Here is a 72,089-nt window from a genome sequence, read left to right as displayed (position 1 = left end):
GACTCCCTAGATTCATTAGGTTCATTAGTTACAGGTTCCAAAACCTGGCTCTAATACCACTTTGTAACACCCCATACTCCAAGTGCCTTACCAGGACCACTTAAGGCATGGAAGTGCTACCATCTCGGTTACCCGAGGCAATGTATATCAAATAGACAATAACGAAACATACACTATTGAATTTATTTAAAGCGATACAAGTCCAAAACCAAAACTGTCAAAAAGAAATACAATTGTTCCAAAAAGCTAACTCAAATGAAATAAATAAATGTTTAAGACATAACGGAAGACTTCTAGACATCTCGTGGCAACTCAACCCAGCTATCCCATGCGCGTCCATCTTATACCTGCTTAATAACTGCTCACCATCCCCGAATGGATCATCACAGTTTTCAAAACATTTAAACGGGGTCAGTTACTGATTACACAAAAACAATACAGCAGAAACAGTACACAATCATCCAATTTTCCAACATAACTCCACACACCTGACTACACACTAAAGTGTGTAGTCCTGCCAGAATACGCGTCGTAACAAGTATTCTACACCGCCAGTGGGGGACCGCAGCCGTTCCCACTTAAGCCCCACTCATCTCATTCGAGCGATAACCCATGTTCCTTAATGTGCACATCCCCTCTGTGGCGGGTTCCACAGAGGGCGAACAAGGGCGTAACGCCACTCCCGCAAGTGACTCCACTCAGCCGAGGACGCGCCTCGCAAACCACAGACAAACACATCCCACCAATTATACAATAATAAACACCAATTCCAATACGATATAGATAAATGTTATTAACTAACAACCACCAACAATTATTCAACCAACACATATGTAACCAATAACTGAGTAGGAAATCCTACCTGGAATAAGCAATCACGAGACCGTCACAAACAGCTAATCAAAAATGCTCCTCTACGAAATCTCCTCCTATAATCACATATTCATACAATTACCATCTAATCAACATAATACTCCCAAAATCCCTAATCTACCCAATTAGGGTTTTAACCAAAATCAACAAAACAATATAAAAACAATACAAGAATCTTACCCTCGACACAACGAACTCAACGGCGTAAAGAACACGACGATCCGACAACCTTAGCCTTTGGGATTTGATAATAATGCGAAGAATAAAGCAACGTAACTCTTTTCTCTTTTTGACAAGTTTTTAGAAAAGTGAAAGTGATTAAAAAAGATGACGGAAACCCTTAAATACTAATCATGCGTTATTAACAAAACCCGGCTAAAATAACCCGTAAGACCAACTTACTCGATCGAGTAAGTGACTTACTCGGTCGAGTGTCACACGTACTCGATCGAGTACCCATCAGGCAGACTACTGTTTCGTAAAAAGACATAATTACTCGACAGAGTAAGTCCCACTCGATAGAGTACCCATAGACATAGAAAATCGTAGTATTACAAAGACAACCTTCGTCACTCAGTACTAGTCATATGGCAAAGCAAGCAAATGCTACTCTTCTTTCTCTAATTCCAAAGAAGCAAGTCCCTGAATCTGTATTGGACTACATGCCAATTTCATGTTGTACAGTTTTCTATAAAACTGTTAGTAAAATCTTGGCTAATCGAATCCAACATGTCTTACCCTCAATTGTTGGCAATGAGCAGGCTGCTTTTGTGAAAGGTAGAAGTATTTTTGAAAACATCATGCTCTCTCAGGCCCTTGTTCAAGGTTATAATAGGAGGAATATTTCTCCCAGATGCTTAATAAAGGTGGATATTAAGAAAGCTTTTGACACTCTCAAATGGGATTTTATCTCTCAAATGCTCCAGGTTCTAGGGTTTCCTCCTTTATTTTCAAAGTGGATTATGGGTTGCATAACTAATACCTGGTACTCTTTCAAGATTAATGGCAATATATCTGGGTTTTTCCCTGGTAAAATTGGTATAAGGCAGGGAGATCCTCTCTCTCCCTACCTTTTTGTCCTAAGCATGGAAATACTCTCAATATCTCTCAGAAGGATTTGCACTAAACCTCAGGTCTCCTACCATCCTAAATGCAGTAGACTCAATCTCACTCATTTGATATTTGCAGATGATTTGATGATTTTTGTTAGGGGAGATGTGCCTTCTGTTAATCCGCTAAAAGCTCTTTCGAGTTTGCTCTTTTCTCAGGATTGCATGCTAATATTGATAAAACTAATCTCTACTTTGGTGGAGTTGCTCCCTCTATAATGAATGAGATTCTTGCAGCTACTGGTTTTTCTCTAGGAGAATTTCCTTTCAGATATCTTGGGCTTCCTCTTGCAACTTCAAAGCTTAAATTGTCTATGTATGACTCTCTTATTACTAAGATTCAGAATTGCATTCACCACTGGTCTTCACATGTTCTCTCCTATGCTGGTAGGGTTCAGCTCCTTAACTCTGTGCTTTTTGGGTTGGATAACTACTGGTGTTCTAGTCTCCTTCTTCCAAAGGAGGTCATTCATCATATTAATAAAATCAGTAAGGATTTCTTTTGGAATATTCCTGCGGGTACTAGAAGACTAGTGTTCAAAAGTTGGTCAGCTATTTGTACTCCTTGGACAAATGGAGGTTTCAATATAAAGGATCTTCTCTCCTGGAATCAAGCCTTGTTACTGAAATGGGTTTGGAAGCTTTCTTTTCCTGACACTGGTTTGTGGGCTCTCTGGATCAAGACTTATGTCCTGAAACAGGATTCTATTTGGACAGTCACCAGTAAAGGTCAATTCCCTTCTTGTTTCAGAGACATCCTCAAAGTCAGGGACCTTTTCATCACTCTCACTGGGTCTGTTCAGCAAGCTCAGCAGCAGATTAGTGCTTGAAGTACTGGTTCCCAAATCCCTGCTCATCTTCCCTACTTGGTCTTTAGACAGCCTACTCCTGTTGGGGACTGGGCCATTAGCCTCACCAACTCTGGGATTATTCCAAGCCATAAAATTATTGCTTCTATGGCAGTTCAAGGTCAGCTTGCAACTGTGGATAATCTTCAACGACGAGGTTTTTCCCTTGCTAATAGATGCTGTTTGTGTGAGTGCCATGAAGAGGATCATGCTCATCTCTTCTTTTCTTGTCCTTTCTCTAATCATCTTTGGTCGTCTATCCTTCAGTGGATGAATATAATCAGACCTGCTCTATCCTTGCATCAAGAACTTTCTCTTCAGGTTTCTATGCCAAGATGGAGGAAGCATTGGTATCTCATCTCCATTGCTGCTGTGGTGCATTCTATATGGACTGAACGGAATCGTAGGATCTTTGCTCAAGAGAAGCTCTCCCACTCTGCTCTACTTAGCAAGATTAAGTTTCAGATTGCAGTTCGAATGCATATGCGCCACTCTGAGCTTTTTGTAGCTAGTATTCAGGCTGTTTAATGGTTGTTTCCATTTGTTTTGTATTTCTTTAGTGGATAGTTTTGCAAATTGTAATTTCCTTTCTTTTTAAGAAATGAAATGATAACGTTTTTGCAAAAAAAAAAAAAAAGTCTTAAAAAAAATAACCTTGTATTTTTGATACGGGAGTCTGGACAATCCTTTTCCCACGTTTTCCTCTGTTGTTTTTGTTTGTTGTTTTCCTTTTCGTCAGCAATTTAGGTAACAGTGTTCCTTTGATGGCATTAAGGTTTGTAACCTTCCTCAGGACCTCACTCCTACTTTTATTTAAATCACTCAAGACGAGCGTCGCTGCAACCTCCCCCTATATAACTGTCTCTTCTTTTCATCGTTCAGTTCACTTTTAAAATCCTCACCCACAAAAAACATCATGTGAAACATCATGAATAATCCACAATCCAGGTTCAACTCTTTCGTTTGCCAATCAAAGGCCACATTTTCCAACACGTAGTCCTGTACTTTTAGCCTACTTTCATTACCTTTAGTGTTAAGGTATTGCCCATAAATAGTCCCCTGTATATGTTTATAATAAATAACTATCAAATTTCAATCTTAGCTAACAAAAGCATTATATCCTTAGTTCTTATTTTTAATATAGTACTTACAGTTAAATGAGCCAGGTGTACATGCTCCTCGTCTTCGAAATTACCATAGTCTCGGTTGTCCAAATAGAACATGTTCTCCCTCTTGAAGTCAATACAGACGCAAATGTAGTGATCTTGATATAGCAAAGGTATGAACACCTATAGAAATATTATAAAGAAAATAACAAGTGTTATTCACAGAATATATAATACAATATCACAAGTAACGAGTAACAATATCACAGAATATATAATACAATACCACAACTAAAATATTTATCTGATTTAAGGAACAATATCAATACTTACTTTTCCCAATATCACATAATATACTTAACAGTATCACAACTAAAAGTATTTTTAAATTCTTACCATATCTGAATTAAAATTCAGTGGCTGCTTATACTGAGTTGACCACATATCCCATGTCCTACATACGTCTTCCTTAAGTCTCGCCATTTCATCAACATCTTCTTCATCTACAAGTAAGATTTTCTCTGTAGCACCATGTTGTTCATAAGAGAACTTATTAGTCTTATTGACATACATTTCTACACTACGTAATTTAAAACACGAGAAACACATGAAGTTTATGCTTTCCATACCGAGTGGGGAAAGCCGTAGAAAATCCTTGTCGGCCTGTTGATGTCCTTTTGTGCCATTTGGAACTGATAGAGCAATATTGCCCATGACTCAATAACCACGGCTTCTATCTTAGTGTTTGGCAACAATGGCTCAATATCGTTCTTTGGTATGGAATTGTAAATACCGAAGTTGCAGACAATCTCTCTGTACCATTTTCCAAAAATATTAGCATATTAGTTTTAAAGTATTATTATGGAGCAGATTAATTCATGTCTTACATTAAAAAAATAAACTTACGACTTCTTAATTGTATGATCAGTAAGGAAGCAATAATCCATGACATCCTTCCGACGCTTCAATACGGGCTCAAATAAATGGTCTTGTCTGAACATTGAATCTGAGACAAGTTGAGTATCCTTGTCTTGCAAACCACAGTCCAAAGTACACCCCAAGTTATGAGGTACCATATCTGCTGAGTCAGGTACTTTTTTCATGTTTTCTTTGTCTTTGTGCAACAAATAGTCATTGATGCTCCTCGTTCCCGTTGCTCCCAACTGAACATTTGTTACAACCTCCTTCAAATGAGTCTCCACAATTTTATCATCATTTTTTTCCCCGGCCTCTTTTCCACTGCCTTCTGTGTGTGGTTTCTTAGTATCCAAGTCCTTATCAATTTTAGCCATATCTGATACATTTGTATTCCCATTACCTTTTTCAGCCTCTCCATCAATGCAATGCACATTCATTTTCTCAATATCTTTTTCAATTCGCTTCTCAACATTTGGTACATTGTCAACATTTTTCTCAACATCTTTTCCAATTCCCTCCTCAACATTTGGTACGTTGTCAACATTTGCTGTATCCTCATGCCTTTTTCCAGCCTCCTCATTCATTTTCTAAACCTCTTTTTCAATGCCCTCATTTGGTGTATCAGTGTTAACCTCCTCAACAGCCTTGGTTCCTTCTAAAGCAACATTAAATACACCTTCATCAAGCTGAGTCAACACATCTGTCTCCTCATTTATTTTTTCATTCTCTTTTTCAATGCCCTTTTGATTAAGTGTATCACGATTCAACTCTTCATTGAATTCCTCCGCAACAGCACTTCTTACGCCTACACCAATATTGGATATTACATCGTTTAAATTTGAATTCAGGTCATTATCCAGCCCATCATCTTAGTCTCTATCATCACCACTGTCCAAGTTAGTAACATCATTAATATCATAATCTTGTTGTTCGTCATTGCATCCTAACTCATCATCACTATTCTGATGATCTTTATCCGTACATCCACCATATTTTTTGTGCAATTCTTTGTACTGCACTTTCAACATTTCAGTCCAAACATCAAATGATGGTAGCCCTTGTTTTGCTTTCTCCATTTCATATGACCTCTCTATCAACATGTCCATAAAGTTATGATAGCCAAGATCTTTCATGAAAGGCAGCGTTTGAGTCTCTGATGTACTATTTTCAGGATTATCAACCTCTTCTTCAGCAGCAGCATTTTCTTTAGGATCAACATCTTCAGCACCATCTACCTTGGCACCAGCTTTTGTAGATGTAGTTGGTTCGCCCATTGGATTTTTTGCTTTCATAGTGATGAGCTTTCTCATGTTATGTACGTACCTACCAATGAACAATTCATTGTCCCTCTTCATACGTAGATAAATTTCATGAACACTCTGTCAAATTACAAAATAAATATATTAAACACTAAGATAGACTCTTTGATATGTGATCATAAGGACATGTCAAACAATAATTAGGTTATTCAATATCAATATCATAACAATATCAGAGAATACTAAAAACAATATCACACAATGGCAGAAACAATAGCACAACAATCTTTTAATCAATATCACAACAAATTTTAAATCAATATTGTTTGCTTTTAAAAACTATATCACAACTAACAACTAACACTATCACACAATGTATTTAACAATATCATAGATAAAATAATTATCAGATAGCAAATGTTTTTAATAGTGCTTACATCCATTGCCCTTGCTCTAATCTGTTTATCAGTTTCAACACCACTAGGCAACTTCACCATCATGTACCCCTCTTTTGTTTTCACTTCAGCTTCAATGTCAGCTTCATGATCATACGCCTGCGTAAGTCTATCTCTTGTCCTTCTGAAGAATATGGGGTTTTTTTGGGGTCTTGTTTTTGTTGGCAGATGGGGTACTGAATCTTTGATACTGGAGCATTCCCCAAAGATCATGTTTTTTTTTTTCATCATCCACTCTTTTTGAAAACATTTTATCGTCCCAATGTTAGATCAAACCTATGCATATACGCTAGCATAAGAACTATTATGCATCCGCTGACAGCTGACTTTGCACCTTCTTTGAAGACCTTAATACTCTTAACCATTTCGTCAAATACGTATTCACACCAATCAAATTGGCTTATCCTTGTCACATGCTCAACAGCCTTTACCAGTTTCAAGTCCAGCGATTTATTTAAAGACGGTGCTAGGAAAATAGACATGCTGTAAATTACGAACATTCTTTTAAATTCATCTCCAACATCATTATATTCCATCAATTTATCATGCACATCCTTGACCATAATTGGAGCGGAAGTACTCTTCAATTCAAACTTCGCCCTCCATGCATTTTTCAGCTTACTGTCCGTCACAGCAGTGGTGTTTTCCATGTCTTGCACATCGTCTTTTGTCAACAGAAAATCAAACTTTTTTGTTTTGAACATGTTGCATGTGTAGTGAAATGCCTTCAGAAGCAACTTTAGAATTCCATGTAGAATTTTTGTTAGCTTTAACTCTAACAATCCACCAAACCCAATATCAGAAACAACCCTTTTTTGTTCTTCATTTAAGTTGCTAATCAACTCAACCAACTTTAGTGGCCTACACTTAGTCTAAAATGGTTATCCCTTCTTTTTTTTGACCTCAGGCTGCTCTACCACTGCATCTTGTATCACCATTTCGTCTTCTTTGCTTTTATTTTTATTAGCAGACTTTGATTTCTTTGTTGATGGTTGTCCCTTTTTTTGTTGAGGACAGGCTGCTCTACAACTTCATCTTGTATCACCATTTCATCATCTTTACTTTTATTTTTATTAGGAGCCTTTGACCTCTTGGTTGGTGGTTGTTCAACCTCATCATTTGTTATGGCCTCTTTCTGCCGAATGTTTTCTCAAGTTTTTTGGAAGCTGTCAAGTCCATTCTGCTGAATCAATATCACACTTCATTAGAAATAATTTCACACCTTATTCAAAACAACATCACTATTTTATGTCACTGGTTATAAGTATTTTTAAAGGAGGATACAATTTAGTATTTCTGTTAAACACTATCAATATTACAACTTATCAAAATCCTTGAAGATTGAGTACCACTAATTTTCACATTCAATATCACAGCATACAAATAACAGTATTACAAGTTTTTCTTTATCACAACCAACACATATATCAACATTACTCATTGTACTGAACAGAAACCATCAATTTATGAACCGCATTGTCAAACAAATTCAATTCAGTAATATGAAACTGTAATTGTGCACATTTAACAAACGTTTAACCTTAATTTTCGCGATTCAAACAATTTGAAACCGTAATTTTCACAAATAAACAATTTTTAACCTTTTCAAGTTGAGAGGGAGCAATTAAACAATTTTTAACCCTAATTTTTTACAAATAAACAATGTTGAACTTTCAATTTCACAATCAAATAGTGTTGAAACGTAAATTTCGCAATTGAATAGCTTAAAACCTAATTTACTAGATTAAAACAATATGAAACCCTAATTTTCAAGTTCGAACACTTTCGACGCCTAAATTTCATAATCGAACAATTATGAACCCTAATTTACGAGATTTAAACAGAAAAACATGTAATTCACAACTGCAACAGAAAAACTTGTAATTAACAACTACGAATTTGTACAATTATATGAAAATTATTGGAAATTAACAAAGTTTAGCAATAATTTTCATACTTAAATTAACAAATATATAAATACTCGTTTTAACAGTTATTTCACTAAAATTCAAGTATTCGAGAGAATTAACGTAGAAACTATACCTGATTTCTGCTCAAAACGCAATTTGTATTGAAGAATGATTAGTATTCCTTCGTAAATTGTTAGTGATTCGCCAAAATAATTGAGAGTTTCTTGGTTTTTTTGTCAGTTTTTAGAGAGAGAAATTGAAGAGTAGTCGCGCGTTTATGAATTTTGAACAAATAGTCGTCTTGTTTTGTTACCTTATTTGCGAGTGATATTGTTTAGCATAATGCGCGATATTGTATTCGTTAATTAATCCCCAAATATTTAGTAGTTCTCATCGGATCCCGACTCTCTCTCTCTCTCTCTTTCTCTCTCTCTCTCTTTCTCTCTCTCTCTCTCTCTCTCTCTCTCTCTCTCTCTCTCTCTATATATATATATATATATATATATATATATATATATATATATATATAGGGTTGAGATCCTATGAGAACCCTCTTCCCATGAGAACCATGAGAACCTCGGGTTCAGAACTTTTTTACTAAAGGTTCAGAACATTATTGCCAAATGTTCAGAACCTTTATACCAAAAGTTCATGGATTATTTTCACATCTTGCCTCCTTCACAGTACCTAAAAATAAAAAGATATATGCATCTCGCGCATATAATATGTACTCTAAGTACACTGTACACCTTAGTTTTAGTGATACCAAGTAAACAAGAACATTAAAATTTTACCTCATTACTTTAAACATTTACCCTATATACATTACATTTTCAACGAGAAAACATAACGTGTACATTTACCCTATGTATATTACTCATCAGACATTCACAATGATACAGAAGACATTCACACTTACCATTAACATCGACATACACCACATATAAGCCAACAATTATTGCATGTTCGTCGCCGTCGATATACTGCTAGTCATAGAAACATATTTTTTTGTTACGAATACGGGTTTAGTAGGACTACCAACACAGGAGCTCCGATGAGGGACGACAAATTTGGTGGTTCCAGTTTGCACCACTGATTGCCAACATAATAGCTCCAGCGAAAGTGATGACCGCTGCGGGGAGACCGTTGAGGAATTATGACATATTCCAATTGAAAAATGAAGGAATATGATCGTATGCCAGGGCGGTTGAGATTGGTGGTCGGCGTAGCTACGACAACGGTAAGGCAGATCTCAAACGAGAGTTAGGTGAAGTTTTGACGATGGGTAGTTGTGGCTGCAGTGTATTTATCGAGGTAGATGAGAGTTGAGATTATATTTGAGTGTATCTCAACCGTTGCTTTTTATTAGATCTCAGCCACTAATTTTATAAAATCAGTGGTTAGGATTGTATAATAATTCTGAATCTTTAGTTTAATATTGTTGTACCTTTAGTATAAGACTGCTGTACATGAGAGGTTCTCATGGTTCTCATGGGAAGTAGGTTCTCATAGGATCATAAATCTATATATATATATATATATATATATATATATATATATATATATATATATATATATATATATATATATATATATATATATATATATATGATCCTATGAGAACTTTTTACATGAGAACCATGAGAACATCAGGTTCATAACCTTTATACCAAATGCTCAACAATATTGTATTAATGGTTCATAATTTCCGTACTTCAAGTTCCTACAAACTAAAACAAATATTCAACCTTCGTAATAAGTTTGGTGGTCAATTTATAAAGTCATTAATATTTGTTTGAGAAAAGTGTGCATTATATATTGATTAACTCTATTAGTTTACATCGCTATGACAACAATATATATAGTTTGGTGCAAACCCATTTAAATTTCATTAATTAAGCGTTATACACTACTACAGATACAGGCTATAACAACGGGTAAAAACCGTTGTAAAAACAAAAGGCGGACGTTATTAAAGCGGCCGTTGTAGAATGTATTTACAACGGTTTGGTTATTTAATGAAACCGTTGTCTAAAGTATTCACCACGGTTAAAAGCCGTTGTTGTTGGGTGTTCTTCGTTGTGGAAAGTGTTTCAAAAATTTGGAGGGAATAATATACAAACGGTTGTCGTATGTATAACCGTTGTTGTAACTTTCCCTCCAAAATTGTGAAGTCTTTTGACAACGGGTTTATGATACATACCCGTTGTTGCAATTGTTAGTAACAACGGTTCTTAGTTGAAGCAAACCGTTGTTGTAACTTTACCTTCAAAATGTGAAGACTTTTAACAACGGTTCTTCGTTTAAAATCAGTTGTTGAATATTATGCGCGGGTATTTGTGAAAGTCATTCAAAACCTGTTGTTTAACAACGGGTAATTTAAATATAACCGTTGTTATTGTTGAACCTTTTTTTTTAAAATTACTGTAATTCCAATACAGTCCAAACCTGTAACATATACTGCAACATTATTCAGCGATTTCAACACCAGCATCCACATCTAATAATAAGATCAAGAAAATAAGACAACACCAGCATGCATGCATACTGCATATCTAAGCTAAAGGATTTACCATGTCATGCAAATTTGGGAATTTTTATTTAACAATATAATGACCATTATTGATTTACCAATAAATTAAACCATCAAATTATTGGTCTGAAAATGACTCAAAATGTTGGTCGTCCATATCACTGTGTCCTGATGAACTATCTCAGGATCGGGGACGTTTCTTGGATGTCATAGTTTCTTCGTTAACCCAAATACCTTCACCATGGTCATCACGCATATAGATGCTTTCAGTGTCCTCATGATCAGTGTCAACATCGTCGAAATAAGATACAGTGGTAGACTGATCCATTCCCTCAAAAACGACATCCTGATCATCATCACCATTATCGGATGGACTACTCCTTCTACTCCTTATAGACAGTACAACAGACCACTTCTTATCCATAGGATCGGTGACATAGAACACTTGTTTAGCTTGGGATGCCATTATGAAAGGATCATCCTTATTATTGCCAACCTTACCCAAATTGACCAACGTAAATCCCATCTTATCCTTTCGGACACAATGGATGTTGTTATCAACCTTGATTACATCGAAACAAAGGCATTGTGAAATCAATGTAATCTAGTACCAATATTTCTTGAATAACACCATAATAAAGGCATTTTCCCCAAATAGGCTTTTTATCTTTTGAAGTAGCAAAGTGCATTGCCTCAAATTCAGAACTCACACCACTATTTTGCATTGTGCTCACCTCATCTTGCTCGCGGGTGTAAAAAGTATATCCATTAATGGCAAAACTGTTGTAAAAGGTGACCCTGGCATTTGGACCTAAACCAAGACGTAGTAACCTAGGAGAGATGTCATCACCAGTTTGATCAGTACACTCTAAGACAATATTCCTAAACCACTCTGCAAACGTCTTCGTATGCTCGTTCGCAATCCACTTCTCGGTCTTGTTTTGGTGATCGTATTTGAGCTCATCTTTGTGTTTTTGAATATAAGGTTGCACCTCATCTTCGTTGTTTAGCACATACATGTGTGCTAAATGCAACATTTCACGTGTCACAATTTTTTCAACCCGGCCCCTAATACCTTTTCCGGTCATCCAGTCACTATGACGATTCTTAGGAACGCCAATCAACTCCTCAGGGGAGAGATGAGCGTAACAATATGAAAGAGCTTCGTCTAAAATAGCGCGTTCAGCAATACAACCTTCCAGATGATACCGATTAGATGTATAGTCCTTGTAGACTTTCATCAATCTTTCGAAAGGATACTGGTATCTCAAGTACACGGGTCCAAGGTACAAAATCTCCCTAACCAAGTGAATGGTCAGATGAATCATGATAGTGAAGAAAGAGGGTGGAAAATACATTTCCAACTGACAAAGAGAGGTTACAACGAGGTCCTGCAATGAATCCGCGTCATCGGGATCGATGACTTTCTCGCATATGGACTGGAAGAAGAGACAGAATCTAGTTATAGCATATCTTACCTTTTCAGGTAAAATGGAACGAATAGCCACAGGTAGTAATTGTTGCATCAAAGTGTGACAATCATGTGACTTTAACCGGGTGAGTTTTAGGTCTTGCATCGACACTAGGCTTTTGATGTTCGACGAATAACCATGTGGCACTTTAATTCCATTCAAGCATGCATGAGAACTCTTTTTCTCATTCCGTGAAAGGGTATAAGTCTTTGGCGGTAAAAATGTACGATTACTCTCTCTTCGTGGTGCCAACTCTAGCCTAATACCCATCATTTTCATATCTTCCCTAGCTGCGGCGTTATCCTTTGTTTTACCAGGAACATTGAGAAGGGTATTGATAATATTATCACAGACATTTTTCTCAATGTGCATGAAATCGAGGCAATGCGACCTCCAGTCGGCCAATATGGAAGTTTATCAAACAATATGGATCTCTTCTTATACCCACGAGTAGACAATTTAGAGCCGCTCTTCTTCCCATAATCTATCTCAATATGCTTTACTTTCGATAAACTTCATGCCTACTCAAAATTCTAGGAGGTTGACGAAGATCTTGTCTTCCATTGAATGCTTTTCGCATCTTGCCATAACAATGGTCATGAGACAAGAACCTCCTATTTCCCATATACACATACTTACGAGAAGACTTCAAGTATTCAGGCTCGATATCCTCCCCACACAATGGACAAGCCTCTTTCCCATGAACTGTGTGCCCAGAAAGGTCGCCATAAGCCGGATAGTCAGTTATTGTACACAATAACATCGCTCTCAAATTGAAAGTTTCGTTCTTATATGCATCAAATACTTCTATCCCACTATCCCACAACAATCGCAAATCATCTAGAAGAGGTTCCAAATATACATCTATATCATTTCCAGGTTGTTTAGGGCCGGAAATTAACAACGACAACATCAAATACTTTCTTTTCATGCACACATATGGAGGTAAGTTATAAATAGCCAACACTACTGGCCAAGTACTATGTTGGCTACTCATGTTTCCGTGTGGGTTCATTCCATCAGTGGACAGCGCTAGACGTAAGTTTCTAGGTTCATTGCCGAACTCGGGATACTTAGCGTCGAACGATTTCCATTGCTTACCATCTGCCGGGTGTCTTAGCTATCCATCATTTATTCTTCCTGTTTCATGCCAAGTTAACATTTTTGCATCATCGGGATTCGCATAAATCCTTATGACTCTTGGTATCAATGGAAAATACCACAACACCTTAGCCGGGATCCCTTCCTTATCCTTATAACGCCACTCCAAACATTTAGGGCAATTGGTTAAGTTTTGATATAATTTCCGATACAATATGCAATCATTTGGACATGCATGTATTTTCTCATATTTCATACCCACTCCTCTTATTAGTTTTTTCGCCTCATATGTCTTAACAGGTAGAACATTACCATCAGGAAGCAACTCCTTTATCAAGGCTAAAAAACTAGTGAAACACGTGTCACTCACCCCATTTGCCCCCTTGATATTATACAACTTCACCACAGCCGACATTTTTGTGAACTTACAACCAGGATACTGAGAGGTGCTTCGGACTCACACAACTTCTCATACATGTTGTTAAGGTCATCCCAATTACTAGTGTCATCACCTACATCTTCAAAAGCAATTGACTCATCATCATTCTCTTTATTATCTATAGACCCAACATTCAACTTCTCTACTTCCAACTCTTCCAACTCAAAAAACTCGGCAAACTCAGGATCATCAGTTAGCCTTTCGTGTACCTCAACATCATCTTCTTCAGAGTTATTCTCTTCCTCTAATGATTCCCCATGAAAAATCCAACGTGTATAGGATCGACTAAATCTCCACTTTTCTAGGTGTATTTTAACGTCCGAAAAAGCCATATAGCTAATATTACCACATCTTTCACAAGGACATGCAATACTAGAAGAACCTTTCAAATTGTTCGAAACGAATTCATAAAATTCAGCTAAACCATCCTTGTAGGTGCGGTCACTCATATTTGCATCAATCATCCAAGTTCGAGTCATTATTCTACATTCGTAATAATAGGCAACTAATTCAGAAAATACAATAATAGGCAAACAAATAAACGAAATTCAGGAAAGCAATTAAGCTAAATTATCAACAAATTAGATAATAACCCAAAAAATCCTATATCTATAACCGTTGCTAAGAAACATATATATACCTGATTGATAAACACGATGAGGGAGAGAAGACGTGACAACAGTGACGGAGATGAAGACAGAGAGACGAACAGGGAGGAATGGAGGATGATATAGTAGCAGTATTAGCTAGCTTGTGTTTGTGTTTTGTAGCGTATAGCAGAATAAAGCAATATGTTGTTCTTAAGATTTTCATAACATTAATAACAACGGTTATTGAGTCTACAACCGTTGTTAAAAAGTATTAAAAACGGGTTTTAATATAACCGTTGTGATTACTTTTCACTAATTTGGCGCCAAACCATTAACAACGGTTAAAATTTAACCGTTGTTATTAGTTTTTATATTAACAACGGTTGTTTAAGTATGACCCGTTGTTAAAACCAATAACAACGGTTAACAACACAGAACCGTTGTAATTAAGTTTGGTAAAATTCGCGGAATCAATTCTACAACGTGTTTTGATGATTTTCGTGAATAAGCGTTGTTAAAGGGCCGTTGTGGTTGCCTGTATTTGTAGTAGTGTTACGATGAATCCAATGCATCTACTTTTAACTATTCATATATAGTATAGCTCAATAGCAGCATGTAAGTGGTTGCCATTTTCGTCATCATTGCAGGTTTGTATGGTTTCAAGTCGGATTGCGAACATTTATACTTCACCCCTCGGCAACAATATTTCACCCGACTGGTGCAATACTCTAATTTGATGGCGAAAGTCCAGTGTAGGCTGCATTTGGACTCAATTGTCGGCTGCAAGATGGACTCTATGTTGGTTAGTGCGAGATTTGATGGACAGAGCAACGATAGTCGATTGATTCTGATGCCGATTCGAGCGAATTAAGGCAACCATGGTGATGGAGTTGGGTTCACCACGGAGCTATGGTGGCTGCTCTTGTGGTGGCTTGAACGAAGAGCAACAGTGGCTGTCGTGGTGGTTGAAAAAGCCAACAGTAAAGGTTGTAAAGGATCGGATGTTAGGTTGCTACTGTTTTAAGTGGAGCTACGGTGATCTGGGTAATGGAGTAGGCTGGAGTGTGCTTGTGATCGAACCGAAAGGTAAAGGCTGCAAATCAACGTGACTTTCGATTCCGAGTTCGATGATTGATGAGCAGACGAGTTGAGCAAATTAAAAGGAGAAATTGGGGAGGCGTGAATTAATAATGGGTAATTGAACACACAAGTGATATGAATGATATAATTGAGCGAGTTGACGCATTTGAGATAAGTTAGCAAACAGAGGTATGTATAAAAATTGCCAAAAAAAAAGTCGCATGTATCTTTGGTATAAAAGTTCTGAACCTTTAATCTAATATGGTTGTACTTTTGATACAAAAGTTCTAAAGTTGAGGTTCTCACGGTTCTCATAGGAAAGGGGTTCTCATAGAATCTCAACCCTATATATATATATATATATATATATATATATATATATATATATAGAGAGAGAGAGAGAGAGAGAGAGAGAGAGAGAGAGGATCACTTGACTCCATCTCTTTCTTTTGAGTTCATGAGTCCTCCTAAGAGCCTTTAGATGATGGATGATGGATGGGTGAGATTGAAACACAAAAAAGGGGATTAATGGGTCATTGATGCCTGTCGCTGTATGCACCAAAAATAATATTTATAGTCCAAACTACTACTATAGCTAGTGGCAGTCAGGGTCGAACCACAGGGAGGCGATGCAATTATTAGTTGTCTAATTCTAGCCTAAGGTAACAAATGTGAGGGGGGTTTGATTTGAGTTGTTCTATAACTAAAGGCAATATATGAAAGTAAACTAAGCTAATAGATGAAAACAGATATTAAAAGGGTCCTAAGATGGTCGGTTCACTATAGTTTCGGCGGCAGTACACTAGGCTGGTCTAAAACAAACATGTGAGACGGGAAAATAAGAAGTACTCTCGGTCCATTCTCAACAGGTAGCATCTTTTGATCTCGCTACAGGTCCCTAATATCACTAATGCTAACTTTCGTCCTGAAAAGTGATTTAGAAGGCTAAATTAACTCATCTTTCGATCTCATTAATCTAGTCGTCTTAATTAGGTAGGCTATCTCCCTTCCCTATCTTTCGATCTTTATTGGGTCGGTCAATTCCTAAACATTCAACTAGTCGCGTGCACTCGATTCGTCAAATATGGAAATTAAATTAATTAAAACGAAGCATATCTCACGAGGCCAGTCGATCGACCAGGGAACCCAGTCGATCGACCATGGCGCGTTCTAGGTCATTCTATTCTAATGCCGCCTACGCTACAGATTCCCTACATCCTGGCACAGGGTATTTAGCTACTCATACTAGAAATAATGACAGCAATAAACTTAACGATTAAAACATTCGAATTCATACTTAAAGTAATTAAATGAACAATTGACATAAAACAATAATTTGGCTTCGAGAGATCTAACCTAGCAATTCTAAACTATCAGTGAATTAAAGCAATGAAACTGAATATAAGGACAGAAGAGTACCGTGTAAAGGAATTGTAAAGGAAAGATCAAAACCGAATGCAAATAGAAACTTTATTGATGAAAGAACAATATTCTTAAGAAACCTAATTATCAATGATAAACTAAAAACTGAATGAAACTGGATGAATGCTTGATAATGTCAGGTTACGTTATATAGGAATATAACGTAACACTTATTCCTAAACCTAATATACAATGGGCTTTGGAATTCTCGTTCTATTTCTTTAATTTGCGCGTCAGCTCGTATGATGGTCGATCGACCATGCAAGACAGTCGATCGACTGGTCTGCACTGAACAGTAGCCTCAGATCTTCGTGCTCTGGTCGATCGACCATAGACAGCAGTCGATCGACTGGAGTAGCTGGTACTTGGCTTCTAAATTCTTCATGAAGTTGTCTTTCAGGCCTCGAAATGCGCACCAAGTTCGTTCCTTGAGTAAATACTTCATGTCAAATGCATTGCAAGGTACTCGGGGACGGATTTAGCTTTATTTCCGCTGGATTCTTCACATTTCTGCAATAATGTACAAAAACACGAAAGTAGACGGAAATAGGGAGAATAGTAGCATAAACTACATAAATGAGCTCTGAAATGCGTGTAAAATTGGGTGTAAAACATCATATAAATGACACGCATCAGTCATTAACACACTTCTCTCACTACACTTACTAATACACATTAATTAAACATTAATTCACTATATATAATTAATTCTCCCATCCACTGTTCTGTCTCATCTCACACAATTACCATCCTCTCATCTCTCTAAAACTCAAATAAATCAAAAAAACCCCAAAAAATAGATCACTCATATCTTCCTCACTCACCACCACCACCATCTACCACCCCGTACTCGAAACCACCACTCACCACCTCCCCTGACCTCTTTCCTTCTCTTTCCAGCACCACCACACGAACCACCACCACGCACCTCCCCCCATCATTGACGGCAAGCACCACCCAGACACGCCAACCACCGCCACCACCCTAGATCTGACCACCACCACACCCCAGACACATCTACGCGCCGACCCTCTGTCGACGCCTTTTCCTCTACCCACTTCATCCTCCTTCTGTCGTGATGGTGTGTCGGGCACTGGAGTTGGTGGCGACGGGAGGGAGAGTTGGGGGTGGTAGATCTCGGTTTATGTGTTTTCCGTTTTTTTTTCTTTTCTGATTTTGGTTTTGTTTTATGTTTTTCAAGATTTGTCTTGTTATTATCAACTAGATTTATTATTTTAATCTTAAATCTACTTAATATGAAGTAGGTTTTTTATTTTTTGGCAAAAAAATTGTCTTGGTTATTGTTGGGTGGTTGTGGTTGTCGAAAGAATGGTGGTTGGTGGTAGTGAAGGTGGTGCGTTTCTTATTTCAGATCTTGTTTTTTTTCAAAAAAAGTTTGGTCTTGGTTGGTGTTTGGTGTTCTAAATATGAAAAACAAGAAGAAAAATGAGTTGGTGTTTCGTGTTTTAAAATCCCCTCGTTTTATTTATTTTTTCAAATCTCATTTTGTATTATAGATTTGTTTTGTTGTTGTTGTTATTCCTTTTATTTTAATGTTAGATCTCAAATATTTGTTTGATTTTAATCATTGATCTACTCATAAAAGATCAAAGTTACACTTATAAAGGATCAAAGTTACACCCAAAAGGATCAAGGTTACACTTAAAAGGACCAAACTTACACTTATAAAGGACCAAAGTTACACTTGTAAAATTTTAAAATTGTATAAATTCAAATTTTTATAGACAAAACCGCCTTAAAAATCAAAGTTACACTCTTTAAATATACTAGAGTTACATTCGTAAAGCATCAAAGTTACACTTGTAAAATGTTAAAATTGTATAAATTTATATTTTTATCCATAAAAACGCCTAAAAAATCAAAGTTGCACTCTCAAAATACATGAGTTACACTCGTAAAGCATCAAAATTACACTTGTAAAATGTTAAAATTGTAAAAAAATCAATTTTTAATACACAAAATCGACATTAAAAAAATCAAAGTTACACATTTACAACTCAGAGTTACACTTGTAAAATGCTAAAATTGTATAAATTCAAACTTTTTTTTTTTGCAAAATTGATTTTAAAAAATCAAAGTTACACTTTTACAACTCAGAGTTACACTTGTAAAATGGTAAAATTGTATAAATTCAATTTTTTTTTGCAAAATCGACTTTAAAAAAATCAAAGTTACACTTTTACAACTCAGAGTTACGCTTGTAAAATGCTAAAATTGTATAAATTCAATTTTTTTATATACAAGTCGACTTTAAAAAATCAAAGTTACACTTTTACAACCCAGAGTTACAATTGTAAAATGTTAAAATTGTATAAATTCAATTTTTTATATACAAAACCGCCTTAAAAGGTCAAAGTTACTTTACAACTCAGAGTTACACTTATAAATCTCAAAAACTCAAAAGTCATTAATTAGGGGCTAAAACGCATTAACTAAGGGCTAGAGAGAGAAAGTCAATTAATGAGTACTTAGGTAATTGATTAGTGTTAAGTGGGTGTTTTTTTTTGGCTTTTAATCTCAATCATCCACCTCTTCTCTTCTAATGGTGTAGATGAGGACTTAAGGACTCAATGGAAGAAGGGGACTCAATTGAACCCATATATATATATATATATATATATATATATATATATATATATATATATATATATATATATATATATATATATATTTATATATATATATATATATATATATATATATATATATAGAGCAAAGTTCTAATGAGTCCACCATATATTTTGAGTCCCTAAGTCCTCACTATATCCCTTAGATATCCCACTAAGGATGGTTGAGATTGAAAGCAAAAAAGCATACTTAACACTAATGAGTTTCCTATACACTAATTAATCCACTTTATCTCTCTAGCTTTAATTATACATTCACTAATGGATTAATTATACACAAAAAAAAAATTTGAGCATAATTTTTTTTTTTTGGACTGAAACTTTATACAAATGTTACTACACTTTCACTGTTTTAAAAGTGTAATTTCAACGGAAAAAAGTGTAATTTCAACGGAAAAAATTGCGGTTTGACGAATTTTATTTTGAAATTTGAAAATTTGAAGCAAATTTACAATATATTTTGCGTTTTACGAGTGTAACTCAGTTTTTCGACAAATATTATTTTGAATTTTTCCAATTTTAACACAACTCATTGTGAATTGAGTGACTTATAAGTGTAACTTTAGTCTTTTAAAAGTGTAATTTTAGTCCATTAAAGTGTAATTTTAATCCATTAAAGTGTAATTTTAGTCCATTAAAGTGTATTTTTAGTCCATTGAGAGTGTATCCTTAATCCATATTGAAAGTGTAACTTTAGTCCATTAAAGTATAATTTCAGTCCATTGAGAGTGTAACTTTAGTCCATTGAGAGTGTAACTTTTGTCCATATTAAACATATAACATGAGTCCATTGAGAGTAAAACTGTAGTCCTTAAGAGTGTAACTTTAATAGATATAAGTGTAACTTTAGTAGAGAAAAATGTAACTTTAATAGAGATAACTGTAACTTTAATAGAGAAATCTGTAATTTTAGTAGAAAAAAGTGTAATTCTAATAGAAATAAGTGTAACTTTAACTTTAATCGAAAAATGTGTAATTCTAATAGAAATAAGTGTAATTCTAATAGAAATAAGTGTAACTTTAACTTTAATAGATATAAGTGTAATTTTAATCGAAAAATGTGTAATTCTAGCAGAAAAAAGTGTAATTCCAAGGATAAAAAGTGTAATTTTAGTAGAAGAAGTGTAATTCTAACAGAAAAAAAATGTAATTTTAACCGGAAAAAGTGTAATTTTAACAGACAAAAGTGTAATTTTAAGCAACAAAAGTGTAATTTTAATGGAGGAAAGTGTAACTTTAATAATAGAGAAAAATGTAACTTTAATAGAAAAAAGTGTAATTTTAATGGAGAAAAGTGTAATTTTAATAAATATAATTTTAACCGGAAAAAGTGTAATTTTAACAGACAAAAGTGTAATTTTAAGCAACAAAAGTATAATTTTAATGGGGGAAAGTGTAACTTTAATAATAGAGAAAAATGTAACTTTAATAGAAAAAAGTGTAATTTTAATGGAGAAAAGTGTAATTTTAATAAGTGTAATTCTAATAGAGAAAAATATAATTTTAATACAAAGATCTCACAAAATTAAACAAGATCTAAAATTAAACAACTTATTGAGATCTTTTTTTAGATCTAAAATTAAACAAATCATAATTTTCTTTCCAAAACTAAATCTATAACAAAAATCACAATTTCTTTTAAAAAAAAATAGATCTAAAATATGCTAATGTAAATAATATACACAATAACACTAAAAAAGATTTCCAAAAAAAAAGTCACATACTATATGACTAAAATATAGTAATTGTTTTATAAAAAAAACCACATTTGGTATTTGTTTTTAAAAAAGACTCACATCTTCACCATCACAATAACACTATACACAACTTTACGGAAAAAAAAAAAAAAAAACCCAGAAATTTCAGATCTGACCGGAAAAAAAAAATGAAAAGGAAGGTGACGGCGTGTGGTTGGTGACGGTTGGTAGAAAATACTCGCATCTCCACCATCACAACAACACCACACACAAATTTACTCGAAAAAAAAAAGAAAAAAAAAAAAAAAAAAAACAGGAACTTCAGATCTGACCGGAAAAAAAAAAGAAGAGAGGAGGAAGGTGGCGGCGGCGCAGTGGCGGGATGGTTGGTGACGATTGTGGTGGGTGGTTTGGTGGGTGTGCGGGTGGGGTGTTGGGTGGGGTGGTGTGTAATGGGTTGGGGTGGTGATTAGTGGGAGAGAGGGTGAATTATTTGGGGTGATTTTATTGGGTTTTTATTGGTTTTTTTTTGGGTGATTTTTGGAGGTTTTTGATTTATTTAGATTTTAGAGAGATTGGAGGAATGAAATTGTGTGAGACGTGAGAGAAATGGATGAGTGAAAAGGTATATATATTTAATTAGTGGTTAATTGAGATGAGTTAGTGATTAATTAAAAAGAGTAGAGAGAGAGAGTTAGATTAGCTAATTAATCTTCATTTAGGAGGTTTCATCTAAGCCACCCATCTTCCTCATCCAAGGGCTTGGATGAGGACTTATGGACTCAAGGTTTGTGGGTGGACTTAGGTGAACCCAATACTATATATATATATATATATATATATATATATATATATATATATATATATATATATATATATATATATATATATATATATATATATATATATATATATATAGGACCTTTACAGACTTATCAAAGTAATACATGAAAAGATGGTACTCAAGAGTACGTACATTACTAGTGATTAGGACTTTACCATAAAGTGTTAAATTTGAACCTGTTTAAACCTATAGGGGACTGCAAAAAAGCCAACGCCTTCTATCGGCATACAGCAAACGGTGCGGTACACCCACACAGGTCGTTAGTTCAAACTGAACACAATATGTACCCTCACTAAACCTTCATAAATTACATTGATAAGTAATAAAAACCAGTTAGAAAAATAACATAACCATGGTCAAATAGGTAGTTTAGTCAAGTCTTGTAAAATATCAAATTTGTTTTTGCTGCTTGATGCTATAGATATTGCCATAGAAGTATCACTTTTCTGTGATTTGTTATCATCATTATTGGCCTTTTGAGCCAAAGCTTTTTGAGCTAAAGCGAAATAATGTTGAACAATTTCTTCTTCTGCCTTGTCCTGGATATTATCCATGGATTCAGAATGAACACCATCTGAATGACCATCCTCATTATTGAGATAAAGAATAGTAAAACTATCAATCTTTTCTTGAATAAGATCAAGAGTAGAACTACAATTGAGTTTGTTAGTGTCTTTATTTTCTCTGAGAAGAGTATCCCAGAAGCGAGAATATGATTCTCTTTTTAAACAAAATAATTTTTTTTGGGTATAACCCGTTTTTGGATTAAATTTCCAAATCCAAGGAATAGAAAATTCAATAAAAAATTGCATTTGGATAATTCCAGGAATATTATCCTCTGGAGCCTTTGGTATAACCTCTTTCCATTCATTATATAGATCTCTAAATAATTGAGGTAATATTTCCTCTGATGTTCCATAGAACTGCCACCATTTTATTAACCAGGGCAGTATAGTTTGGTTATAAATTTCTTGGCTAATTTTTATGAACCAAGTATGACTTCTTTTGTCATTCTCATATAAAAAAGTTTTATCAAATGCTTGAATATAATCCCAATAATTGTACTCAATACGAGATCCGTTGACAATTAAGGATTTTGTTTTGAGAGCGGTGACTCCCCATTCTTCAATGGATATAACCTTTCTGATTATAATTTTTGAGAAATTATAAATTTCTGCTTCAATAGTAGTGAAATGATTGATTTCACAACCATTTGATGAAAGTATGTTTTCATAAAAAAATCTGTTTTTATATGACTCCATTGTATAATTATTATTTATGAGATATCTCTCATATAGAAGCCAGGGCTAATCTTCCCATCTTTTATCAGACATATTAAGAAGGAGTATAATCCTTTATTCTTGGTTTTTAACCATTTTTTCTTTTTCATCAATTGATTCCTTAATTATCTTCCTAAAGGAAGGGGAAATTTTATCTTGTCTCTTTTATTTCCATAGTCTGAACTCTTCGAGTTCTTCTTTTTCTGTAATTTCATCACTAAAAGGTTTAGCTATAAGCTTCCTACTTCCATGATGGATCAAGATATTACTTGGTCCTGATTCTGAATTACTTCCCTTATTAGGGAAATATCTTCCTCTCCCTCTATTAGAGGGATAAGTGCCATGGCCATTGCCACGATACATTCCTGAAAGATTAAACATTAAACAGATAAATACTCCCTTGTTAAAAAATCTGGGAGATGATTTTCAGAACCTTTTTTATAAAAGATTTCAAAATCAAAAGGGGCTAAATGCGCTTGCCATCTTGCAAACATCTGTTTGAAAACATCATGTTTAAAATCTTTTTGGAACATAAATTTCGCGGAACTGCAATTTGTCCTAATTATAAATTTTTGATTATATAAATCATTTTGAAATTTTAAAACACATCTTACTATCGCAAGAACTTCTTTTGCAACAGTTGCATAATTAGATTGTGTTGGATTCCATTTTCCTGAATAAAATCGGACCAAATATTCTTTTTTATCCAAAGGATTAACCTGTTTAAGAATTCCTCCATAACCAATGTCTGAAGCATCAGTCTCAATAATTTTATCCCAATAAGGATTAGCTAACATAAGACATGGTAAAGATATAACTTTACTCTTAATTTTTTTAACAGCATTAGTATGATCTTTAGACCACATATTAGGACTCTTTTTCAATCTATCATAGAGGATAGTTGTATCTTTTGCTAGATCAGCGTAATAAGGGGAAATATAATTTAAGCTTCCTAAACATCTTTGAAGCTGAGTTTTATCAGTAATTTCATCTGGAAACTTAGACCCAAACTCAATACTTCTGTTTATAGGAATGATTTTTCCTTTTACAATATTATGGCCTAAGAAACGAATTTTGGTTTGAAATAGAGACATTTTAGTTTTGGATATAACTAAACCATTTGGAATAACAATTTTCTTAAAAATGTTAAGATGTTTAAAATGATCCTCTATGGTTTTGGAAAATACTAAAATATCATCAATATAAACAATAATAAAATTACTGTAATCATTAAAAATATCATTCATAATTTTCTGAAATTCAGAAGGCGCATTTTTTAATCCAAATGGCATAACATGCCATTCATATTGTCCAAATGGAACATTAAAAGAAGTTTTGTATCTATCTGTTGGGTTTTGAATTTGCCAATAACCAGACTTTAAATCAAATTTAGAGAATATGATTGCATCGTATAATCGATCAAGTAAATATTTTTTGTTAGGCATAGGATACCTAATCCATTTTAAAACTTTGTTTAAAGGTTTATAATTAATAACCAATCTAGGAACTCCTCGTTCCTTCTCAGCATTTTTATTTACATAAAAAGATGTACAAGACCATGGTGATTTGGATGGTCCTATAAGTTTTTTCTCTATAAGAGAATTTATTTCTTTTTTACAAAAAGACAAATATTCTGAATTCATTTGACAAGGTCTTACCTTGGTAGGAATATTTTCTTCTTTAAAATTTTCTTCATAAAGAAGGTCAACTATATGTTTTTTCCGACTCCAAAAGGCATTTGGATGATCATTGCAAATAGCTAAAGAAAATTGGTTTTCGATTTCAGAAATTTTTGCTTTTAACTTAGGATTATTAAGTTTTTCATCTATAGTCAAAATATTAACCTCATGTTTTAAAAAGCATAATTGATTTTCTTTTAAAGATATTTGATCATACATTTCATGTATAGTCTTAACAAAAGGTTTCATTATAAAATTGAATGTAATAGTTTTATCCTTATAAGTTGCAATTAACCTATTTTTATCAACACTTTGAAAAGGATAAATTTTATTGATGAAAGGTGTTCCAAGTATGACTGGGACTGAAAGTTTATTTTTAACAAGTAAAAAACTTAAAGGAATACAAGTGTCATTGACACAAACATATGCTTTTGGAAGTTTAAACTAAATATCAAGTTTATCTCCACCTGCTTGAGATAAAGTGTGAGTGGTTTTGTCAAAATATTTGGTAGGAATTAACCCTTCCTGTATGACATTCAAGTCTGCTCCAGTGTCAATTAAAGCAGTAAATTCTTTTAAATATTGATTATCAATTCGAAGTAAAATTTTTACATACCATTTCTGGCCTGTAATAATTTCTAAAGTTTGAAGAAATTTATTAGATTTATCAGGGGTTTTATGTAATTGATCATCTCCCAAATTAATAATCTGATTATCATCATTATTAACTAAATTATTATTTTTAAAAATTTCTTCTTGGAAAATAACTAGAGTTTCTAAATTAGAAATTCTTTTGTCATTACGTTTATCTTGAACTTTTAAATCTTTTATCTCAGACTTTAAAATATCTATTTCTTTTAAAATATCATGTAAAGAAGTAGGAGTAGGATTAGAGTCTTTTTTCTTACTCTGAAGAAGCTTATAAACTTCTTTCATGGTATAAGGATTTCTATCAGTAACGATATTATCATTATTGTACTTATTAGTACATTGAGAAGTGCTAGGAATATTTTCAATAATCTTAGACCGTGTTTCAGGGTCTTGAATTGTTTTCAACAAATTTATCCATTGATCATTATCAAGGGTATTAATATAATTTTCTTGGAATTGAGATACCAAATTATAAAAATCATCCTTAATTGGACTAATACAAGGTTTTCCCATACCACAAGGTGTACATTCTGACATGGATGATTCAGAAGTATCGGAATCATTATCAATGATTTTGATATTATCATTACTAGAACTACTTGAACTACCTTCAGTTTCACTATTAAGTTCATTATTGTCTAAAAATAATTTTGACAGTTTATCTTTAAGATCATCATCAATCTCCAAATTATTGATCTGCTTCTGAGTCCAGGAATCATTTGCCATGTGACCCTTTTTATTGCACTTAAAACATCTTATTTGTTTGGAAGGAGTATAACCCTTTTTTTCTATAATTCTTTTTATATTGTTGTCTCTGAAATTTCCTTTGAGATTTATCTTCTAATTTCTTCTTGGAATACTTCCTTTTCTTATATTTATGGTAATTATGATCAATATTATTTTTCTTCTTTTTCTTAGACGAAGAAGGCATAACCATACCAAATTGTTCACAAAATTCACCCAATTGGTGTTTCTCAACTAGATTTTGGTGTTTTAGTTGTTGGTTAAGCTTAATCTCATTACAAAGGTTTAAACCTTCTTGAGTACAAACTTTTATTAGTTGTCCATAATTATAATGTTCATAATAAATAGAAGCCTCATTACCTCTAAGGGTCTTCCTAACTCTCTCAGCAAACAAATGGGGTAAACCATCAATAAATTTGGCTTTTCAATGAGAGCTATTAGTCTCTGGTAGTATCATAACTCTACTAAGGAATGTGTCTTTATACCATCTAAAATCAGTTAAACTTTTACACCTTTGATTCTGTAAAAGTGTCCTAGTTGATTCTTGATTATTAGCATATTGACCGGTAAATTAGTCAACAATATTTATGACCAAAGTATAAACAGCCTGATGTGAAGTAACACCATTTTCAGTTTTAACAGTGTTATACATAGCCTATCTTTCATCTTTAGATAAGTAATTATCCCACCAACCCTTTAGTTGGCCAGTAAAACCTGCTACTATCATTTTAGCAACAGTAACGTCGTCATTATTAGCATTTTTACAAATAGTTGAATACATAAGCATCCTATGAACATGATTATGAATTTACTTTTCAGAATAACAATCTATATTCCATTCATAAATATGGGTTCCACTATAACTATTATTAATGTGATATTCTTGCTCTTCATGAAGGAGATCCATTGGTGATGGTCTAGTATTATAATATAGTCTATTAATCGACTTATCAAACCATTTATTCTTTTTTATAACATTAACACTGTCATCATTTTCTGGATTTAATCATCATCTAGGGTCTTGATACTAAGACTGGCCACTTTATCAGCCAACGTACTAATTAACTTTTCAGTTAATGCGGTTTCTTGATCAGACTTGAATTTAAAATTCTTTATTTTAGGTGGATCCTGAATATTAGGAATTCTAGAAGATGCAGTTTTAAATTTGTCCATTCTATCTTGAGCCAAATTATTGATTAAACTAATGACTTTGTCAGTCTTTTTATGTAAATCAGCAATATGATCACCAAGAATTTTTAAATATAGATTAGCATAGTTATTTTGATGAATCAAACCATTAATATGATTTGTAGTAATTACGGCTACATCATTATCAAATATTTTTGAAAGAGCCATATAACAGCATCCATCAAGCTTAAAAGATTGTAAAGGAGGATAAACTCCTTTTAAATCATCACCATTTAAAAGTTTGAAATTTCTCTCAAGAACAGTTAAATAATTAGATAGATATGTAGCACAATACCAAGGAACAAAATGTATAATTTCCCTTTTTAAAATACAAAAATCATAAAATTCATCTTGAAGAACTTTTTGTTGACTATCATCAAAATTGTCAAAAAACCAATTTCTAAATTTTTCCCATATAGGAGAATTGAATTCACTACTAATAATTTTTCTGGCTTCTGAACCAGAGGTGAAATCCAATAAAGTTGTATTAATCATTAAAATTAAAAATCATTTGAGACATAGTCTCTATATCCTTTTTGGGTTGTCTTTTTAAAATTTTATCTGAATGAAGTCTTAAAACATCTTCATCAGTTTCAATAATGTCTTCATCTCTTATTTGAGAAGTTGAGTATCTAGAGGGGCTAGGAATATCTAGATCATGGTCTAAGGCTGAAATAAAAGTTCTATTAGAAATAGATCTAGTTAATCTAGAAGTACTACTTCTTGGTCTGAAATGATTGTCACCAAAATTTAGAGTAACCGTTCCTTCTGGAGTTTGCTTAACATCTAGCAAATTAGTTTGCATAATAGGTTGTGGAGGCATTGCCTTGACAATTGTCCAGTTTTCAGGAAAAGATATTTCTTCCCACTTAATAGATTTTCTAGTTGTAATATTATATTTATTACAATTAGTCTCAATAACAATAGTCTCATTAATATACCTATCAGCTAATCTGCAATGGGGATTTAATGTGTATAAAGGTTTAAAATAAATTCTATAGCAAATACATATTAATTCGGATCCTTTAGCATAATTATAACCATGAGTCTTAACATTTAAAGTTAAAGCATCAAGAATATTAGTATCTGTTAAAGATAACTGTAAATTTGGATAAACATCGAAATAAACTGGGCCATGAGCTAAACTAGACTTGACCACTCCCATAATTGACTTTTGCCAATCTAAATTTCTACCATCTCTTAGAGCTGCTATAAAGCTTTCCGGTAATCCTTCAAGAGTTAAGGGTTTAAAAGCCGCTTGGACCAATCCTATGTGAATAAACTTATAATCAGATTTTCTGTAAGGTTCTATATCATAATTATTTAATAATTGAATGTACATCTCATCATTATTCAAAGAAATAGATTCTTTAGTAGTTTTTACTACTTGTTTTAAACTTATTCTTTCAAACCATCCTAATTTATAAATGGTTCTGATATTAACTCGAGGAATAGTCCATTTGTTTAATAATTCAAGATCTTGAGGTAAATCAACCTCGTTAGTGATACTGTTTTTAACAGTAGACTTGTTCATATTTATATGTTTTACCAACTTATTCATAATTAAAAACATGTTGAATTATGACTTAACTATCAAAGTATCCAAATGCAAATGTAATTTTTTATTGAATTTTCTATTCCTTGGATTTGGAAATTTAATCCAAAAACGGGTTATACCCAAGAAAAATTATTTTGTTTAAAAAGAGAATCATATTCTCGCTTCTGGGATACTATGCTCAGAGAAAATAAAGACACTAACAAACTCAATTATAGTTCTACTCTTGATCTTATTCAAGAAAAGATTGATAGTTTAACTATTCTTTATCTCAATAATGAGGATGGTCATTTAGATGGTGTTCATTCTGAATCCATGGATAATATCCAGGACAAGACAGAGGAAGAAATTGTTCAACATTATTTCGCTTTAGCTCAAAAAGCTTTGGCTCAAAAAGCCAATAATGATGATAACAAATCACAGAAAAGTGATACTTCTATGGCAATATCTATAGCATCAAGCAGCAAAAACAAATTTGATATTTTACAAGACGCTCAAAATCTAGAAGAGGACAATATTTTAGCAGATGATATCAACAAAAATACCCAGATTTTTCATGACTTGGCAAATAGTTTCAAAGGTTAATAAGGACCATTGGATGTATTATTATGAGCACTAAGAAAAGGAGCACACATATGAGCACTAAGAAAAGGTGCACACATTTGGAATATTAGGGGAAAGATGCGTAAAATAATGCATGCCTATTTTTGTGTGTTTCAAAAGCACACTTGAGTAAGCCCTTGAATTTTTGTTTTGCTTTAATAAAGCACACAGTAAATCTACTGTTATGTAATTCATCTGTTTCCTGCTCTTTGCCTATAAAAGGATGCGTTTTTTATTGTTGAAGGCAGGCTTTTTCCTGGCTCTATCTCTATCTCTCACTTGTAAATCTTCTCTCTTTATAATAAAAGTTTACTAAGCGTTCCTCATCTACTGGTTGACAAATTAAGTTTGTAAGTTGTTTCTTTTAATTTTTGTTTTTATTTTTATTTTACATACTCCAATGATGAGCCTTATAGGCTAAATCCTTTGTTGAATTATGACAAGACTTGACTAAACTGCTTATTTGACCATGGTCATGTTATTTTTCTAACTGGTTTTTATTACTTATCAACGTAATTTATGAAGGTTTAGTGAGGTTACATATTGTGTTAAGTTTGAACTAACGACCTGTGTGGGTGTACCGCACCGTTTGCTGTATGCCGATAGAAGGCGCTGGCTTTTTTGCAGTCCCCTATAGGTTTAAACAGGTTCAAATTTAACACTTTATGGTAAAGTCCTAATAACTAGTAATGTACGTACTCTTGAGTACCACCATTTCATGTATTACTTTGATAAGTCTGTAAAGGTCCGGCTTTATTTGGTATCAGAGCCATGGAATAATAGGGAGTTTATGATAGTTAAGTCATAATTCAACATGTTTTTAACTATGAATAAGTTGGTAAAACATATAAATATATATATATATATATATATATATATATATATATATATATATATATATATATATATATATATAGAGGGCGGATCCGGTGAGGCCGTTAATTATGGCGAGGCGCCGGCCTCACCAAATTGTTACATTGACCGATTTCCAATTGTTCATTCATTTTGGAAATTTGGGGTCTTTCATAATCATTTCATTTAGGCCAAAATACTTCCTCTCTCTAAACTAAAACACACATAGGCCCAAATTCTTTACCTTCTTCTTTAGTTTACACAAATTACCATATTCTCTCACTACAAAAACAACAAAACAATTTCGCGCAAAAGTTCCCCAAATTTTTCGTTTTCGGAGAATCAAAGCAGCGATTTTCATCAAAACAACATCGAATTAAGCAATTTCAGAAGAAGATTTCATCAAATTAAGCAATTTTAGAAGAAGATTTCATCAAATTAAGCAATTTCAGCAAAAGATTTTGAGCAATTTTGAGGTAATTTCATAATTTTTATCAAAATTGAACATATTCATATAATTTTGTTAATTCAATAATAAATTGATGATATAAGGCTCGATTGATCGAAATTGAACGATTTCGTAAATATTACGTTCGAATTATTTTTCCCCAGTTTTTATTGCAAGTGCTTCACGCTTAACTTTCCGAATTATGTTTCTGAACTAATGGCCGCCTTCTCAAAATAATTATGGTTAACGAACTAATTTGCTTAATATTCAATAATGTTGGATGAATATACGAAGAAAACGTAAGAGGGAGGAATGATAATGTTCAATAATGTTCCTCGCGCAGTGTAGCTTATCTGTGTATTCAGATTTCAGAAGTATGCATATTGGGATATATAGGGAGGAATGATAAGGATCACTGGTACGTCTATATGAATGATCTTTAATTCAAGAGGTAATGATGATATAATCATCATTACATCTTAAATATGGCCTTTTGTCAGAGGGAGTATGTATCAAATTCTCAGTAGAAGTGTGTCCAGTAACACGATAAAAGGACGGGAGGGGGGTAGGTTTCGATTGAAAATGAGAGCCGACAAATCCACAAGAAGTCGTGTATGAGAAGGTCTCTCATGTTACATCATCCCAAATTCTTAAACATTTGTATGTGAATTGTTAGAAAATATTTCTCAAATGTCTGTCTGAACTCTGATGCAGGATATTGCTAGTGATGGCTGTTTCAGCCTCGGCATGATAGCACATTTCGAGCCTTCATTGAGGGAAAAAGGGTGCTTGGATGTATCCTCGTCTCTTCTGGGAGACTGGTGTTCTAGGGCAGGTGCTTTACCTGGAGGCTCATGCAGTTGGCAATAGTGCCACAGGAATTGGGTGCTTCTTTGATGATCCAGGTAATATTCACGTTAATTTTTTAGCTGCTTTCTTTTTTAAAAATACAATCATGAATCTGCTTTTCATTAATACTCTTTACATACTCAATGGAAAAGGAAAAGCTCTGTTGGAATTTTGTTTTGTTGAATCCGAAGATAATGGAAGCACCGTCAAAAGTAAAATATCCTTCAAATGTGTGCTGAATAGAAAATGTAGATACCTGTGCTTTCTATATTGATTCAAGTGTTGGCCCTTGTTTTAGACTACTTCTACCTGCCCCCAACTTATGACTACTCTTGAAAAATGGTTCACTCAGGCCAGATTAATTGACCGACCTCTAACCTAGAATGACATGAATCATTTAAATCCATACCCAAAAAGAAGTCAAGTTGTTGCCCTTTGCAACCTGCCATACGGGGGTGGCAATCATTCGAACCTCCTAAAATATCCTTTTTGTGTCATTTTTTTTTGTTAAGGGGCAATCAGTTAAGCATGTTTTTTTTTTTTTGGTGAATCTCATACCTTGTTTTGTTAATCTTAGAGCTTGTTTTGTGAACTTGTAAGTTAATATTCTGAAACTTGGTCGTAAATCACCTATTTTGCTCTTTTCCTTATTTTGTGAATCTTAGACCTTATTTTGTGAATCTCAGAGCTTATTTTGTGAACCTAGAAGATAACTCTTTTGTCGGCAATTACATGATTCAATCAGAAATTCATGAAGTACTAGATACGAATCTTACTTTGCTTTTTTTCTTATTTTGTGAATCTTAGGCCTTATGTTGTGAATTTTCTGACTTGTTTTGTGAAAGGCGGAAGCCAATATTGTAAAAATTCTTCACAAGTGGTTGAAATTACCTATTTTGCTTTTTTTTTGGTGAATCTCAGACCTTGTTTTGTGAATCTTAGAGCTTGTTTTGTGAACCTGTAAGTTAATATTCTGAAACTTGGTCGTAAATGGTTGAAATCACCTATTTTGCTCTTTTCCTTATTTTGTGAATCTTAGACCTTATTTTGTAAATCTCAGAACTTATTTTGTGAACCCAGAAGATAATTCTGAAACTTGGTCATAAGTGGTTTAAATCACCTATTTTGCTCTTTTTCTTATTTTGTGAATCATAGGCCTTATTTTGTGAATTTACATTTTCAGGTTTATTCTACTTCAATGGCGATGTTACGACGACAATGGTCTTATCTGTATACTTGTTCAATTTCAAGCCAACATTGCAGGTATGTATCTCTGGACTCACTTCCTGTGTTTCGTAAGCTTGGTTCTATATACTACTTCCAGAATTCCATCTCATTTATATGAACGTACTTTAACTTTAGGAGATAACGTTGACTGCTATATTTTTCACAACATATAATAATTACAACTTTCTTGACGAATACATAATAGTTAATGAAATCTGACCAACTTCAAAAGGAGACCATATAAATTAGACGAAGGTTGTGCTTCTTTTGTTACGTTCTCTAGTTTTCGTTGAGACTTTCGTAATCAAATGCATCCTCCACTTGCTTGTTATTATGGCAATCATGTTGCACTTTAAATAAGAAACTGCCAAGTCAACTTGTAGAACACCCCGTACTCTGTCTCTATCTACAACGGCAAATACGACCTGTGAGAATTTTACTTTCCCTTTAACATGTTTCTAATCATGAGTTTGTAAACCACTCGATGCGGTAATTTGGAATCCTGGGCAGCTTCAAGGGTCCTCTCGGAAGTCAAATTTAGGTGTTCTGTTTTGTTGCTTTGCTTGTACCGAGTATTGTTGTAGTTGTTTTCTGACGTCTGCTCTTTGTTATTGTGCCTAATTATTCTATATATTCCTCCTTTTCTTATTTTGTGAATCTTATGCCCTATTTTGTGAATCCTAAAGCTTGTTTTGTGAAACTAGAAGACAATATTTTTGAAACTTGGTTATAAATGATCAAAATCACCTATTTTTCTCCTTTTCTTATTTTGTGAATCTTATACCTTATTTTGTGAATCCTAGAGCTTGTTTTGTAAAACTAAAAGGCAATATTGTGAAATTGGGTCATAAAATGGTCGAAATCACCTATTTTGCTCTTTTTCTTATTTTGTGAATCCTAGACCTTATTTTGTGAATCTTAGAGCTTATATTGTGAATGTTAGAAGACAATGTTGTGAAACTTGGTCATAAATGGTCGAAATCACCTATTTTCCTCCTTTTCTTATTTTGTGAATCTTATGCCCTATTTTGTGAATCCTAAAGCTTGTTTTGTGAAACTAGTAGACAATATTTTTGAAACTTGGTTATAAATGATCAAAATCACCTATTTTTCTCCTTTTCTTATTTTGTGAATCCTATAGCTTGTTTTGTGAAACTAAAAGGCAATATTGTGAAATTGGGTCATAAAATGGTCGAAATCACCTATTTTACTCTTTTTCTTATTTTGTGAATCTAGACCTTATGTTGTGAATCTTATACCTTATTTTGTGAATCTAGACCCTATTTTGCTCTTTTTCTTATTTTTGTGATTTCGTTGTTTTTTTTGTGAATCTCAGATCTTGTTTTGTGAATCTTAGAGCTTGTTTTGTGAACCTGTAAGTTAATATTCTGAAACTTGGTCGTAAATCACTTATTTTGCTCTTTTCCTTATTTTGTGAATCTTAGACCTTATTTTGTAAATCTCAGAGCTTATTTTGTGAACCTAGAAGATAACTCTTTTGTCGGCAATTACATGATTCAATCAGAAATTCATGAAATACTAGATACGAATCTTACTTTGCTCTTTTTCTTATTTTGTGAATCTTAGGCCTTATTTTGTGAAGTTTACAGCTTGTTTTGTGAAACTGGAAGCCAATATTGTAAAACTTCTTCACAAGTGGTTAAAATTACCTATTTTGCTTTTTTTTTTTGGTGAATCTCAGACCTTAATTTGTGAATCTTAGAGCTTGTTTTGTGAACCTGTAAGTTAATATTCTGAAACTTGGTCGTAAATCACCTATTTTGCTCTTTTCCTTATTTTGTAAGTCTTAGACCTTATTTTGTGAATCTCAGAGCTTATTTTGTGAACCTAGAAGATAACTCTTTTGTCGGCAATTACATGATTCAATCAGAAATTCATGAAGGACTAGATACGAATCTTACTTTGCTCTTTTTCTTATTTTGTGAATCTTAGGCCTTATTTTGTGAATTTTACAGCTTGTTTTGTGAAATTGGAAGCCAATATTGTAAAAATTCTTCACAAGTAGTTGAAATTACCTATTTTGCTTTTTTTTTTGGTGAATCTCAGACCTTGTTTTGTTAATCTTAGAGCTTGTTTTGTGAACCTGTAAGTTAATATTCTGAAACTTGGTCGTAAATCTATTTTGCTCTTTTCCTTATTTTTGTGAATCTCAGAGCTTATTTTGTGAACCTAGAAGATAACTCTTTTGTCGGCAATTACATGATTCAATCAGAAATTCATGAAGTACTAGATACAAATCTTATTTTGCTCTTTTTCTTATTTTGTGAATCTTAGGCCTTATTTTCTGAATTTTACAGCTTATATTGTAAAAATTCTTCACAAGTGGTTGAAATTACCTATTTTGCTCTTTTTTTTTGGTGAATCTCAGACCTTGTTTTGTTAATCTTAGAGCTTGTTTTGTGAACCTATAAGTTAATATTCTGAAACTTGGTCGTAAATGGTTGAAATCACCTATTTTGCTCTTTTCCTTATTTTGTGAATCTTAGACCTTATTTTGTGAATCTCAGAGCTTATTTTGTGAACCTAGAAGATAACTCTTTTGTCGGCAATTACATGATTCAATCAGAAATTCATGAAGTACTAGATACGTATCTTACTTTGCTCTTTTTCTTATTTTGTGAATCTTAGGCCTTATTTTGTGAATTTTACAGCTTATTTTGTGAAACTGGAAGCCAATATTGTAAAAATTCTTCACAAGTGGTTGAAACTACCTATTTTTTTTTTTTTTGGTGAATCTCAGAGCTTGTTTTGTGAACCTGTAAGTTAATATTCTGAAACTTGGTCGTAAATCACCTATTTTGCTCTTTTCCTTATTTTGTGAATCTTAGACCTTATTTTGTGAATCTCAGAGCTTATTTTGTGAACCTAGAAGATAACTCTTTTGTCGGCAATTACATGATTCAATCAGAAATTCATGAAGGACTAGATACGAATCTTACTTTGCTCTTTTTCTTATTTTGTGAATCTTAGGCCTTATTTTGTGAATTTTACAACTTGTTTTGTGAAACTGGAAGCCAATATTTTGAAACTTGGTTATAAATGATCAAAATCACCTATTTTTCTCCTTATCTTATTTTGTGAATCTTATATCTTATTTTGTGAATCCTAGAGCTTGTTTTGTGAAACTAAAAGGCAATATTGTAAAATTGGGTAATAAAATGGTCGAAATCATCTATTTTGCTCTTTTTCTTATTTTGTGAATCCTAGACCTTATTTTGTGAATCTTAGAGCTTATATTGTGAATGTTAGAAGACAATGTGTTGAAACTTGGTCATAAATGGTCGAAATCACCTATTTTCCTCCTTTTCTTATTTTGTGAATCTTATGCCCTATTTTGTGAATCCTAAAGCTTGTTTCGCGAAACTAGAAGACAATATTTTGAAACTTGGTTATAAATGATCAAAATCACCTATTTTTCTCCTTGTCTTATTTTGTGAATCTTATACCTTATTTTGTTAATCCTATAGCTTGTTTTGTGAAACTAAAAGGCAATATTGTGAAATTGGGTCATAAAATGGTCGAAATCACCTATTTTGCTCTTTTTCTTATTTTGTGAATCTAGACCTTATGTTGTGAATCTTATACCTTATTTTGTGAATCTAGACCCTATTTTGCTCTTTTCCTTATTTTTGTGATTTCGTTGTTGTTTTTTGTGTTTTGTTTTAATGGTTTCGAGTTTGATGATCCATGTTTTTTTAGAGCATTGCGGATCCGGAGGAGTTGACTCGGGTCCATGCTGAGTTAGATGAGTCGAGGGCGACGATCCATGGACAGGAGCTTGGAATCATCAATCGTGACCGAGAAGTTCTTTGCGTTGAGAGGAGGAGCTGCGATGTCGAGAGGCTGAGATCGTCTCGCTTAGGGCCCAGCTAGCTACAACGGAGGCTTGTCGTGTCACGACAGAGCCAGAGATCGTGATGGAGGAGGAGACACTGGAGAGCTCTCCGGAGAGGTGGCCGGAGTGCGAGATCGTGTTTGCTTTAGTCGCGACTTCTAGTGAGACTGAGACTGGCCCGCCAGGGGGTGCTGAGTAGTTTGTTGTTGTTTGCTTGTATTTTGGAATTTGACTTGTTTATGGCGAGGCGGCCAACCTCACCAATTTACTTCATAGTTTTGTGAATCCTAGACCCGATTTTGTGAATCCTAGGTGAATCCTAGACCCGATTTTGTGAATCTAACACACAAACAAGTGACAGTGGACATATATTAACATTGATAAATATATTATAATCGTATATTTATATTGGTTCATCTATGTGGGACTCGAACCCACACCTTGCGCAATAGCACAATGCTCTACCTTTTGAGCTAATAGATAAGAAGTACAAACAGTGCACCAACAAAATCAAGTTTCTACTACATAAGATTCAAGTCAGCCCCGGTTTTAAGGATTCAAGCCTCACCCCCTTTAATTTTTGTTGTTGTCAAGTTCGGGTACTGACGGAGCAACAATTTAATTAGGGAAAAATAGTAGAGTCGATAATTAAACTTCGATCAGTTAATATTCCTACTTTAAGGGTATATATGAAGGGTAATGATCCTTAAAAAATCACAAGAACAGAAGCGGAAGAATACCTTTGCAAATCAAACGTGTTCCCAATGTGTTCAACACTTGCAAAATCTCATTATGAAACAAGAGGTCAAGCAGGTTGACAGAAGTCTGTGAATCCAATTGCAAACAAATGAGACTAGATTTATAAGTTAAAACAGAAAATTATGCGGAGAAAGTACATATACATTATGCATGCACACAAAGAGTTGTCAATGAAGAGAAAGCTTCAAGTAGTAGTATAGCATTCATGTGTTTTCATGTTCATTTAATGTTTCCTAAATCCTAACATCCTTTTTCAATTTTGTTCTTAATTCATACATACTCGAAACTTTTGCATTCTCCAAGTGCTTAAGCCGTATTTGGTTAATATTACCACTTTATGAGTGATTAAATAGAAAATTTTCAATAATAAAACAACTGTGTTTGGTGAATATTCATTCCCATTTTACGAGCAATACGAAAGAAAGTTATCCTACAGTATGAAAATAATTAGATATGCTGACATAGCTGTGGGAGAATACCTTGACGAATCAAATTCAGAAAGATGCTGAGAAATCCAATTGACAAAAGTCGTGGCCTGAATTTGTTCACTGCTAACAAAACCTCATTCCGAAACAGTCAATCATAATGACATAACACATAACACAGTCAATCCAGTTCCCTGCAACGTGAAGTTAATATCCCATAGTCATATCTAATTAACATTAAAACTTCAAGAAGTAGTAACCGGCAGACAGAGAGATCAAAACAAAAACTAATACTTCCTCCATTTCACTCAATTACCCCCACTTGACACTTTCCCTCTCACAACAATTTATACGGAAAGTTAGTTTTTGCTCGACCGGAAGGGAAATAAGGAGTACAGGTTCGGCCAAAAAGACGAAAAGATATCATTGGTCAGTAAGAGCCTAAGACACTCAGACTCGCACAGGAATTGAGTGACTTGGGAATCCAACACTTTTTCAGAAGTTTGTTTAATGCACAAAATTAAGTGACTTGAGAATCTAGTTTCACAAAATTAAGTGACTTGGGAATCCAACACTTTTTCAGGAATTGAGTGACTTGGGAATCCAGTTTCACATACTAAGCTAGAGGATTCACAAATTAAGCTGTAGGATTCACAAAATTTGTAAGTAAACACTTTTTCAGGAATTTGTAAGTAAATTGGAAAAATCAGGAGTAGCTCCTAGGATGAAATTTTGTTATGGTTAAATATTGATTTGTGTGGAATCAGTATGAAACCTATGCGTGTCTATGTTGCTCATTATGATAATACTACCTGTTTACATATATACCAAAATGAAAGAATAAGGCACATGAAAAACAATATACTATATTGCACACTAACAATTACACAAGAGACAAGCCCTTTAGATTTTAAATGAGAATTTCTGAATGGTTGGAAGCTCTAAAAAATTATCCTCAGAATGCCAAAGAGAGCTTGTGACATTATTCATAATTTGCAGAGCGTGCTAACAAGATATGAAACTACAATTTCTGTGTCACAATTCTGACCATCACCTATAGCTTAGCCATATGTTTTCAATGCTCTACACAAGTGGATTGATATTTAACATTAAGATACAAATGAAACCATTTTAACCAATACATTCAAATTATGACCATAACCGAACTAATAATTTGGACGGAGGGATTAGTATTTGCACAGTATATATATAGAATAATAGATACCTGAAACTGACTGGCAGAGACGGTCTTCCCGAATTCCTTAGTATCATAAGTAGAGAAATAAACAAGAGCATCATAAGTAGTAGTAGCACCCATATCATAAAACACAACATATTTGGAATCATTAACAAACTTCTTATCAATCCCATATTGCAATGCAGCTCCAGCATGCTCATTAATCAACGACAACACATTAACCCCACCTTAAAACAAGAGCAGCATAAGTAGTAGTAGCACCCATATCATAAAACACAACATGTTTGAGATGCCTTTGACATGTGAATGACAGCTAGTTTCAGTTGACTAATGACTCAATTAAGAACATTAGATATACTTAGTTGCAGTTTGAGCTCGTGTTACTTCGACACTTCATTTTGGGCGGCTGCACTTTACGAGTCAAATTGACACGATACATAGACATCATATTTTAGTCCAAACATGATTTTATTTGCTCTGAACAAGGTATGAGCTTATGTTAAATGACCATAATTTGGATAGATATGTATTACATCAACAACTGCAGCTGGCCTGGACAGACTTCTACCATGGATCGTCTATTCAAAAAGTTATCGGTGTTAGCGACTTCTTACTATTTGTAGAAGGGGAGGCTGCAAGCACAAACTCATGTAAAGTTCTTGAGTCTATTCCAGTGAGTTTTTCTAGCTTAGTTGCCTTGCTTGTGTACTTGTGTTATATTTGTCAGCCTGAGTCAATAATTCTCTTTTCTTTGTCTCTATTGACATACACAAAAATTTGTACTCAAGCATCTAAAAACTCGCAAAATAGAGGTGAAGCTACTAAAATTAACTACTCGTATGAAACGACAACATAGACTAATTTATGCTAACAAACATAGGTATTATTCAACATTTTGTAATAAATGTTTCGTCACAAACCTAGGTTACATAAAATCGATCCTAACTAAAAATAAACAATAACAGCGAACCTTCAATTGCGAGCATAATGGAGCACAATAGAAACACATAGAAATACATGGAAATCGAGTGAAGGAAAATAGTAAAACAAGAGCGAAACAAAGTAATTAAACTAATAAAATAAGTTTCTGACCAAAAGTTAACAGATTAAGCAACAAAAATCGAAATCTAAGTAGTAAATAGTAAATAAAGAGAAAGGTACATACGAAGACGCGGAAAAATCGATCAAAACCTGCAAAAGAAGAACGGAAATAAGTAATTAAACTAGTTGATCGAAAGTTTAACAGATTAATTAAGTTGATCGAAAATTAGTGTTATGGAAGCGGAATGAAATCGGGATGAATCGAAGTGAAAATTAGTTTATCAAAATTACCTAATTCCAAGAAGAAATTAGGTCGATATTGGCGATCAAAGGTTGAGTGATAAAATGGCGATCGAAATGTGCGTGAATGGCGAAGACGGAGCTGTAGACGAAGACGGGATGAAGAGAGAGAAAGTGAAGAGTGTGGAGTCAGTGAAGTAATTGATGGAGTATGAGGAAAATTGTGTTTGTTAGATTAGGTTATGTACGAGACACGTGGAATCATCTAGTGTGTCATTAGTTTTTAGATCCAATGGTTTAGAAAGGGTTCAGCTGCCTCATCCTAAGGAGGGTGCCTCACATGATTCAATTTATATATATATATATATATATATATATATATATATATATATATATATATATATATATATATATATATATATATATATATATATATATATATATATTTAGGGTTCTGTAAGAACCTCCTTCTATGAAAAACATGAGAACCCAAGGTTCAAAGCTTTAATACCAAATGTTTAGAACCCAAAAACTCCCTTATCACCACCATAGTCGTACCACACTACACCATTATCACCACCATTCACGCCTCCACCAATCACCACCATTCCCGATTACCATCATCACACCCATTCGCCGCAATAGCCTGCCACCCCACACCACTGCCGCTACTGTGACACAACAACCACCATTCTCCCTGCACTTTAACCACCGTTTCCGCATAAATCACCATCACCAACGACATTAACAACAAATACAAAAAACCCAAAAAGCTAAATTACCTCCATCGTCAACGTCGATCATAAAATAGACACCGTTAACCGATCTCCTGTTCACGTCACACCACAGCCACCACCTCTGCTCCCTCCTCCTTCCATCGAGCCTAGTATAGGCCAAGGACCACGCGTCTTCCCCGTCGCACCACCGTGAACTGCCGCCTTCCTTTCCTTCTTTATTCTTCATCTCCTTCTATCGTTTCCCTTCATTTTTCTCATCTAAATCGCAAGTTTCGGGTTTGTTTATGAGTATTTGGTCATTTCATTATATTTAAAATCACCATTTGTGAAAATCTGGTTCCGTGAGACAAAAAAATTAAGTGGATATCGCGTGTGTACCTCAATTAGAAATGGCAGTGATTACCATACTCTCCGAAATGGCTGAACCTTTAGTAAAAAAGTTATGAACTAGAAGTTTAAAGGTTCTGAACCTTAGGTACAATAGTTATGAACCCGAGGTTCTCATGGTTCTCATATAAAAAGGGTTCTCATGGGATCTCACAACTCCTTATTTATGTGGGAGCTATAAATGTTTTAATAATATTTGTTGTAATGTTCATGAATGGGCCAGAATATGACACAAATTCGCCCATTACTGCCTTTAAAAGTCTGGAGAACACTTCTTTGCGAACTGAAAGTTCGGTGCGAAGTTACGAACTAAATAAAAATAACTAGATTAAACTAAAATGAACCCAAACAACCTACTGAAGTACGGAGTACTCATTTACTATCATCATCAATTCCAAAGCTAACCTCCTTTCATCTTCTCTCTCACTCCCATATACCACCTCCGGACGCCGGCGACAGCAACCATCGAACGCCGGCAGCAAGACTCAACCACTCCGTCCATTCGAGAAATTTTCCGGCGAGCCTCTGATTCCCTTTATCGTCTTCACGAGTGTCTCCGTCACTCATTCTTTCTTTTTGTTTATAATCAATGAATGTGTTTTAATTTCAGATTTGATGAAATTGAAATTGAAATTGATTTTCATAAAATTGGTAGTAATGGTGATCTTGTTGTAAGATTTCGAGCTATAAAACATCATCGTCGAGGAGTCTTCAAATCAGCTAATGACGATGGTGGGACCGTGGCCGCTCGGCGGTGGGTTGGGGTCTTTTAGGTGGCCAGCAATGTCGTCGGTGTCTTCTTTGGGGCTCGAGACACGGCCGTCAATTTCTCGGGTGGTCGTGAAATGTTAGATTTACATTATATAATTTCTAAATGTTAGATCTACTAAGAAATACAAGTTATTTCGAAAAACTAATTATATAATTGCACTCCTTGTGAAATTTCGATGATGTCTCAGTTGTCGACGATCGTCGTCTGATCGCCGGCGTGATTCCGGACGGCTTGATACCGGCGATAGCTTGGGGTGCTGGTGGTCAGGAGTTGAGTTGTTATTGTTGGAGGACGTGGTGGTGCTGATTAGTGGTGGTGGTCGGTGGGGATTGGCGGTGATGTGGGGTCAGTGGTGGTACGTGGTCTGCTGGTTTCGTACTATTGGAAGTGGTGGTAAAATGGCGGTGGTCGTGATGGTAGTGGCAGGTTTGCGGTTGTGATGGTGACGGCTATAGTGGTGGTGGATGGTGATAAGCTGGCGGTGAGGATGGTGACGGCGGCAATGCTGATGGCAGGCGGTGGTGGGCTTTGTGGATCCTAGTGGAGCGGTAGATACACATAATACCCGCCCGTATTACTAAGGAATACATGTGTATCCAGTAGTTATATCATGTGTATCTGAGGATAGTAGTATGTGTATCTGGAAGTACAAACTTGTGTATCTGGAAGTATTATATTGTGTATATGAGTAGTTCGTACGGTTCGCACCGTACTTTAGTTCGCACCTGACCCCAACCCTATATATATATATATATATATATATATATAGGCAAGATCCGGTGAGTCCACCTATATTTTTGAGTCCCATGAGTCCACTTATGTATCACCACTTATGTATCACACGCTGTACACAAGAATATCACGAATTGAATAACAATATAGTAGTGTTCATAAACAAGACCCGCGACTGGAGCACTGTCAGATCGATGAAGTAAACTGCGTTTTCGGCATCGCGCTAATGTGCAATTCGAGGGTTTAATTAGCATAACCCCAGAATTAAAGAGGGTGGCGTTGTTTCCTAATGCTGAAATTGCAGGCATTTTGAAAGAAGTCTAAGTTTCTGAGAATTAAAAGGTCAGCATCTATGAATATGATTTTATCGTAATCTGTAAGTTGTCATAGCCTGAACTTGCTGTAGTTCCATTCATTATATGCATCTTTTTCAGCTTTCGGATTTCTTATTCTCTGGATAGTCCGGATCTTCCATCCTGCTGCCTCAAGCCCACTTCTATGGTATGCGCTTATGGTATCGTCAACCAGGATCACTAGGTCTCGAGTGGACCCCACTAGGGGGCCCACGTGCTGCAATGGTGAGGCAAATGCTACACCATATGGCGAGAAAAATATTGTGGAATTTAAATTATGCTACACCATAAATAACCATAAATAACTTATTAATATTGCTACACTAAGTGATTATGTTCCCGTGACTTACTCTTTTCCAGAATTTCCTCACATTAATTCCTTATTACTACCCAAAAGGCATTAATACTCTCTTAATATGTATCTAATTCCCAAAAAACCATTAGTTAGTTTTCTTTTAACTACTTTACTCTTTCCAAATTTACAATGATGAAAAATACAGAGTAATAAAATACCACGTACAGACATAAACAAAAGTGAATACGGGCACAAGAGTCCTAGTATCGTACTTAAGAAGTTAAGAGTCCTTTTTTCCTTTGTTCATTTTATAGCCTAATTTGTAATTAGTAAGTGATTTTCGAATAATTAGTGTTGGCTTTTACAATGAAATTGATTATCTTTGTGTTTAGATTTGAATTATTGGTAATATTTGTATCAATTTTTCTAAAACGTGGCCAATGGTAAATGTTAAAGAGATTTAAATAGAAATTTGACAATAAATATGACATTGGAATCTGAAAAGTATTTTATTATTTCTGTTTTATAATATTTATAATAAACTTCCTAATTTAAGTCTCCTTAACATGTTGCTTTAGGGCATATTTTATTAAAACCGTTCTGATATTAATAGGGCATAAGTATAAGTAAAAGGAATATGAAGTTTCTATTAGAGGAAAGCTGTAAAGATTTGAAAAATTGAACGTGTATATATATATACTCTATAAGCGATGGCTATTTGGGCGATTTATAAACAAATTTCTGGGCATTGTGTAATTTTGCTACACAAAAAGCGAGATCCTGGGTCCGCCCCTGGACCCCACCATCCGGATACTCTGAGCAGCCGCTATGGCCCCACAGACATAGACGTGAGCCGTGTGAAGAATTGTTGCGTATGCTTCCCGCCTTGGATTTCCCTCGTATGATCTCTCTGTATCCAAAATGCACTATTAGTCATCATATTACTCTTTGGATTCACGGCTAAATTTCCTTAAGAATGCGTCAATTGGAGATAGTGGCAAACAGATCTCAAACTGTCAAAACCTATAAAATGACTGACAATGAAGATGGTGAAAGGCAGAGCTAAGTTTAGTGGTGTGATATTGTATAGTAAACGTGATATTGTTTAGTACAATCAGTGGTATTGTTTATTGTAAGGTGTGATATTGATTTGTATAACTTGTGATACTCTTTTACTAGACCCACAGACTAGATACAATATCACGGGTTATACTAAAAAATATCACAGCTTTGAATTTTTTTTTATAAAAAAAAAAATTAATTAATAATTTTTTTTTACTCATAAAAAAAATCGTGATATTTTTGTGTAGAGTGTGTGATACATAAGTGGACTCACGAGACTCAAAAGGATAAGGTGGACTCATGTGATCCTAATTCTATATATATATATATATATATATATATATATATAAATATGGACTTAGAGTCAGCAATGAAATTCATCTACTCAGGTCTAAGAAATCAGTCTTTCTTAGCACAGGTATAAACAAAGGAAAATTATCTACTCAGACCTTGTTTAGTGAATCTTAGGGCTTGTTCTGTGAAACTTGGTCGTGGTTTAAAATCATCTATTTTGCTCTTAATTTTGTGAATCTCAGACCTTATCTTGTGAATCTCAGACCTTGTTCAGTGAATCTTAGGGCTTGTTCTGTGAAACTTGGTCGTGGTTTAAAATCATCTATTTTGCTCTTAATTTTGTGAATCTCAGACCTTATCTTGTGAATCTCAGACCTTGTTCAGTGAATCTTAGGGCTTGTTCTGTGAAACTTAGTCGTGGTTTAAAATCATCTATTTTGCTCTTAATTTTGTGAATATCAGACCTTATCTTGTGAATCTTAGGGCTTGTTCTGTGAAACTTAGTCGTAGTTTAAAATCATCTATTTTGCTCTTAATTTTGTGAATCTCAGACCTTATCTTGTGAATCTCAGACCTTGTTCAGTGAATCTTAGGGCTTGTTTTTGTGAAACTTGGTCAACATAAGTAGTTAAAGTGATAAGATTCACAAACCTTAAGTGTAGGCTTCACAAAATAAAGTCATACATTCACAAACTCATTTCCTAGTAGAATCACAATAACACACATTTTCCTAAGCAAAATGGAAACAATAGACGTACCACAAGTTGGATAAAACAAGAATAATCAACAGATCTGCCTTTCATAGGATGGATGATTTGCACTTTGCTACTTTTAGTTCTGAGGTCGATACAAATCAAGAAAGGTGGGCAAGAGGCGGAGACTATTGGAACGCAAACCTGAAAAAGGACAAAAAGTAAACTGAATTAAAAAGACAAAAATGCAGTGAATAAAAAAGACAAAAATGAACTTAAGTTGAAATATAAGCAGACCAAAATCAAAGACTTACTAGTTGAACTGCAGAAACATCAACATTGGAGAGACACTGGGAACAAAAAATAAGATCAGTATGAGTAACGATTAGAAGTCAACATCATGTAAAATAGACTTGGAGAATTGGATAAAGTACAGGGTAATAAGACTAACATTTTCATTTCTATACGGCACAAATAAACGAGAAGGGGAAGTCCGGGATTTGAATATCTCAATACTATTTAAGATCTCACAATACACATCTATGACATGAGATGATATCCGAACGCCTTCAGGCACACTCTTCAACTGGCTCCTTGTCAAAGTCTGACATTGACTTTGGAAAAGAATCTCCGTTTCATCATATGATTCGCCAAGTATAAAATCTAATACTTGTTTCTCAGCTTGATTCAAATCCCTAAAAACATTAAGATTTCTTTGCAAAAAGGGCGATCGGAAAACTTCAGCTGGAACTACAACCCTCCTCTTACCACGACCCGGAACATCCTCTTCAATTGGCAATGGAGATAAGGGAAATGGGATTGCAGTAGTAGTTAGGGTTTTGCAAGGAACACTGGCAATCGACTTTGCCATATGACGTGGCGATTGACAAATATAGACATTACTGACAGATCGTTTACTGACAGATGTTTTATCGATTGTTGAAACAAGTGGAGTATCTGGTAGGCAAATAACATCAAGAGTTGTCTTCCGTACCACAGTAGTAGGGAGTAGGAGAAGTAGCTGTTATCTCAATAATTGTAGGCTCAGTGACGTCCTTGTCAGGAAGAACATCATCCAGAGTAGCGTGAGAGGATGTGTTCCCTACCAAAGGAGTGGGCTCAGTGAAGGTAGGGATGACATCCACAAGGAGGGATGACACAGCAGCATATGTGTCAGGCTCAGGCTTAGGTTGAGACAATAAATGGTCATCAGCTGCTAGGAGCCTAAAGGATGGGTATTCTGCATTTGATGGTGGTGAATGATGTGGCGCTATTGGTTGCAAAGCTTCACCCATCGCATCCAATGCCGCCAACAAATCAGCCTCAGTCCACCCATACAAATTATCCACATTCTCCCCAGCTTTCTCCACATTCTCCCCGCCTTTCTCCACATTCTCATGAATATCGTCAACCACTTTCTCAACGATATTCTCATCCACAATGTCCGACACCTTTTCCTCATTCTTCACATCGTTCACATTTTCAGCATCATCCTCTTGTTGAGATAACTTAAAACCTTCTGCTATGCCGTCTACATCTGCAACTAGTTTCGTCACTGTTGTTGTTGAATGCAGTTTGGAGGGAGCTTGACTAGCAAGTGATTTGTAGTCCGCAAAAGCTTGAGCCATTGCCTTTGCGGAAAGCGCAAGTTTATGGACAAACTCACCATTGCCTTCATTCTCAGGTAGCGGTAATTTTTCAGCTTCAGCTTCAGATGCTTTATCTTGAATTGTTGACTTGGAAGACTCGCCGAGCTCAATCTTTGGAGGAGGAGGACACAACTGTGAAATATGGTGGTTGAAGACCATTGGAGGCTCAATAGAACCCCTACCAAAAGTTTTCTTGTCTGAATTTTTGTCATTCACTTCCTGCTTAACTCTCTTGGTTATAGCTTCTTTAGTCCAATTTGAGAGCGTTGGAAACTGCCGAGTAACAAGGCGTGCTTTGAAGACACATCGATCAAGATAAATGAAAACCAACACCATAATAGGTCCACCAAACCAATTTTCATTCAGCTTTTGGGTCTGCCACTCCTCCTTTTGCCAAGACTGAACTTGGGCAGCCAATTTGCGTTTGATGAAATTGCACCAGTTGAATTTGGAGATCAACTCAGTGTTTACCAAACTTTTAAGAAGTCTCAAACTTGCCCTATTGCCTACAACGCCGCCTAAAAGAGCATTGAAGATATAAATGATGAAAATGCGTTTGAAATCATCTCCACCATCTCTTTGTGTAGAGAGCTTTTCTATAATGTGTTTGAGCTCAATAGAACTACCTTTGTATTGACTTCTGAACTCTTCCAAAAGAGACACATAAGAAGGGCATTTATCTCCAATTTTTGCTTCTTCGACAATGTTTGGACCCATTGGCAATCCCATGCACAGATGGATATCTTCCTCTAAAACAAGGAGTTTCCCATCACACAACGATCCTGTACAGGGGTCATAATTTGAAACTAGCCAGTACGCCAAGTGACCCGGAACAACATCTGTTTTAAGATGCAATAGAGAACCAAATCCCATTTCTTGTATAGCTTCAATCTGCTTATCTGATGGTGGATTGTCCTTATTGTTGAGAAAGTGGTAAAGCCCAGCAGCAGACATCCGAGTCCTCAACACAGGCAGTCTGTCTTTGTAAATTCTTGTCTTTTTTGTAGGTGGCTCAGAGAGTGGTTCAGTAGCTTCAGTAGGTGCTTCAGTAGAGTGGTTCAGTAGCTTCAGTACGTCCTCAACACGTCGCTTCATCCTGGCTTGGCTTGCTTCCTACAACTCAGAAAAGCCTATTATTCACAAACCAAGGAAAATAAGTTCACAAAATAAAGAAACTTGGTCAGTAAAGTTTTGATTCTAAGAGCTTGTTTTGTAAATCTCAGACCGTATTCAGTGAATCTAAGGGCTTGTTTTGTGAAACTTGGTCATTATAAGTGGTTAAAATCATCTATTTTGCTCATACCTTTATTTGGTGAATTCACAGACCTTGTTTTGTGAATCTCAGACCTTATTCAGTGAATCTAAAGGCTTGTTTTGTGAAACTTGGTCATTATAAATGGTTAAAATCATCTATTTTGCTCATACCTTTATTTGGTGAATTCACAGACCTTGTTTTGTGAATCTCAGACCTTATTCAGTGAATGTAAGGCCTTGTTTTGTGAAACTTGGTCATTATAAGTGGTTAAAATCATCTATTTTGCTCATACCTTTATTTGGTGAATTCACAGACCTTGTTTTGTGAATCTCAGACCTTATTCAGTGAATCTAAAGGCTTGTTTTGTGAAACTTGGTCATTATAAATGGTTAAAATCATCTATTTTGCTCATACCTGTATTTGGTGAATTCACAGACCTTGTTTTGTGAATCTCAGACCTTATTCAGTGAATCTAAGGGCTTGTTTTGTGAAACTTGGTCATTATAAGTGGTTAAAATCATCTATTTTGCTCATACCTTTATTTGGTGAATTCACAGACCTTGTTTTGTGAATCTCAGACCTTATTCAGTTAATCTTAGGGCGTGTTTTGTGAAACTTGGTGATTATAAGTTGTTAAAGAACATTACATTATAACAATAAGCTATGGTCAATAAGCTATGGTCAATTAACTCAATTAACTGAATTTAAGGTCTCAGATTCACTAAACAAGGTCTAAGCTTCACAAAATAAGTTCACAAAATAAGTTCTAGGATTCACAAAATAATTTCCAGGATTCACATAATAAGTTGCAAGATTCACAAAAGAAGATCCACAATTCACAAAATAAGGTCACAAAATAAGTTGGTCATTATAAGTGCATGGAAGAATATGTAAGAAAACAAATACAAAACTAAATAGAAAGTCAGAAGTAAAGAACATTGCATTATACATAGAAAAGTGATCCATGCAAATATTTAAAACAAAGTACAACATTACATGATAATTTATGTTATCCAAAATGTTAAACTAAGACGTACATAATTATACAGAAGGTTGACACTACTACGAAATTATACAAAATAACAAAAGGGCAAAGTTAAAACCTTAAAGTGCAAAGCCCTAGTTACACAGATAGTACATTTCAAACAAGGGACAACTCTAGGCTATATATACATCATCATCAAAGGTAAGTCAAGAAAAGATATATCTCTACGAGTGACTAGTAAGTCAGCAGCAATGCCAATAACTATATCTCGTTCTTCACTCGGCGTAGTTTTTAAAACATGCAATGACTCATTAACTGCACTGCGTGCAGCATCATCAAGAGCATTGAGATGAGTACTCTGAGATGGAATTTTCGCTGCGATAATGCAAAGAAGAATTTGGCAATCATATCCTCCGTCATGAAACATTTGCATGTTTGAAAGACTATTCTAGGACCCCTACGAATAGTCCGAACACCATTCATATCATTTATGTCTACAGAAAGCCAATATGCCAAGGTGACCCCAGGTGCACTTTTGTGTATCAGAAATAGTTGAGCCCAATTTCGACAAACGAGCGCCATATTTGCTTTATCTTCGTAATGATTAATTTTAGAGAAGATTTTTTGCATAAGATCTTGATTATTAAAAACAGAATGACATGCTTGATAGTGACGGCCAGGAACTATAACTTCCTTTAACGGCGAAAAAGAGAAATCCATAGCTGTTTGTTTTTCAGTGACATAAAGTGCGCGAAATGACTTTTGATCTTCGTCAAGAAGATTAACAACACAACCATTGCACCAAGGTGTCATACTTGTCTATGAAACAAGTGAAATACAAATATTAGTTAAACAAAAGAAATGTGAAAATACAAAACACAAATTCCTAGGTAGTTGGACTAACAAGCTGGGAAAATAAACAAAGGTGAAGGAGATTCTCGGACCTAGGAAGCACAAATTCCTCACAAAATTAGATCTAGAAAGCACAAAAACCGGGAAAATAAAAAGGTTTAGATTCTCATACCTTGTTTGGTGAATCTCAGACCTTGTTCGGTGAATCTCAGACCTTATTTTGTGAAACTTGGTTATTATAAGTGGTTAAAATCATCTGTTTTGCTCATTTCTTTATTTGGTGAATTTACAGACCCTGTTTTGTGAATCTCAGACCTTATTCAGTGAATCTAAGAGCTTGTTTTGTGAAATTTGGTCATTATAAGTGGTTAAAATCATCTATTTTGCTCTTTTCTTCTTAATTTGTTTCTCTGCTTCTTTGTAATCGCAGGCCTTATTCAATTAACACTCAAGCAACAACAGCAGAAGACAAACAGTAGCTAGTGTAATTTATGCAAACCTCTGTAATTTATGCAAACCTTTGAATAATCTCAGACCTTATTCAATGAGAACAACAAATGAGAAAATGCAACACGCAGAGAAACAACAAAAAAAGAGAAAATGCAACACGCAGCCAAATTTACTGGTTTGAAGATAATATAACAATAAGGTACTGGTTTCACAAATTTACCTCCTAGATTCATAAAATAAGTTCTAGGTTTCACAAAAGCAGGTAAACGAAATCTTAACGAACAGATGACAAACATTAAGTCCAAGTTTGAAGATAATATAACAATAAGCTACTGGTTTCACAAATTTACCTCCTAGATTCACAAAATAAGTTCTAGGTTTCACAAAAGCAGGTAAACGAAATCTTAACAAACAAATGACAAACATTAAGTCGAAGTTTGAAGATAATATAACAATAAGCTACTGGTTTCACAAATTTACCTCTTAGATTCACAAAATAAGCTACTGGTTTCACAAGTTTGAAATAGAAAGGAACATACGAAAAAGCGGAGAAATCGACTGCAATTGATTTTATGCGTTTCCATCGTCTTCGATTATGCTCACAAAGCGATCAAAACCTGCATAATAACAACAATAATTTAGTAAAGAAACGGAAAATACAAAAATAAGAGAAAGTTTCAATCAAATTGCGAACATAATCGAGCAGAAACGAAAATGCATAAAAATCAAACGAAGTCGAAGGAAAATATAAAAATAAGAGAAAACCGAGTAATCGATTTCAATGGCGGAAAGGAACATACGAAGAAAAGGAGAAATCGACTTCAATGGCGGAAGACGGAGTTCAGCGAATGGCGAAGACAGAGTGAATGGCGAATGGCAAAGACGGAGTAATGGTGATAATGGCGGAATAGATGAGCTTGTAATGGTGATAATGGCGGAAAAGTAGCTGTGAAGGAAGAGAGAGAAATAAATGGTGAGTAAATGGTGAGGAGTGAGATCGTAAATGGTGAGTAAATGGTGAGGAAGTGCGTTAGTTGGGAGTATATATGGGGACACGTGTCAACATCTGGTGCATTTGTAATAATTAGATCCAATGGTGAGTAAATGGTTCAGCCGCCTCACCCTAAGGAAGGTGCCTCACATGATTCAATTTCTTATATATATATATATATATATATATATATATATATATATATATATATATATATATATATATATATATATATATATATATATATATATATATATATATATATATATATATATATATATATATATATATAAGGGATCAACTAAGGCCACCTTATATATTTGAGTCCATAAGTCCTTCTAAGGGTCATTGGATCAAGGCAATGAAAGGCTAGGATTTGATGTCAATATGTGGCTACAAATTTATCCCTCCATCTTTTCTCTAATTAACTCATCAATTCAATAAACCAACCTTACTAATCATTCATCATCTCATTATCACAACTCTGAAGGAAAAGTAGATCTATATACTTAACATATTCATATATGTTTATAATTTAATTTGTCATAAAATTAACAAATGATCTTATGCATGCAAACTATTAAGCAAAATAAAGAAGAAACATTGTTCTTACATTGGAAATTCGGTTAATATGGGCACAAGAGAGATCACCTTTCTCTTTTGTTCTTGTGCTTTCCTTTAATGGAAGAACTAAGATCCAAGTGTATGATCTATCCCAAAGCTTTATACCCAAAGCTCACTCTTAATAAAATTAATACTATGAATACTAGATAATATTAATTTTGTAGAAAAATGACCCAAAAATATTATAGGACTCTTTAATATTTTCGGTTTTATGGGAGAGGAAGAAGGAAGCTTTTTATCTCTCTAAAACTCAAATTTTTAGATGAATGAATGAGTTAATGAACAACAATAACATTATTGTGTATTTAGGTAAAAATAAGAGGAAAAATCAAAGTGGTTTTCCTCTCTAAAAACCGGGTGGTAGGAGGGGCAAAGGGAGCCAATGCATGCCTTTGTTTATCTTCACAATGTAAACTAGGGTTGCATGGCTAGTAAGGTAAGTAATCATTATGTTTACCACTTATATTATAAACACAATATTTAGCCTAATCCCCTCTTAATTTCGGTACACTTATAACATGGAATCCATATTATTTTTGTCAATTTGTCAATATGTTACATGTCACATGTCACATAAATTTGTTATGTATTTTTAACATATTAAAAATCAACGTATTAATAAAAATACGTCATATACAAAAATCGACTTAGTAATTCATAATTAGTTGTACCAAAATATTTTACCAATTATAAATCACAACAAATTGTATTTATAATAATTCATTCGAATTCAATTGTTTCTTTAAACAATAATTTCATCCGAGTAATGATACAATTCGATTACTCGGATCGTATCTCATTTAATCAATTCCAATGTGATACGTAAATTTTACTTCCAAAATCGTCCGTCAATTTTCAAGAAATTTAATTAACTCGTAACGTTATACGATTAATTAAATGATCAATTAAGAGTGTTGCCCTATAGGTATGACCTAGGGGATCAACGGATCACCACCGTCGCACACGACGTAATGTCAAACTCTAGTCGACCCAATCATTACCGATATATGTTGATCGAGTTGTGAGTAAAATATTACTTCCCAATTGTATTCTTTATAATGAGACTTAAACATGTGATCATCATGATCAACAGTCGTGATCGCATTATTGTCGGAGGACACACATTCCAACAATCTCCCACTTGTCCTCGACAAGTGTGCGTCACCAATTCTCTTGTCCTATTACTATCTCCCACTCAATGCAAGGTGTCTTTCAGGTCGTACTTGCAAGTGATCATATCGAGAGTGGTTTCCTCGATCTGGAGAATAACTGATTGACCGGATTTATCCACCATGGATACATTCCGAGCGTGGTCACGCATTTCCAGTTCATTACTCCTCGAGTGGCCCTGAGATATTGTTATAACCCTGACTAGGGGTGGACAATTCCTATCGCACTCATTCCCTTCGACTAGCCACAGCCATCATAACCCAAAATATGCCCATTTGACCCCATTTACGAAGGTCGTAGTAACACAAATCAAAGTTAATCTGAAACTGTGCCATCTTAGGCGAATAGTCTTTAGTCAAAAGAATCGACTCATTTGAATACTATAGCAGCTCTCGCCATGACCAGGCTATATAAATTTGCCAGAACTTTATAAGCGGTCATTAGGCCCGACAAAAAGTTCCTAACAGTCTGCCTATGTGATCGACTAGTCATTCTCATATGACTATATGGCACTTGAACTTGCCATCAATCGCATCACACTCTAGTCACTTCGAGACGTCACCCCATGCAAGTGACTATGGGCAAATACAATGTTAATCCATGTTCACTTTAACGGGGTTCAATTGTCTCTACAACCCGTTTGTATATAACAATGTATAAGGTGAGTTAATAATAACTCAAACGACAAATGTCGACATCACACTCGGGTAGTCAATACCATATTACAACCTTGTGATGCAAATCGTAAGTGTATAAACACTTGTTGATTGCAATAGAAGTTTAACATGTCATGTGTCCATGTGTTCAAACTTCTTATAATCGCATTTTCCTTTATGTTCATGTTATCTTCTCATAGCATGGACCTTACCAAGTACACATCAAGGTTCCCGACCTCGGTTTTGGTTCTTTATCTTGAAAGAACTTCCTTATCGATTATCACATAACGAACGAATTTGTGGTGAATGATATAACTTGTACTGATCAAGTACTCCATCCACACACAATGCACTAGGTACATGTTTTGTAGAGTCTTGCAACAATTTGTCAAGATGATTAGCCTAGCACTTCTTACAAGTCCTAGCATAGTTAGGAAAGATTAATTTTGAGTAACTTCATATTCAACTAAGTATCTTTCCAAAACTTCTTATTTCTCCTTTAAGCTTGAAAGGCTTAGGATTCTCATAAATCCGTACAAGTGCTCGGATTTTCTACAATATGTGCAACCTCTTGACACATAACAGAGCATTTTATCAAACACCGAAATCGCTCATCGGATTCTACTTGAGAATTCATGACGTTTCTTTTATGGCTTACCAATGAATCATCATGCTCTTATGCATATGATTCACCATTGGACATGTCCATGATTATTTTAATGGCGGAAACATTAGTTACTAATAATCAGGAGATCAACCGTTCATAGGTTCAATGAACGACCATGACTGCTAATGGCAATTCCATTTTCATCTACATGAATAACCTATGTGTATGTTGATATGATGTGTATCTCTTAATACTAATCCAATATTTCTGGTCGTAATTGGATTCATCATAGTCCAAATTCATCCAGAATTGAAAACTCAAATACTTCTTTGTGAAGGAAGATATTAGCTCGTCATTCCTAATGAGTAATGAGTTGTAAACATTCAGAGGATGACAGCTCCCACTAAATCCCATGTCTTCACATGATAATTTGTAAACTCCACTTAATTCCACATGTTTCGAAATTTATTACTTAATCGAAAACATTTCAAAATTGGAATGTATTTTGCTTTGCAAAGTTATTAAGATGAAGCCATATATGTTCCCATCATATCCTTTAAAAATTCCTATTTCGAAGAGGTTTCATCTTAACCTTATGGAAAGAGATTTTAAATCTATAACACATTCATGTCATAATGATGTGTGGCAATGTCATTTATTAAATATGAGTAATATCTAATACACATCCTTCAAAATATCCCTTTTAGAAGGAGGTTTAACCAATTCATTTTCATAATGAGGTTAAGTAATGACATCTGCGTGGTTTAAAACTTTGGCTATTGAAGATATCGGTATATCAATCCTTGCAACCTCTAGTCATAAATATCGCTTATTACTAGGATGTTACATTGATTCATTTAGGCTCTTAAGTAAATCTCAAGGTTGAAACTATTGGTCAAAATTTATCATAAACTAGTCAAAACTCTTGTTAAGACTTTACATTAGTCATTTTGTTCCAAAACTTTCTTTTGGTCTCCTCGTGTAGTTATCTTGAGAACATACTCTTATGATTACTTCACTTTGTCTCTTTAGTCATATAGAACTTACTTGAGACCATAGATCTCATCTATTTGGTATACTATGTGAATAGATATACCCTTCATTCAAATCATTCTACCTTGCGTAGATCTCATTTACACAAGTACACAATATATCTTGTCTCGTGTGTTGTGTCCTCATTTTTCTCCCACTCTATCTTTAGAATAAATACACTAGAGATTCAAAGATAGCATATGAGATACAAATAATGAATTTGAAGTATAAGGAGAACTATCTCATAGGTTGACTAATAGTTTTAAATTTCGTAAGTGTACTTGGTGATTGACATTCTTTTGACAGAGTTCATAGACTCAAAATCACTTTATAAATGATCATACACAAGCCTTAAGCATGTGGACATATAATGAAACCCGTCATTATATTTGTCTATTAGATCACTTTAAGTTATATGTTTCTAAGAGTAAGCATTTAAACATGAATTTTAGAACATAGGATAAAATGATAAAACGGGTGACTTGGGTTGCAAACCAAGTCACCATTATCCAAAATACAACCCATTATCCAAAATACCTTTCCATGTCGAACACGGAAACTTAAGGTTCTAAAATTCAAAACATGAATAAAATTAGACAATAAAAAAGCAAAGCTCCATGAAAGCTATTCCTAGCTCCTTGATGGTTTCTTAAGCTTGCTTTTCTTTTCCTTTATCTTTGCTTGGTGGAGGCCCTATTTACAATAAAAATGGATATACATTATCACAACTTTGTATCACAATACCATAGTTGAATTAGAAACAAAAAAGAAAGGATAGTCATTTACCTACTGGAGTAATCTTTCCAGCCTTAATATCACCAAGGTATTTGGAACAATTTCTTTTCCAATGTCCCATACCATTACAATAATGGCATTTATCAAGAGGACTCTTCTTGATTTTTGAAGTGCTAGCTTCACAAGTCTTAGCTTTGGTGAATGTGGGAGCTTGCTTCTTACCCTTCCTCCCATTCTTCTTGAACTTCCCCTTACTCTTAGTGCTTAAGTTAAGCACATCCTTGGGTGGGTTCACATTTAACTCCATGTCCCTTTCGGCTTGCACAAGTAACTTGTGCAATTCTTCAAGAGACACATCCTTGTCTTGCATGTTAAAATTCACCGGGAATTGAACATACGCTTTGACTTTGGACAAGGAGTGTAGAATCCTATCTACAATGAGTTCTTTGGGGATTTCAACCTTTTGAATTTTCAAGGTCTCGACAAGCTCCATAAGTTTGAGCACATGAGGGCTAACCTTTTGGCCCTCTTTGAAGTCGAGATCAAAGAATGCCGCGGCCGCCTCATATTGGACGATCCGCGGAGTTTGTGAAAACATTGTCACAAGCTTGGAGTAAATTTCATTAGCATTGCCCATTTTAAAGGCTCTCCTTTGGAGATCCGCCTCCATCGCAAATATCAAGACATTTTTCATTGCGGCGGACTCCTTTTGGTAAGCCTCATATGCTTCCCTAGTGGCGGTGGTCGACCTAGTAGTAGGTTCGGGTGGAGAGGCCTCGGTAAGGTAACGAAGCTTGTCGTCACCTTGGGCGGCTAATTTGAGTTGGGCATCCCAATCGGAGAAATTTGACCCATTCTTTTCAAGTTTACATCGATCCATGAAGGATCGGAGCCATGATGAATTAGCGAGAGGCGTTGCAATGGGGGTTGGTGTTGCCATTTGTTATGAGAAAAAGAGATGGTCTACAAAACAACAATAGAAGGAGTAAAACAAATGTCGTTTAGATAATACTCGTAAAAATTTATAATTTACACAAGTTTTAAGCATTTTTCTAGTGACCTCTACCCAACTAGATAAATGATTCCAAGACCCAAATTCATATCGACTTAGGCACGGTGGGGCCGATTCATCCTTTATCAATATAACTCGGTGGATTAACATTTAATCGATTCTACTTTTAGAACTCTTGGTCGATAATATTACATTAACATTTATCTTTAGCCCAAAACACATTCAACAAGGGGACGATGTGGCCGATAAAACCCTTATCGAAAAACTTTTGTTGAGTTCAATCCAAATTTCGAATAAATGTGTCCATGATCCAAACCCACATTAACTTGGGCACGGTGTGGCCGATTCATCCCTTATCAACATGAATTCGGTGGATAGACATTTATCACCCACTTCCCCTACGTAACAAGGTTTGTACCCCGGTGTGGCCGAGTGCACTCCCTCACGAAATAGGTTTTCATGGTTTCTACTATTTGGTAAGGCTATGTCTCAATTAATTGTTTTAGCGAGAGGTCATGTCAATTTATTATCTATCACGTTTTAAGTGAACTAAAGCGGTGAACTACGATAATTTTAATTGACACGGTCGATAAACTCGATGAAAGAAGATGCATGTTTTAGTTATGGCGATTTAGCGATGCATGTGACATATAAATAAAATGCAAACATAAAATAAATCCTAGTATGGCCTTCCTAAAATAGAAAAACTATTTAACTATTACATATTCGGAAACCAACTCCATTGGTCCCTTGAACTTCGGTTGTGGCACGCATCTCGAGGTAACACCGTCTTTATGTATCGCCATCTTGAAGAAATTCGTCTTTGGGAACTCCGAAATGAATAAAATTACATAATAAATTACATAATTTCCTATTATACATTTTTAACTAAAATAAAAATAAATCTATTAAATTACAAAACGGTGATATGAGATCGCAATAAAATTACAACCGAATCGATATTCCCATACATTTCGGGAAATACCAATAAAAACTAAGGCCATACTAAGTAAAATTACATAATTCAAAAATTACATAAATTAAAATTATGACAATCATAAAGAAAATGCAGCATTATAATATGTATGAACATGCCCAATTTTATGCTAAATCGTCTTTAATTAGCCAATATCGTATATTACTCGATTTTTACGGATTTGCGTGATTTCAACATTTTATAATCACAAAAAATTACATAAATTCATATTTATGCATAAGTTAATTACCCTAACCTCTTAAGACTCAAAATTTAGTCTTCACTAATTATTTGACCATAATTAACTCATATTTATAAAATTTGTTCATTAATGGACTTAAAATTATAAAAATAAGCTATAAACTTCAAATAAATCACAAAAATTTCAAATAAATTTGAAATTTGAAATTTAAACTCATGAACATTCTGAAAAAATACCATGACACTCATAATGTTCAAAAACTTAGGTTAAAAATTTCGAATTTTATCCGGAAAAACAATGTTGCGGTTTATCGGTTTTAACTAAAATAATCATAAAAACATGAGAAAAATTATATACATCAACTTTTCAATTTTAGATCTGAAAAAGATAATAAAATGCAACATATAATGTTTTTCCTTAGTCATAGAGTATGTTTTATCAATATTTCACTAATAAAGTCACTATTCATGCTATTTTTCTTCAAAAATCCATAAATCATGCAAAAAGACTTCACTATAGCCTATTATTTTACACACATCTTGTAAAATTGCATGTGACAACAGACTAAATTTCTATGACCAGATTCGAAATTTATCTCATATTAACCTATTTTTCACCTAAATCCGAATTTAATAATGAAAAATCCATTTTTCGAGCATAAGAAGTCCAAAAATTATGAAAATTTACAGGTTATCTCAAAATAATATATGTGACAACATATCCAAAAATCACTGGAAAATACGAAGTATAGCTAATTTTAGTCCGAAAATGACATTTTTACTCATAAAATCATATTTTAATGCCATTATTGTATAATATGAACAATAAAAATCCGTAAATTAACCAAAATATCCTAAAAACATTTTAGGACCAGAAATTTTAACATGCATAAATTAATTTCGTGATATATCATAATAACACAAATTATACAAGTTTTATATGTTAATCTTTATAACTCGGAAAAACTTTTAACCGATTTGCATGAAAACAACCATAGCTCTTGATACCGATTGAAGGAAAAGTAGATCTATATACTTAACATATTCATATATGTTTATAATTTAATTTGTCATAAAATTAACAAATGATCTTATGCATGCAAACTATTAAGCAAAATAAAGAAGAAACATTGTTCTTACATTGGAAATTCGGTTAATATGGGCACAAGAGAGATCACCTTTCTCTCTTGTTCTTGTGCTTTCCTTTAATGGAAGAACTAAGATCCAAGTGTAGGATCTGTAACACCCCCATTTATTCAAGAGCCTTTAGCTAGACATTCCCAAATAAATCGGACTGTTACCATCTCGGTTTCCCGAGGTAGTGAATAACAAAGTACAACAATACCATAGTACTTTAAATTAAAACTTTAGTGAATACATGTTTATTACAACTTAATCCAACTTAAAACTTAATATAAAATATTTACAACTCGCAGCGGAAATAAATAAAGTGATATAATTAATCTATGTGATCTAGACTTCAACTATGGTCCATGTCGAGCTCTCATCCCAATGCTCCCAAGTCAGCTAATCTTTAGTACCTGTCAAATCTGCTCCCCATAAAACGGTTCACCGCAGGTGTTCACGAATACACAGTCAACCTCGCGGTTGAGTAGGAATAAATACTAACAACAAAAACATACGATAAATAATCCAATTTCCTTTTTCATTGCACAACCCCCTGACAACGTGCTCCTTGCTTTTACTTAGTCGTTACACTAATCATCCCGCCAATCCCTGGCCGGGGCAGCCTCAACCCGAAGGTGAGTAAACACACACTACATTACCAAAAGGTAATGTCTGCCTCAACATATAGTTGATTAAATATCCACCAGATGGCCTGCAGACCAATCTGGGGCCTGCCTCGAGTAAATACGATAAAATATCGTCTGCCAGAATAAATATGAAATACGTCACCCGAAGGCTCTTACATGACGTCTGCCAATATAACCTCCATAATAATTTACATCACCACGAAGGGATGTCTGCCAGTATTAAACTGAATAACCGATGCAATAAAAGTAACTCCATCATAACTAATCCAACCAACATCTACAATATAATTTTCCCCTCTAACAATTTCAACGATATCAACCAACACAATTCTCAAATGATCAATTCACTTTAATATATATCATCCAACAAACATTATCGAGTAAAAGTTGAGTAGGATTTATCCCTACCTCGAAAGCAAGCACTCCAATTATGCAATCCAAGCAATTAAAGCAATCAATTAGAAATATTATTCTTCAGTAAATCCGCTCCACCAATTCCGTCACCTTGAGGCGATAATAAAATTAATTCCTTTGCTTTTCTCTTCCTTAATTCCTTTAGATTTCTTCCTTCTTATTTTATGAGTTATTTTCAAATTTATTATGGTATTTATAGTGTAAGATTAAAGAGTATGTGAGGTCAATTAGGAAACTTATTATAATTACCTTATTCTAATTATTATAGGAATTACCATTATAAATTATATTATTATTATTATTATCATATAATTATTATTACCTTTATATATTATTATTCTCATATTATATTATTATCAATTCCCGATACCAATCCCGATTATACTCATACCAACTTAATAAGTTTCGGTCCAATAAACAATAGCACACGGCCCATATTATATTAGTTAAACCCAATTCCCGACATGTACACTTAATTTATTATTTAATTAACGTATTACTTGTATTCATTATTAGAAATGTCATTTAATCAATTATTAAATTACATAAATTACTTCCATAAATTATTATCAAAATACGGAGTATTACAGGATCTCTCCCAAAGCTTTATACCCAAAGCTCACTCTTAATAAAATTAATACTATGAATACTAGATAATATTAATTTTGTAGAAAAATGACCCAAAAATATTATAGGACTCTTTAATATTTTCGGTTTTATGGGAGAGGAAGAAGGAAGCTTTTTATCTCTCTAAAACTCAAATTTTTAGATGAATGAATGAGTTAATGAACAACAATAACATTATTGTGTATTTAGGTAAAAATAAGAGGAAAAACCAAAGTGGTTTTCCTCTCTAAAAACCGGGTGGTAGGAGGGGCAAAGGGAGCCAATGCATGCCTTTGTTTATCTTCACAATGTAAACTAGGGTTGCATGGCTAGTAAGGTAAGTAATCATTATGTTTACCACTTATATTATAAACACAATATTTAGCCTAATCCCCTCTTAATTTCGGTACACTTATAACATGGAATCCATATTATTTTTGTCAATTTGTCAATATGTTACATGTCACATGTCACATAAATTTGTTATGTATTTTTAACATATTAAAAATCAACGTATTAATAAAAATACGTCATATACAAAAATCGACTTAGTAATTCATAATTAGTTGTACCAAAATATTTTACCAATTATAAATCACAACAAATTGTATTTATAATAATTCATTCAATTTTAATTGTTTCTTTAAACAATAATTTCATCTGAGTAATAATACAATTCGATTACTCAGACCGTATCTCATTTAATCAAATTCCAATGTGATACGTAAATTTTACTTCCAAAATCGTCCGTCAATTTTCAAGAAATTTAATTAACTCGTAACGTTATACGATTAATTAAATGATCAATTAAGAGTGTTGCCCTATAGGTATGACCTAGGGGATCAACTGATCACCACCGTCGCACGACAGTAATGTCAAACTCTAGTCAGCCAATCATTACCGATATATGTTGATCAGTTGACAGTAAAATATTACTTCCCAATTGTATTCTTTATAATGAGACTTAAACATGTGATCATCATGATCAACAGTCGTGATCGCATTATTGTCGGAGGACACACATTCCAACAAACTCCTTCTCCTCTCTCCACATATCACTTTCTCTCCTCTAAAAAAAAACCCAAAATCCCCAAAAACCAAAACCCAAATAAATCACCCACTCCTCTCATCTTCATTCACCACCACCCACCACCACCCCACCCGACACCAACTCACCACCCACCACCCCCGCCACCACCACCCAGCCGCCGCCACCTCGGTATTTTTTTTTTTTTTTTTTTTTTCGTTTTGGTATCTTTTAATTGCCCATAATTTTTTTGTTGTCTTTTATTTTCTTTTAATTGCCTTTTATTTTGTTAGTTCTCGTTTTTTTAGTCATTTTCTCAAATCTCTTCTTGTTATACGGTTTTTTTAAGATTTCGGTTTTTAAATCTCGTTTTTTTTGTGAGATACTTTTTTTTCATAAAATTTGTTGTTTTAATCTTAGTTATATAAAAATTCTTATAATTTGTTGATTTTAATCTTATATTTCACATTTTGATATAAAAATGATATAAAATGACTAAAGTTACATAGTTATGGGCAAAAGTTATACTGTTATGGACTACAGTTATACCAAAATGGACTAAAGTTATACAAAAATTGCCTAAAGTTATACTGTTATGGACTAAAGTTATACGAAAATGGACAAAAGTTATACAAAAGTTGCCTAAAGTTATACAAATATGGACTGAAGTTATACGAATAAGGACTAAAGTAATACAAAAACTGACTAAAATTATACAAATATGGACTAGAGTTATACAAATATGGACTGAAGTTATACAAATAAGGACTAAAGTTATACAAAAACTAACTAAAGTTATACGAATATGGACTAAAGTTATACAAAAACTGACTAAAGTTATACGAATATGGACTAAAGTTATACAAATAAGGACTAAAGTTACACAAAAATGGACTAAAGTTATACAAAAATGGACTAAAGATATACAAATACATTAGGAATGTGTTGAACTTCTACTCAATGAATGTATAACTCTAGTAACGATATGAATAACTTCTACACAAGGAATGTATAATTCCAGTAGAAATGTGTATAATTTCAATGATTTTAGTCAATTTTTGTATATCTTTAGTCAGTTTTTGTATAACCTTAGCCCATTTTTGTATAACTTTACTCCTTATTTATATAACTTGAGCACATTTTTGTATAACTTTAGTCCATTTTTGTATAACTTTAGTCCATTTTCGATAAATTAATTGGAATTTATATAAGTACTTTTTGTATAAATTTAGTCCATATTTGTATAACTTTAGTCCATATTTGTATAACTTTAATTCATTTTTGTATAACTTTAATCCATTTTTGTATAATTGTAGTCAATTTTTTGTATAACTTTAGTCAATTTTTTGTATAACTTTAATCCAAAAGCGTGTAACTTTAGTCCAAAATCATATAACTTTAGTCCAAAATCGTATAACTTTAATCCAACAAACTTATAACTTTAGTCCAATATATAACCGAAATCCTAAATACCAGCAATACTAACTTTTCACCAACAATACTAGATCTGAAAAAAAAAAGCCATTTTCTAAATATCAAAATGTAAAATAAGACATATTTGAAAAAAAAAAAAAAACAAGACAAGATTTTAAAATAAGCAATCGTATTTGGAACACCAACTCATTTTTTAGTCTAGTTCAAGGGTATAACTTTAGTCGTAATGAGTATAACTTTAATTTGTGAAGCGTATAACTTTACTCGTAAATAATAAACTTTAATGTTTGAAGGGTATAACTGTAGCGTATAAGATTTTTTTTTTTTAAAAAAAAAAGCAACAACATCTCCATCACCAACCATTACTTAATTTAACAATAACAAATAAAAAAATAACAATAACAACAAAAAAATCAAAATATAACACAAATCACACTACAATAATGACAATAAATAAGATTTAACAATAACAATAAGATTTAACAATAACAAGCAAAGTAAATCTGAAAAAAAAAAACGACGAACACCAACAGCAGCAATATCTCCATCAGCAACCATCCCTTAATTTAACAATAACAATAACAAAAAAAAAAAATAACAAATAACAAATAACAAATAACAATAACAACAAAAAACAAAAAAAATCAAAACATAACACAAATCATACTACAATAATAACAATAAATAAGATTTGAAAAAAAAAAAAAAAGAGATCTCACTACTACAAATCCAGGCAACTACAACGCCCCTTTAACAACGTTTATGCACGAAAATCACAATAGACGTTGTAGAATGTATGGCGCGATTTTTACTAAACTTAATTACAACGGGTATGGTTATATAACCGTTGTTATAAGTTTTAACAACGGGTTAAATTTGCACAACCGTTGTTAATAATTTGGCGCAAAATTGGCGCAAAGTTAGTGTAAAGTAATCACAACGGGTATTTTTAAACCCGTTGTTAAAACTTATTTAACAACGGTTGTTATTTTACAACCGTTGTTAAAACTTATTTAACAACGGTTGTTATTGAACAACCGTTGTCAATACTTTCAATACTATAAACCACACAAACACAGATCTGCTACAGCCACAAAACACATACATAACCTAACACAAACACAAACACAGACAAACACAAACACAAACACAAACACAAACACAAACACACTTTCTCATCGTCTCTTTCTCTCTTTCTCATCGTCGCTTTATCATCTCGCCGTCACTGTTGGTTTCATCGTCTCTTACTTTCTCTAATTATCAGGTAAATCTCGCCGTCCTTTGTTGGTTTCATCGTCTTTCATCGTCATTGTTTTCTTTTTTAAATTATTTCATTTAATTTGCATGTATATATGATGGGTTTTTATCGATCATTATTATGTTATTATTCGCTTAATTAGCTCGTAAAACAAATTAAATAAAATAAAACAAAGAAGAAGCAAGATGATAGAGAGGAATGCATGATAAACTTAATTAATAATTCATTAATATATATATATATATATATATATATATATATATATATATATATATATATATATATATATATATATATATATATATATATATATATAAATACATAAATTAAAAAAAAGAATTACATTTCTAAAAATGCAATTCTTATATTTTCATAGAGAGTCTTATTCTCTTCTATGATATCCCTCCTCTCCTCCTTAGCTATTTGGAGGTTTCGTTCGTGATTGCTATATCGTCATATAGTCGCAACAACTGCTGCTCTGTCAAGCCATTTCTTTTGGCGTCCCGGAGTGCGGCTTGAGCATCCACAAGATAGCTCCTAAAACTGTCCTCGATGTGGAGCAACCGGCGGATGAAGCTAGTGATTTTCTCGGTCATAGTAAGCGTTTTAAGGATGTAATCGTTCATTTTGTTGATGAACTTTGGAGTTGTTAGTTTGAAAGATTAATTAGGGGTTGGAGATTGTTTTAGCAGTTAGGGTTTGAAGATAGAGAGATAATGGAATAGTGGTTGAGATAATGTATGTATTTATACTAAGTAATGTGTCCTTTGAGTTGTTTTTTAATTAATATAATATATGCATGTTTAGGAAGTTATGCCATAATCATCATATCTCCCTGCTTCAAATCTAATGTAAACCCTTCTCATTCCATATATTGTCCATTCATATGCACGAGACTGGGGAGGGATGGCAGTAATAATGCATGCATCGGAATTATAACGGGCCCCGTAATTATGCATGCATCTAGTAATATTTAATTTAATTTTTTTTTATTTTTTAAAAACAAACAACAACGGTTATGTAGAAACAACCCGTTGTCTTTAGTTATAACGACGGTTCTTTGTAAATTAACCGTTGTTATAACTTTTCCACCAAAATTGAGTCACACTTTCCACAACGGGTTTTTATACTTAAAACCGTTGTTAATAGTTTTAACAACGGGTTCCTTAAGAAAACCAACCGTTGTTAAAACCTTTTACAACGGACGCTTTAACAACGTCCGCTTTTTTATATCACAACGGTTTTTAACCGTTGTTATAGCCTGTATCTGTAGTAGTGTCTAAGTAGAAGAGGGAGGTCGGCTGGTGGAGGAGAATGGTGGTGTTGTTGCTGTTGTCGTGGGGCGGCCGGAGGCGGTGGTGCGGTTGTGGGCTGGTGGCGAGTGGCGGGTGTCGGGTTGGTGGTCAGTGAGGGAGGAGGTGGGTGTCGATGATGATGATATGGTTTTTTTATTATTATTATTTGTTTTGTTTTGAGAGGATGAGAGAAAAAAAATGAGAGAGAATGAGGGATGAGAGAAGTGTGAGAAAATGAATAATGAGGAATTGAGTAGGGAGGATAGAATAAGGAAGGAGTTATACAAGATTAGAAGAAGTTATACAAGGATTAGGGAGGGAGATTAGGGAGGGAGATTTGTGACCTTTCAATGAGATGTAATCTCATCCCTCCATCCCTTCCATCCAAAGGCCCTTATAAGGACTTAGGGACTCATATGATATGAGGGCCTTACTAGAACCCTTCTATATATATATATATATATATATATATATATATATATATATATATATATATATATATATATATATATATATATATATATATATATATATATATATAGAATTAGGATCACATGAGTCCACCCTCTCTTTTTGAGTCCGTGAGTCCATGATATAATATCACACGTTATATTAAATAATATCACAGCTTATAGTATCACACGTTATACTAAACAATATCACAGCTGGAAAAAAAAATTTTGAAAAAAAAAATGAAAAAATAAATCGTGATATTGTTTTGTAATACAATATCACACGTTATGCTAAATAATATCACACGTTATATTAAACAATATCAAAACGTGTAATATTGTATTACAAAACAATATCACGAAATTTTTTTTTTCGAAAGTTTTTTTTTTTAGTGTAAGTTGTGATAATATTTAGTATAACGTGTGATATTGTAAGCTGTTATATTGTTTAGCATAACGTGTGATATTGTATTACAAAACAATATCACAATTTTTTTTTTTTAGTTTTTTTTTCGATTTGTTATAGTGTAAGCTGTGATATTGTTTAGTATAACGTGTGATATTGTAAGCTGTGATATTGTTTAACATAACGTGTGCTATTGTATTACAAAACAATATCACGAATTTTTTTTTTCGAGTTTTTTTTTTTGGAATTTTTTTAGTGTATGTTGTGATATTGTTTAGTATAACATGTGATATTGTTTAACATAACGAGTGATATTGTATTACAAAACAATATCACGATTTTTTTTTTCCAAAATGTTTTTTTTTTCAACTGTGATATATTTTAGTATAACGTGTGATACAGTAAGTTGTGATATTGTATATCATAACATGTGATATTATATTACTAAACAATATCACAATTTTTTTTTTTGGTGTAGTATAAGATGTGATATTGTTTAATATAACGTGTGATATTTTACCATGGACTCACAGACTCAAAAAGATAGGGTGGACTCATGTGATCCTATATCTATCTATATATATATATATATATATATATATATATATATATATATATATATATATATATATATATATATATATATATATATATATATATAGAGGTGAGATCCGGTGAGTCCACCTAAATATCTGAGCCATAAAACAATATCACGCACTATACAAAACAATATCACGAAATTTTTTTTTTTTCGAAAATTTTTTTTTTCATATTTTTTTTCAATTTTTTTTTCCCGACAATTTTTTTTTTTCGTGTAAGCTATGATATTGTTTTGAATAACGTGTGATATTGTTTAGCATAACGTGTGATATTGTATTACAAAACAATATCACGATTTTGTTTTTCAGTTTTTTTTTTTCAAAAAGGTTTTTTTTTTTTTCAGATGTGATATTATTTAGTATAACGTGTGATACTATAAGCTGTGATATTGTGTATCATAACATGTGATATTATATTACTAAACAATATCACAATTTTTTTTGTATAGTATAAGCTGTGATATTGTTTAATATAACGTGTGATATTGTATCATGGACTCACGGACTCAAAAAGATAGGGTGCACTCATGTGATCCTAATTCTATATATATATATATATATATATATATATATATATATATATATATATATATATATATGTATAGAGTAAAGTTCATATAAGTCCCTTATATGTTTTGAGTCCTTAAGTCTTCACTATAGCCCTTGGATCATCCAATATGGATGGTTGAGATTGAAACCAAAAAGCACCATTAACACTAATTTATCACTCTCTCTCATACCCATTTTAATTAATCACTAACAACATAATTAAACACTAATGCACTATATATATTTTCCACTCATCCACTTCTCTCTCATCTCACACATTTCACTACTCTTCTCTCTCAAAACCCCAAAAAATAAAAAACCCAAGAAAAAAACCCAAAAAACCAAACAAATAAAAAAATCAAAAAATCCAAATAAATCATTTACTCGTCTATTTCTCATTCACCACCCACCTACCACCACCCACCCGACACCACCATTGTCGCCATCCCCACCACCGCCGCCGCCACCACCGCCACCACGACGTCTTTTTTTTAAAAAAAAAATTAATGTTTTGTTGTTTTTATTTTTTTGTTGTTTTTTCCGCAAATATCGTCTTGCTATACAATCTTGTTTCAAATTTGGGAGTTTCTTTTATTTTGATCTTAGATCTAATAAAATAGATCAAATATTATTTTCATTGACCCGTTTTTTTTTTTCAATTTTGATGTTTTGGTCTTTTTTTTATATTTGTTATTTTTCAAAATTTCATATAAAAATGACTTAAAATGATTATAGTTACATCGTTATGGACTAAAATTACAACGTCAATAAACTAAAGATACACTTTTATGGACTGAAATTACACTTTCGTGGACTAAAATTACACTTTTGTAGACTAAAGTTACACATTTGAGGATTAAAGTTACGTATTTGTGGACTATAATTACATTTTTATGGACTAAAATTACACTTTTGTGGACTAAAATTACACTTTCCTGGACTAAAATTATACTTTTATGGACAAAAATTACACGTTTGTGGACTAACATTACACTTTTATGAACTAAAATTACACTTCCGTAGACTAAAATTACACTTTTGTGGATTACAATTACTCTTTTGTGGTCTAAAATTACACTTTTGTGGACTAAAATTACACTTTTATGGACAAAAATTACACATTTGTAGACTAAATTACAGTTCCGTAGAATAAAATTACACTTTTGTGGACTAAAATTACTCTTTTGTGGACTAAAATTACACTCGTAAAATGATAAAAGATGCACACTATCAATGTACTAAAGTTATACATTTGTGGACTAAAATTACACTTTTGTTTACTAAAATTACACTCATAAAATGATAAAAGATACACATTATTAATTTACTAAAGTTACAATTTAGTGGACAATGATTGAAATTGCACAATCTCAATGACTCAAAATAAATGAATTGTGTAACTTTAGTCCAAACTGCGTATTTTTACTCCGAAGGTAGTCGTAAATAGTGTATTTTTAGTCCAAATTTATGTGAAATAGTGTATTTTTATTCCAAATTTTGTGTTTTTAGTCCAAATTTAGTCGTAAATAGTGTATTTTTACTTTTTAGTCCAAATTTAGTCGTAAATAGTGTATTTTTAGTCCAAATTTTGTATTTTCAGTCCAAAATTGTGTAATCTTAGTCCAAATTGTGTAATTTTAGTCCAAATTGTATAACTTTAGTCCAAATTTGTGTAACTTTATTCCAAATTGTGTAAATTACTAATAAGTCCATTAGTTAGTCCAAATTGTCCAAATTGTGCAACTTTAGTCCATTGAAAATGTACCTTTAGTCCATTGAGAATGTAATTTTAGTCCATTGAGAGTGAAACTTTAGTAATTGAGAGGGTAACCTTAGTAGATATAAGTGTAATTTTAGCTAACAAAAGTGTAATTTTGACAGACAAAAGTGTAATTGTAACAGACAAAAGTGTAATTTTAAGCAACAAAAGTGTAATTTAAGCTAAGAAAAGTGTAATTGTAACAAAAAAAAGTGTAATTTTAGCTAACAAAAGTGTAATTTTAACAGACAAAAGTGTATGTTTAACAGAAAAAAGTGTAATTTTAAGCAACAAAAGTGTATTTTTAACAGAAAAAAGTGTAATTTTAACAGAAAAAAGTGTAACTTTAATAGGAAATAATGTAACTTTTATAGAAAAAGTGTAACATTAATAAGGCAAAGTGTAATTTTAGTTCACAAAAAAAAGTGTAACTTTAATGGATAAAAGTGTAATTTTAATAAATAAAAGTTTAATTTTAATGAAGGAAAGTGTAGCTTTAATAATAGAGAAAAATGTAACTTTAACAGAAAAAATGTAACATTAATAGAAAAAAGTGTAATTTTAATGGAGAAAAGTGTAATTTTAATGGAAAAAAGTGTAATTTTAATAGAGAAAAATGTAATTTTAATAGAGAAAAATGTAATTTTAATAAAAAGATATTTTTTTAGATCTAAAATTAAACAAATCATAATTTTTTTTCAAAAACTAAATCTAAAACAAAAATCACAATTTCTTTTCAAAAAAAAAGATAGATCTAAAATATGCTAATGTAAATAATGTACTTGTTTTATAAAAAAAAACCACATTTAGTATTTGTTTTTAGAAAAGACTCACATCTCCACCATCACAATAACAACATACACAACTTTACTCGAAAAAAAAAACCCAGAAATTCCAGATCTGACCGGAAAGAAAGAAAGAAAAAAAAATACCGAAAAGGAAGGTGACGGCGTGGTTGGTGACGGTTGTTAGAAAAGACTCACATCTCCACCATCACAACAACACCACACACAACTTTACTCGAAAAAAAAAATCAGAAACTTCAGATCTGACCGGAAAAAAAAAACGAAAAGGAAGAAAGGAGGAAGGTGGCGGCG

The 72,089-nt window shown here is 33.5% G+C and overlaps 1 protein-coding gene across 1 annotated transcript; it reads left to right on the top strand.

The window, feature by feature from the left end:
* The first annotated feature begins 31,097 nt into the window (after nucleotides 1-31,097).
* Nucleotides 31,098-37,274, top strand: LOC141648048 (uncharacterized). The gene is made up of 4 exons (XM_074456492.1): nucleotides 31,098-31,332; nucleotides 32,019-32,209; nucleotides 33,337-33,416; nucleotides 37,101-37,274. The coding sequence occupies exons 2-4, from the start codon at nucleotides 32,098-32,100 to the stop codon at nucleotides 37,272-37,274; spliced, it is 366 nt and encodes a 121-aa protein (XP_074312593.1). The 5' UTR covers nucleotides 31,098-31,332; nucleotides 32,019-32,097.
* Nucleotides 37,275-72,089: the final 34,815 nt, after the last annotated feature.

Source organism: Silene latifolia, chromosome 1 (genome assembly GCF_048544455.1).
Source record: "Silene latifolia isolate original U9 population chromosome 1, ASM4854445v1, whole genome shotgun sequence".
In the NCBI taxonomy this organism is placed as follows: domain Eukaryota; kingdom Viridiplantae; phylum Streptophyta; class Magnoliopsida; order Caryophyllales; family Caryophyllaceae; genus Silene; species Silene latifolia.
Note: the sequence above shows the minus strand (reverse complement) of the source record. Positions and strands in the feature narration are given on the sequence as shown.

Coding starts and splice junctions, on each gene's coding strand:
- LOC141648048 (XM_074456492.1), top strand. CDS start 32,098: ATGTATCCTCGTCTCTTCTGGGAGACTGGTGTTCTAGGGCAGGTGCTT. Junction 32,210..33,336: donor GTGCTTCTTTGATGATCCAG/GTAATATTCACG, acceptor TTACATTTTCAG/GTTTATTCTACTTCAATGGC. Junction 33,417..37,100: donor ATTTCAAGCCAACATTGCAG/GTATGTATCTCT, acceptor ATGTTTTTTTAG/AGCATTGCGGATCCGGAGGA.